Source organism: Vombatus ursinus, unplaced genomic scaffold (assembly GCF_900497805.2).
Source record: "Vombatus ursinus unplaced genomic scaffold, bare-nosed wombat genome assembly UNPS02014793.1, whole genome shotgun sequence".
NCBI lineage: Eukaryota > Metazoa > Chordata > Mammalia > Diprotodontia > Vombatidae > Vombatus > Vombatus ursinus.
The window spans coordinates 14104058-14176146 of NW_020954571.1; the positions used below are offsets into that span (position 1 = coordinate 14104058).

The window sequence follows — 72089 nt, forward strand, 5'->3', positions numbered from 1 at the left end:
TCTAACCCCCAACTAGCTCATTCAACATCCCCCCTGCTCTGGTAGGGTTTCGGAATGGAACCCCTAGGCTTGTGCCCAGGGACCCACCCAGCACTGCTGCTGCTGCTGCTGCAGCCCTGGACAGCACAAACTTCCAACCCTGCTCCCACCCCACCAATCTGAGGCAAAGATAATAGAACTCAACTGCCCCTGGCCCGAGGAGGTGGAGATATAGGAAAACCCGGTGTGCTCTCCCAGAGCAGTGACCCTGCAGCCTTATGTCCTGTGGCATGGTTCAGCCAGAAGGATCTGGGGCTGGCCTCCAGCGTGTGTGGAGCTCTACCAGACATCTATTCATGGCAATGGTAATATACATAGAGGCAGCTAGGTGGTGCAGTTGATGGAGCCCCAGGCCTGGCATCAGGAAGAACTGAGTTCAAAACTGGCCTCAGACACTTACTAGATATATGACTCTGCACAAGTCACTTAACCTCTATTTGCCTCAGTTTCCTCATCTATAAAATGGGGGTAATAATAGCACTTACGTCCCAGGGTTGTTGTGAGGATTAAATGAGATAATAAATTGTAATGTTAGCTACTAGCAAATACATAAGGAATATGCATGGAAAAATACACATTTAGGGAGAACATGAGGCCAGAACACACAGAAGGCCAAGGGATACCTATGGGAGGAAGCAGAGGGATGGAGAACAAGCATTTATTAGGCACATACTACACACTAGGTATACTGCTAAGTGCTTTACAAATATTATCTCATTGGATAGAGGTTCTTAACCTGAAGTCCATGGATAGATTTCTGAGGATTCCTGTACTTGGATGGGGAAAAAAAAAATCATACTTCTATTCCAATGTAATTAGTGTATAATTTTATGTATTTTATTTTAAACATTTAAAGATATTATTCCGAGTAGGGGTCTATAGGCTTTACCAGACTTCCAGAGAGGTTCAGGATACTAAAAAAGTATAAGTCCCTGCTTTACAATATTGTAACTACGATCAAAGACTTAGTTACTCTGATCAATGCAATGATCCACAGCAATTCCAAAGGACTTATGATGAAAACTGCCTCCACTTCCAGAGGGAGAGAACTTATAGACCCTAAGGGCATATTAAAGCATATGTTTTTTTTTCATTGTTTTCACTTTCTTTAATTTTCCTGCCTTTTTTCTTCAACTTGGTCAATATGGAAATACTTTTTGCATGACTTCACATATATAGTGGGTATCATTACTTGTCTTCTCAATGGGTAGAGGAAGGGCTGGAAGGAATTTGAAACTCAAAAAATTTTTAAATGAATTTTGAAAATGAATTAACATTTAAAAAATAAATAATAATCCCCCACCCCTAAAAAGCCCCTGCTTTAGAGTGTAAGGACAAACAACAATGAGGCCTCTTAATATCCAACAGAAATCCTTAGCCCCAAACACCAGAGTCCTCCTACATAAACTAATGCCCCTAGCCTAGGCTTAATCTTTTTTTTTTTTGACTCAACTTCCTGGTGCCTGGATTTGGGGTTTCTTTAGTTGCCTTCTTTTTGCTTCATTTTACTCTATTAAAACAGACTTTAAGCCTTGTGAAGGCTTTTTGCCTAATAATTACCAAATGGCACTTCCCCGTGTTTCCAACTGTAAGCCTCCCAGTAAAAGACACAGAGGCAAAGCCCTCTGGGCTATGTTTCAGAGTTTGCTTATTTTCAATGCAACTTTGTACTTAAGCAAGAGATTCACCTCTGCAACATTTAAGTTATTAACTATATACTCTAGCACAAGACTGCTTGCCTGGAATCTGAAAGTGTCAGTCTGATTCCATATCACAACTCAAGATTTTTTTTTTTTTGTTTAGGGAGTGTTAACAAGCCCTTTCTCTGGGAGGGGATATTCATAGGGGGAAAGTGGTCCTACAATCCAACCAGAAAAAATACAGTTAATCCCGCATTGCAAGGGGAAGGAGGGGTTGGAGCTCAGCACCTTCACAATCTGGAAAATCTGCATAAAATTTTTTGGCCCTCCCTTCACACCAGAGAAAAAGTCTGAATTATTATGCTATTAAAAGGTAAAATATGTTGATATTATACGATACTATACATATATTTTATGCCTTTTTGAGTTTTTAAACTTTTTCTGTGTTGTCTGCTGGCCTTCACTTGTCATCTGTGGGTTCCACAAAACTCCCTTAAAATTCCCATTTAATTTCTTTTGCTTACCTGGGATATATCAAAATTGAAATGGGGAAAGTCATGATGTAGAAGGAATAACTACCACTTTCTACGTAACACAACAATTCCTCTATACTTCCCTAGGCTTGTTTTTCAGTCATTTAGTTGTGTCCAATTCTTTGTGGACCACCCCACCACCACCACCATGTACTTTGTCCATGGGTTTTCTTGGCAAAAATACTGGAGTGGTTTGCCATTTCATTCTTCAGCATGTCCCCATTTTACAGATGAGGAACTGAAGCAAATAGGGATTAAGTGACTTGCCCAGAGTCACATAGCTGTCTGAGGCTGGATTTGAACTCAGATCTATCCTGACTCCAGGCCTTTTGCCCTACCTACCATTTAGCTGCCCCCAGGCTTGGGTCAACTTAAACTGGCCCTGCATCAGATCAGACTTAGCTAGATCTTCCAACTCATTACTTAGAGAAAAGTTCATATGAAGCTCCTCCATGTTGGAACAGGGCTTTTGAGGCTTGTCATGTGGGATGGGTCTCCCAGGAGATACCCTAACAGCCTGTGCTCCCTAACCTAGACTAATATCAGAGCAATGAGAAGCTGCTACTTCTTGGGTCCTAGGGCCCCTGAGTGGAACCCAGACTATTCCTATCTAAAATCCGTAAGTCCTCAAGAAGAGAAAGAAGTAAATCCAGCCCATTTCTGCAAAAAAAGGACACCCTAGGTAAGTAGTAGCTGCCTAAAAATCTAGGGATACAGTAAGTAGAGCATGATATTAATAGCAGCCCAAAACAGGAACTAGAAGAAACAAAGGAGAAAGGAGGGGTGAGCATCTGTGATGGGCATGGAGGAGGCCTGGTTAGGAGAGAGGCCTTAGGGTTACTATGCCCAGGGAAGTAGATGGAGTTGATATTTCCTTAGTGTCCCAACTAGTAGGCCCAGCCCCAGCATCTAGGAGTTGGAAACTTCATACATTCTTACGTAGCTCTATCATCTCAAACAGGGCTCTGAGGTGGACTGATGGTTCATTTGAACTGAATGTCCCTTAAGCATCTCAACTTCAACACATCCAAAATGAAACTTATTTTATTTGTCCTGAATACCCACTTCCTTATCAAACTTCCCTACTTATCTCAAAGACATTGACAGTTTTCCAATCATCCAGGGTTACAACTGAGGCATCATTTCATCCATTCTACTCCCATCTAGACTTAGGCGGCCATTACCCTGGCTCAGGCCTTCATCAACCCTTGCCTAAAAGGAGGAGGTGGAGGTATAAGAAAGTAGAAATAACACTATCCTTAGTGGTTGATGACATGATAGGTTATTTTAAAAAACCTAGGGATTTTGCTAATCCCTAATAAGCAAAAATACTAATTGAGAGGATAGCTTCAGCAAAGTTGCAGGCTACCAAATAAACCCTCAAAACCCAACATTTTTATACAAAATAACAAAATCTAAGAAGCAACAAGAGAAAGAGAAATCCTATTCAAAATAACAACAAAACACATAAAATGTTTAGGGATATATATTCCAAAGCACATAAAATACTTATGTAGATTCAATGACATAATGCTCTTCAAAGAAATAAAGGGCAACTTGAGTAATTGAAGAAATATTCAGTGCTCATGGCTGGGTCATGCCAACATAATAAAAATCAAAATACTACCAAAATTAACTTACAGTTTTAATGTTATACTAATCAAACTATTAGAGGGACCCTTTACAGAACTCATTAACACAATAACAATTCATTTGGAGAAACAAAAAATCTAGAATATCTTGAGAAATCATGGAAAAAGATAGAAAGGAAAGAAGAATAGTGTTTCTAGACCTCAAACAATATTATAAAGTAGTTGACATAAAAATCAAGTACTGATCAAAAAATAGAGAGATCTATCAGACTAGACAAGAGGAAATCAGAAACAATGGAACTCAATAACTTCTTTATAAACCAGAAAACATGTTACTTAGGAAGACTGCCCTATTTTCTAAAAACTGTTAGGAAAATTGAGAAGCAATCTGGCAGAAATTCGGCTTAGACTAACAACACAATAAATCAAGAAAGTCTCCTTCATCTCTATCTCCTAGCCTCCTTGGTTTCCTTCAATTCTTGGCTAAAATCTCACCTTTTACAAGAAGTCTTTCCCAATCCTCCTTAATGCTAGTTAGTGTCTTCCCTATGAGATCATCTCCACTATATCTTGTTTGCACAAAGTTGTTTTCAATGTTATCTTCCCTATGAGACTATGAACTCCCTCAGGGCCTGGATTGTTTTTTGCCTTTCTTTTTATTCCCAGCATATAACACAATGCATGGTACATATTAAGATCTTAATAAATTCTTGTTGACTTGATTTGACATGACATGGCCTTAATTTGAAATATCATACCATAAGAAGATTAGAAGAGAAGCAGATGATGTTCTTTTCACAGCTATCACTAGGAGATACATTCTTAACCAAACAAGGGATAAAGGCAATTACAAAAGATAAAATAGATAATTTGGATTATGTGAATTTGAAAAGCTTCTACACAAACAAAATTAATGCATCTAGAATAAAAAGGGAAGCACTTCAAATCGAAGGAAATTTTGTATCAAATTTCTCAGGCAAAAGTTTCCTATTACATATATATCACATATATACACACATATGTATCTATATGTACATATACATATAGATACACATGTGGGTATGTGTATATTATGACCAAAGTCATTCTCCAATGGTCAAAGGATATGAACAAAGAGTTTGCAAAAGAATTGCAAACATTAACATTCATATGAAAGGATGCTCCAAATCAATAATAAAAAAAGAAATTCAAAGTAACCCTGAGGTTTCACCTCATACCATGCAAATTGGCACACAAAAAAAACCTAGAAAATTGGCAAGAATCAATGTTAGAGAGAGAAGATAGGCACATTAGTTCATTGTTGGTGGAGCTGTGAATTAGTACAATCCTTTCAGAAAGCAATTGGGAATTATGCAAATAAAGTGACTAAAATGTCCATACTCTTTGATCCAGAAATTCCACCACTAGGCTCAAACCCCAAGGCAGTCATTGATAAGAAGAAAGTCTCCATACACACCAAAATATTGATAGCTGAACATTTTGTAGCTGCAAAGAATTAAAAGCAAAGTAAATGCTCATTTGTTAGGAAAAGGCCAAACAAATTGTGGTGTTGAATGTAATGAAATCAATGCTGGGCTGAAAGAAATTATGATTATGATGAATACAGAGAACCATTTAAAGTTTTATATGCAGTGTAAAATAAGCAGAGCTAAGAAAACAGTATACACAATAAATACAACAATGTAAATGGAGAGAACAACCATAAAGCAAACATAAGTGCACATTGCAAAATTACAAAGAACAAACCTGGCTCCAAAGAACTGATGTGAGAAGCAACACCCACTCCACTCCTTTGAAGAAGAGGGAAGTCCACCAGCATCACACACTGAGTACATTTTCAGACTCTTTTTGATATATTGATTGTTTTAACTGATTTTTTTTTTCATCTTGCCCTCTCTTTTTTTTAATTTGATATTTACAATAGCTCTCTGAGAGAGGTAAGGGGAAGATTGCTGGGAGAATTTCTGGTGATGTGAAAAAAAAACTGTATCAATGAAATTTACTTAAAAAAAAAAGAACAGATAATATTAGACTCTGGAAAGAGTCTCTGGATAGAGGCAGCATGATATAGTGGCTACAGAGCTGGTCTCAAAACCAGAAAAGCCTATGTTCAAGTCCTGAGGTTAATATATACTGTCTGCAGTGACCCTGGGCAAGTCATTTCATCTATCATTTCTCAATGCTCTGGACAACTTTCTAAGACTATAAATTGTGGAGAGGGTGCTGACCTGAATAAGTAGAGGGAGTTTCCTCACCTGGAAAATCCTTTATAACAACTGTCATATAGATCTGGTCCCTATCACTATCAGACCACGTCACATCAGTTCTTCTGTGACAATGTTCTCAGCTTTCTGGACCACAGACAATGTTCTGGACCACAGACAATGGGAGGACAGATGATCCTGAGCCCCACCACAAGAACAGCCCATGGTGAGTCCTGTAGGTTCGCCAACCAGGTGAAGACGTTGCCATCTACCCCCAGCTACATTTGAAAAAAAGAAAGACAGTTCCTTCCTCTCAAATAATATATCCTAATAAGAGGAAACAACAAATAGAGTAGAGTGGAGGTCAGGGAGGGGTATTTATAGGACTTGGAAATTTACATGAATGGCAAGTGGAACCACAGGGGAGTAGATGGACACATCCTTTCCAGCAATAATGAACGTACTGATTTAAATATAACTGCTCCAAAACTGGAAAGGGGGCAGGGGGAAAGACCCTGTGGCCTGTTTGTTGACCCAGTTTTCTAGCCACCAAAGGCCCCATACATTGGATGGGTTGAAAATGTGTGAGACTGCATTCTACAGATAAGCTGAAGCATTAATTGCCTCAGGAATTCCATGGCATCCACAGAAAGGCAGTGCAGTTGATTGGAATGAACATGGAACTTGGAGGTACTGGACCATTTTCCAATCCCAGCTCTGCTACTTACTTGCTATGTGACCTTAAGCAAGCTGCTTAACTTCCCTGGACCTCAGTTCCCTCTGCTGTAAAATAAGTGAGTTGGTCTACACAACCTGTAAGGAGATCTCTTCCAGCTCTAAATCTATGATTTTATGAACCAACATCCCTTGGTAATAGGATTAGGATGTGATAGAGGCCCCTGAGAAGCAGCTGGTCTGGGAGAACAGTGAATGTCTCCTGTACCAGATGATACCATTGACCACAACCTCAAAGTTAGCACCTGGGGCTACTGTCATGGCTCCCCTAGGCTCTGTCCCCTCTATCCCTTCAAGCTTCCCAAGGTGTCGGGAGTCACCTCTGTATGAATGCTCCTCTCTAAGTGTTAGGTTGTCTGTTACCTAGCCACACCTCACACCCCACCGCACTACACATACACACACACACACACACACACACACACACACACACACATATACACACACACTCACCACTCCCTTTACACAAACTGATTTTACAGCTCTTGACTTTGGGTGGGGGTAACCAGAGTAAGCAACCCACACACCAACCCAATAAGACAAATCCCCATGAGCTCACCCCCACACAGCAAAAGGGGAAGGAAATAAGTGCCTGGCACCACCATTTCTGCCACATCTGCCAGCTTCTCCTGCTTCCTTCTGACATTCACTAAATCCTTTAATCCTCAGAGAGATGCAGCAGCTTAGGATACTGGAAGGAGTGCTTGCCTGATTTGGAGTCAGAGGACTTGACTCTGCTACTTACTGCTTGTGTGACTTGGGATTGAAGTTACTTTACCTCTCCAGGCCTCAATTTCCTCTTCTGTAAAATGAGGGATAGGCCCAGAGACCCTCCCAGGTCCCTTCTGACTCAAAGCTCTGGGACCTATGACTTAAGTAATACCTAGCTTCCATAGTAAGACTTCCTCACTAATGGTCTACACCACAGCTGCTCTTACATCCATTGCCTTTCACCATATGCCAACAAGCTACTTACTACCCAGTGCCCCTAAACGTCACCCCATTCTCCAAAACTGGAGCATCAGCGGCTGCCCTCCTCACCTTCTGCAGCAGCCTGCAGGAGCTGGGCAGTGAATCTCCCCAGAGGAATGACTACAACACCTGTACCTGACTCTTCCTCTATTTCAGCATCTCAATCTCTGTGCAAACAGAAGCGGAGTGTCCAGAATGAGAAAGTGAGGGGACAGTGTCATCATTCTCTGGACTAGTAGACCACATCTCCAGCATTATATCCACTTCAGGAATCACATTTTAGGAAGAATATTGATAAACTGGAGCACATCCAAAAGAAGGCATCTGGGATGTGAAAGGAGCTAGAAACCACATCATATGAGGATCAGTTGGAGGAACTGGGGGCCTGGAGAAGAGAAGACTGGGAGACAAGATCACTACCTTCAAGAATGACAATTGTCATAAAGAAGAGGGATTCAATTTATTCAGCTTGGCCCCAGAAGGAATAACTGGGCACCATGGGTGGAAGTGGCTTACAGGAAGAATTAGGCTTCTTGAAAGGCAGGGGAAGGAGAGTAGCAGGGACAGAAGTCAATAGAAGCTCTAGCCTCCCACTTCAGTCTTGCTAAATGAAGTGTTCCGATAATCTGCATGATTTAGTGTTAGCTGCAAGGAACTTCCTTAGACCAACCTAAGTATCAGAAGAGATTGCCCCTTAGGCACAAGCAAAATTGTCAAAAACACAAATTTGAATTAAGGGACTTCTGCTGTGCTAGCTGGAGGTGGCTGTGGGCTTGACTAAAAGAAGAGATGTAGTAGTCCTGGAACTCTGGGATATCTTATAAAAGGGCTAGAGACACTCCCCTTTGATGAAAAGGTCCCCTCAAAATTGCATTTCAGCAGAGAAACAGCATATGGTAGTAACAACTCAGCCAAGAAATTCAGATGCAATGGAGAAAGAAGTCCAGCAGGTAAAAGTAGCTCCATGGGGAAGAAACAGGTGGCAGCTTCAGAGGCAGAAGGTTTTCCAGCTGGAATGAAACCCTAAGAGTGTGAGCTTTCTAGTCCGAATTCCCTCTCCAACTGGCAGCATGAGAATAATTAGGAGAGTGTATCCCTGAGTGTCTGGGGAGGGGGGAGGAGGGAAGGTGTCCGTTTTTCCTTGTAATTTGTCTTGACGCTCGCTTTAATTAAATTTCTTTGTTTTGAATTGATGCACCCTCTGATTTTGTATGATCAAAAGAAGCATCTGATAGGAGCTCATGAGCTGTAGTTTTGAATAGATGCTTACCCAAAGAGTTTTTTGAACCTGGGCATAGCTTTGATTGGGAGCAAGGTAGGGGACTGGACTATACTAATAATTAGAACTATTCAACAGTAAAAATTTTGTTGTTGTTGTTTAATCATCTGTTAATCATGTCTGACTCTTCATGACCCTATTTGAGGTTTTCTTGGCGAAGATACCAGAGTAGTTTGCCATCTCCTTCTGCAGCTCATTTTACAGATGAGGAATTGAGGAAAAGAGGGTTAAGTGACTTGCCCAGGGTTACACAGTTAGTAGATGTCTGAGGCAGAATTTGAACTCAGGTTTTCCTGACTCCAGGCCTGGCACTCTATCCACTGTGCCACCTAGGTGCTCCCCACAGTAGAATGGATTGCCTCAAAAGGTCAAGTCAAGAAGCATTTATTAGGCATTTGCTTTATGTCAAGAACCGGCTAAGAGCTGTGGATACAAATACAACAAAAAGAAACACCGTTTAGTTTCAAGGAGCTTACATTCCAATAAGGGAAGACAATGCCTAAAAAAGGAATTTGAAAGGGAAGGCCTAAGGAGGGGATAGGGAAATCACACAGGGGCCTGTCCAGGAGAATCAGAAGAAGAGGCAGGAGTGAAGAGGGGTAGAGGTTTTGGGGGTGCTCCTAGATGCACAGAGGTGCCCCAAGATTGCAGTGCCGGGTCTGCCTGAATGAATTTAACCCAAATCTTCTTCCAGCCAGAGATATAGTTTATTAAAGATAAAGCATATAGGCCAGACTCCCAAGGAACCCAAACATCAGTAACACCTGTAAGGCTGAGCGGGCATGAGACAGTCTCAGCCTTTTGGGAGTGAGATTCTCAGCTTCTAAATGGGGGAGGCCAGGTGGATCTTAAGACAGGTGACACCCGTAAGGATGAGCAGGCATAAGAGTCTCAGCCTTTGGGCATGAGAAATTCCCACCGTCTCAATGGGGGCAAAGGTGGATCTTAAATTCAGAAAGACTGTGGGAGGGATCTAGGAGTGGCCAAGTAGTTTGGGGTGACAGGAGGAAGGGCCTAGGGAGATCTGGATGGGAGCAGCCAGTAAGCTGGGGTGAACAGAACTCCTGGGTCCTGGACCTCATGGGCCTAACTTGGATTAAGGGTGGGAAATGGCCAGGGGTCATAGGAAGGTAAAACAACGGAGGAGAGATTGGGTGTAGCCACAACGAAAGACCAGTTGAAAGGGGGAGGTGGTTGAGAATTCTGTTTGGAAGGTCTGAGAGGTTGAACAGGAAATGAGAATAGATAACGAAGGGAACTGGAAGGGGGAAGTTTGCTTTCAAAGGGAAATAAAGGCAGTTAGACAAACTTCTTTTTAGGGCAAGGGGCAGAGGTGCATTTGAATCTAAAAGTTTTAAGGGTTTTCTATAAATGGGAGCCAAATTCCTTTTGGCGAGAAGGGGCAATGACTTTGGTTTCTGAAACTGAATGAAACCCTCATCAGGAGAGGAGATGAAGGATGGGTAGGCCGGGCCCTTCTGAAGAGGCCGGGATCTGGAGCCCAGAAAGGAAAAACCCTGGACCTTTCCACTTGGCCAAATCCCTGGCCTTTGCCTGAGGCTGTAATCCCATCAACTGGCCTTTCATTGTGACTACACCCAATCTCCCAATTCTGTTACCCTTAATCTAGCCTAGCCTCCCATTGTTTTACCTCCCTATGTCCCCCTGCCACTTCCCACCCTTGATCCTAGCTAGGCTCCATTCTCCCTTGGCCAAGGCATTCTATTACTTCACAGTCCCAGCACACTGCTTGGCCACCTCTAGATCCCTCCCACTGTCTTTCTATATATAAGGTCCATCTCGTCTCCATTAAGGTACTCAGATTCTTAAAATCTAGCCACTGCTCAGATTCCTTAAGAGTCTGCCCAATATGACGAATGTTCTAATACACCTTATCTTTGGCTGAAAGAAGGCTTGGGTCAAATTCTTCTAGGCAGGACCCGCTTGTGATTTTGGGGTCCCAGCACCCCTAAACCTCAACATTTCCACAAAATGGAGGTTCTGGGAAGAGCTCAACAATAGAAGACGGCTGCAGAGTGAAGGGGTGTTCCAAGGTGAAAAGGCACAAGAGACACAAGGACGTTTTGGGGTGAGAAGGCCATGGGTACTGAGGAAACTTCCAGTGTGAGAAGGCAGTTTAGGTGTGGTGGTGAAGTACAGAAAATCAGAAGCAAAGGCAGGAGAGGAAATGAAGAGTGGTTAATGGTAGACCCCATCGCATGAGATCTCAAAGCAGAATAAATAAAAACTATTGGGTGATATTGCTGAAGGGAATTCTGTTGTAGTAGAGGTTGGACTAGGTTCTTAATGAATCTGTGAGGGTTCCTAGGTAGGAACATAAATCTATAAATCATGTTAAGAAACAAAAAGGGATTAAATTAGTGGCTCCTCCCCCTGCAGCCTTCTGGGCAAAAGCCTCTTTTATTTCTCCATTAGCATTAAAAGATTGAGCCCTTAGAGACCAGCTCTCTTAACTCTCACTGAGACTGGGCAAAAGTAGTTTTTTATCTAGGTCCCCATATACTAAACAGGCCATATGCCCTGTGATTGTCATATTTTTGCCCTGAGCCTGTAATGAGCCTAGATTTTTTTATTCCAGTACCTGTTTTCCTCATGGACCCACCCTGGGGACACTCAATCTCTCTGAAAGGACCCAGTGGGAAATTTCCAGCATAAATGAAAACATTAGAAGAGGAAAAAGCCAGTACTAGAACCCGGATCTCATGACGGAGAGGTTAGAAGGCAATTTATGCCTGATCTCAGCTCTAACCAATAAGTCATATTAACTCCACTTCTAACGTTACCTTCGAGAGCTTGGGCAAGTTACTTACCTCCCTAGGCCTCAGTTTTCCTATTTGTAAAATGGGAAATTAGATTAGATGGCCCCTGAAGTCTCAGCTATAGGATCTATGAGCCTATGGTCATAACTTTGACATTCTCTCTCTGAGCCTTGGTTTCTTTATCTGTAAAACAAAGGCTACAGATTATACGATTTTTAAAGTCTCTTTCAGCTCAAACCCTGATTCTGCCAATGAAATCTATCTACTTCCCAATTTTTCCTAAGATGATCCCACTTCTTAAGGAAACCATCCTGAAGGTCTTTATAGGTGGAATGTTGGAGCTGGAAGGAATCTGAGAACACAGATTATAGAATATTTAGAGCTTGGGGGAACTTTGGAAAGCACCTAATCCAAACCCTTCATGTGTGCAGAAAGGTTAAGTGATTAGCCAGTTAGCTTTGTGGGAAGGAGAGAAGATGGAGGAACTTATCCCTTATCACATGGGGGTCATGAAGCCCTGAGCAGGGAAAGAGAGAAGTGACCTGGTGAGTCACTGGAAATTAAGCCTCCTGACACCTTGCCAAGGGCTTTGGAACTATCTTCTCCCATCTGGAGATAACAGCACTTAAAAGGGTTAACTTGTGAAGTTCAGCTCTTTCCACTTCCTTTTCCTGTTTCTACGGGCTTAGGATTTCAAACAAGAAGGGAGAAACACAGCATGTTTTCTCTGAGTTTCTGGGCTTCAGCTCTGCTGACTGTACTCAACTGCTGGGCCCCGGCTGGTGAGTCCTGGGGGGGCTAAGCCGTGGCAGAGGCCAGGATAGGCTCAGAAGGAGAAAAGAAAAGGAAAGGAAGACGTGAGGAGGAGCTGGGGCGGGGCCTGACTTTTCTCTTGGGCTGGGTCTGGCCAATTTACGTTTAGTCCTGGAAAGCACTGAGTAAGGAAATTAATTTAGGTAGAATTGTCATTGTTATTATATTAGCTCAACCTACCCATGAGCAATTGATATTTTTCCAATTGTTTAGATCTGACTTTATTTGTATGTTTTGTAATTATGTTCATATAGTCCCTGGGTTTCTCTTGGCAGATAGAAAATATTTTATATTGTCTACAGTTATTATTTTTGGAGGAATATTTCTATTTAGTATTTTATTTTCCCCCAGTTACATGTAAAAACAATTTTTAACATTCATTTTTAAAACTTTGAGTCCCAAATTCTTCTCCTTCCTTCCCCCACTTCCCCTCATTGAGAAGGCAAGCAATTCGATACGTTATACATGTGTAGTCATGCAAAAACATTTCCATATTAGTCATGTTATGAAAGAAAAGAGACCAAAAACAAACCCTCAAGAAAAATAAAGAAAGTAAAAAAAGTATGCTTCAATCTGTATTCAGACACCATCAGTTCTTTCTCTGGGGATGGATAGCATTTTTCTTCATTAATCCTTCAGAGTTGTCTTGGATCATTCTATTGCTGAGAATAGTTAAATCATTCACAGCTGATCATCTTACAATATTGCTGTTAGTTTGTACACAGTACATTTCACATTGCATCAGCTTTTTGTAAGTTTTTTCAGGTTTTTCTGAGAGCATCCTGCTCATCATTTTTTAAGGCACAATAGTATTCCATCATAATCACACAGCACAATTTGTTCAGCCATTCCCCAGTTGATGGGGAATCCCCTCAATTTCTAATTCTTTGCCACCAGAAAAGAGCTGCTATAAATATTTTTAATTAATTTATTTATTTTTAGTTTTCAACATTCACTTCCAAAAGATTTTGTTTTAAATTTTTTCCCCTTCCCTCTCCTTCCCCCTCCTCAATTTGGTGTGCAGTCTGATATACATTCATATTAAACATATTTTCACATTAGTCATGTTGTAAAGTAGAATTAGAACCAATGGAAGGAACCACAAGAAAGAAGAAACAAAACAACAACAACAAAAAAAGAGAGTAAATAGTATGCTTCCATCTGCATTCAGACTCCAAAGTTCTTTGTCTGGATGTGGACAGTATTTTCCATCATTAGTCTTTTGGAGTTGTCTTAGATCCTTGCATTGCTGAGAAGAGCTAAGTCTATGAAAATTAGTCATTGTACAATGTGGCTGTTACTGTGTACAATGTTCTTCTGGTTCTGCTCACTTCACTCAGCATCAGTTCATATAAGTCTTTCCAGGTTTTTTTGAAGTCTGTCTACTCATCATTTCTTATAGCACAATAGTATTCATTACATTCATATACCACAACTTGTTCATCCACATTCCCCAATTGATGGGCATCCCCTTAATTTTCAATTCTTTGCCACCACAAAAAGAGCTGCTACAAATATTTTTGTACATATAAGTCCTTTCCCTTTTTTTTTTTAATCTCTTTTGGGATACAGACCTTGTAGTGGTATTGCTAGGTAAAAGGGTATGTATGCTTGTTTGTTTGTTTTTTTAATAGTCCTTTGGGAAGGGTTGAATCAACCACCAACAGTGCATTCATGTCTCATTTTTCCCACATCCCCTCCAACATTTGTCTTTTTCTTTTTCTGTCCTATTAGCCAATCTAATATGTATAAGGTAGCACCTCAGAATTATTTTAAATTGCATTTTTCCAATCAATGGTGAGTTAGAGTATTTTTTCATATGGCTATAGATCACTTTAATTACTTCCTCTGAAAACTGTTCACATCTTTTGATCATTTATCAGTTGAGGAATGGCTCTTATTTTTATAAATTTGACTCAGTTCTCTACATGTTTGAGAAATGAGGCCTTTACCAGAGAAACTTTTTTCCTTTTTTTTTCACAGTAACTATTGCTAACTGTATTTCCCTCCATCCTATCCCCTCAGCCAATTTATTCTATTCTATTGTCTCTCCTCAAGTGTTTTGCTTCTGACTACCCCCCCCCCCAATCTGTCCTCCCTTCTATCCCCCCACTTCCTTCTCTTATCCCCTTCCCTTCCTACTTTCCTGTAGGGTAACATAGATTTCTATACCCAATTCAGTATATATGTTATTCTCTCTTTGAGCCAGTTCTGATAACAGTAAGGTTCACTCACTTCCCCTCACTTCTCTCATCTTCCCTTCCACTGTAAAAGCTTTTTCTTGCCTCTTTTATGTAAGGTAATTTATCCTATTCTATCTTTCCCTTTCTCCCAGTACATTCCTCTCTCATGCCTTAATTTTCTTTTTTTAGATATCATCCCTTCATATTTAATTCATACTTATGCCCTCTGTTTATATATTCTCCTTCTAACTGCCCTAATAATGAGAAAGTTATTAGTTACAAGTATCATCGTCCCATGGAGGAATGTAAACAGTTTAACCTTATTAAGTCCTTTATGATTTCCCTTTCCTCTTTACCTTTTTATGCTTCTCTTGAGTCTTGTATTTGAAAGTCAAATTTTCTATTTAGCTCTGGCCCTTTCATCAAGAATGCTTGAAAGTCCTCTATTTCCTTGAATATCTATTTTTCCCCCTGAAGGATTATACTCAGTTTTGCTGGGTAGGTGATTCTTGGTTGCAGTCCTAACTCCTTTGCCCTCTGGAATATCATATACCAAGCCTTCCTCCTTTAATGTAGAAGCTGCTAAATCTTGTGTTATCCTGAGTGTGGCTCCACAATACTTGAATTGTTTCTTTTTGGCTGCTTGCAATATTTTCTCCTTGACCTGGGAGCTCTGGAATTTGGCTATAATATTCCTGGGAATTTTCATTTTGGAATCTCTTTCAGGAGGCAATTGGTGGATTCTTTCATTTCTATTTGACCTCTGTTTCTAGAATTTCAGGGCAGTTTTCCTTGATAATTTCTTGAAAGATGATGTCTTTTTTGGATCATGGCTTTCAGGAAGTCCAAGAATTTTAAAATTATCTTTCTTGGATCTATTTTCTAGGTCAGTTGTTTTTCCAATGATATATTTCACATTGTCTTCTATTTTTTCATTCTTTTGGTTTTGTTTTATTGTTTGTTGATTTCTCATAAAATCATTAGCTTCCATTTGCTCAATTCTAATTTTTTAGCAATTATTTTCTTCAGTGAGTTTTTGTATCCCCTTTGCCATTTGGACAATTCTACTTTTTAAGGAGTTTTTTTTTCTTCAGTGGGTTTTTGTACCTCTAAAATTTTCCATTTGGCCAATTCTGCTTTTCAAGGTGTTATTTTCTTCAGTATTTTTTTAGGTCTCCTTTAGCAAGCTGATGACTTGTTTTTCATGATTTTCTTGTATCATTCTCATTTCTCTTCCCAGTTTTTCCCCTATTTCTCTTACTTCCTTCTCAAAATCCTTTTTGAGCTCTTCCATGGCCTAGGACCAATTCAGATTTTTCTTGGAGGCTTTGGTTGTAGGAGCTTTGACTTTGTTATCTTCTTCTGAGTGTATGTTTTGATCTTCCTTGTCACCATAGTAACTTTCTATGGTTAGAATTTTTTTCTGTTCTTTGCTCATTTTCCCAGCCTATTTCTTGACTTTTAACTCCTTGTTAAAGTAGGGCTCTGCTTCCAGGGTGGAGGGCGCACTGCCCCGAGCTTCAGGGGTTTTATGCAGCTGTTTTCAGAGATATCTCTAGGGACCTGTAAGTTTTCAGTTCTTCCAAGGTGGTATGATCTAAGGAGAGGTGTGTTTACTATGCTCCTGACCTGTGCTCTGGTCTGTGAGTGACCACAGGCACTCTTTTCCATGCTGGAACCGTGAGGAGGGTTCCCACTCCATTGCAGCCACAAGTTCTGATGTGCTAGTGCTCCTCCTTGCCCTGGCACTGCCACCCAGGACTGTGGCCCAGATCTGAGCATGGACAGAGCAACAGAGTCCTGCCTCAGTGCCAGCAGAGACCCCTGTAATCTCCTTTTGAGTTATTTGACCTCCTGTCTGTGGAGTGAGAGCTCAGGAAGCAGCTACTGCCACTGCTGATTCAGCGGCTCCCAAGATCTGCTCCTGGATTGCTGGGGTTGGGCCAGCGCTGGTGTGGCCTGTGCCGAACTGTGTTCCACTCTCACCCAGGTATGACAGACCTTTCCTGCTGACCTTCTAAGTTGTCTTTGGCTGGAAAATTATTTCATCCTGCACTTTTGTGGGTTCTGCTGCTCCAGGAATTGTTTTATAGCCTTATTTAAAGGTGTTCAGAGAGGTTTTGGGGAGAGCTCAGGCAAGTCACTGCCTTTTCTCTGTCATCTTCTGTCTACAGTTATTTTTAATGGAATTAATTTCTCTTTCTATTTCTTTTTTCTGGGTTTTGTTGGTAATATACAGAAATGCTAATGATTTATGTGAGTTTGTTTTATATCCTGCCACCTTGCTGAAGTTGTTAATTATTTCAAGTAGGTTTTTGGTTGACTTTCTAGGATTCTCTAACTATACCATCATATCATCTGCAAAGAGTGATAATTTTGTTTCCTCATTGCCTATTCTAATTCCTTCAATTTCTTTTTTTTTTCTCTTATACTATAGCTAACATTTCTGGTAAAATATTGTATAATAGTGGTGATAATAAGCATCCTTGTTTCACCCCTGATCTTATTAAGAAAACTTCTAGTTTATTCCCATTGCATATATTACTTGCTGATGGTTTTAGATAGATATTACTTATCATTTTAAGGAAAATACCATTTATTCCTATGATCTCTAATACTTTTAATAGGAATGGGTACTGTATTTTGTCAAAAGCTTTTTCTGCATCTATTGAGATAATCATTTGATTTGTGTTAGTTTCATTGTTGATATGGTCAATTATGCTGATAGCTTTCCTGATATTGAATTAGCTCTGCATTCCTGGTATAAATCCCACTGGTTATAGTGTATTATCCTCATTATGAACTTCTATAATCTCTTTGCTAATATTTTATTTAAAATTTTGCATCAATATTTATTAAGGAAATTGGTCTATAAGTTTTCTTTCTCTGTTTTTGCTCTTTCTGGTTTAAGTATCAGCACTATATTTGTGTCATAAAAGGAATTTGGTAGAACTCCTTCATTGTCTAGTCTTCCAAATAGTTTAGATAGTATTAGAATTAATTGTTCTTTAAATGTTTGGTAGAATTCACTTGTGAATCCATCTATCTGGTCATGGTGATTTTTTCTTAGTTCATCGATGGCTTGTTTGATTTCTTTTTCTAAGATGAGGTTTTGTTTAAACATTCTATTTCCTCTTCTGTTAATCTGAAAAATTTATATTTTTGTAAATATTCATCCATTTTATTTAGATTGTTAAATTTATTGGTATGTAATTGAACAAAATAGCTCCTAATAATTTCTTAAATTTCATCTTCATTAATGGTGAGAGTTTTAAGTCTTCAAAGTTGTTTTTCTTCACAATGTTGTAGTATATAAATTGTTCTCCTGGTTCTGATCACTTGCATCAATTCATGCAAGTCTTCTCAGGGTTCTCTGAATCTGTCCCTTTGGCCATTTCTTATATACAATAATAATCCATTACATTCACATACCAAGATTTATTAAGCCATTCTTCATCTGATGGGCACTCACTTTTTTCCTAGTTCTTTACTACAACAAAAACTGCTATCTTTTCACTCTGTCTTTGATCTCTTTGGGGATATGTGCCTAGCAGTCCTGTCTCTGGGTCAAAAGGCATGTTTAGTTTAGTAACTTTTGGGGAATAATTCCAAATTGTTTCCCAGAATGATCAAACTATTTCACAACTCCACCAACAGTGAATTAGTGTGCTTGTCCTCCCATAGCCCATCTACAAATTGTCATTGCTAACCTGATGAGTGTGAGTTAGAATCTCAGTGATGTTTTGATGTGCATTTCTTTTATTATTAGTGATTGGTAATTTTGTATATGGTTGTTGATAGCTTAGATTTCTTCCCTAGAGAACTTCCTATTCCTATCTTCTGATCATTTACCTACTGGGGAATGACTATTGTCCTTATATATTTGTGCCACTTCCCTATACATCTTGAATATCAAACCATTATCAGAAAAATTTTCTGCAAAGTCCTGTTACCACCCTCACAATTATTCCTAAATTAATTTACTTATTCAGTTCTGTTTATGCAGAAAAAAATAACAAAAGTCATTTGGAAGAACATAAGGTCAAGAAATAGCAATTTTTTAAAAAGGTGGCCTAGCAGTACCATATATCAAATTATATTACAAAGTGATAATCATCAAAATAATCCGGTACTAAGAAATAGAGTGGTGGATCACTGGAATAGATTAGATACCCAATATAAAGTAGTAAATGACCATAGTAATCCAGTGTTTGATAAACCTAAAGATCCAAGCTTTAGGGGCAAGAACTCACTATTTGACAAAAACTGCTGGGAAAAATGGAAAAGTTTGGCAGAAACTAGGCATCAACCATCATCTGACACCATATACCAAGTTAAAGTCAAAATGGGTATGTGATTTAGACATAAAGGGTAACACCATAAGCATATTATAGGACCATGAAAAAATCTATGGATAAGAGAAGAGTTTATGACCAAAAAAGAGATAGAGATGATCATAGGACATAAAATGGATAATTCTGATTACCTAAAATTGAAAAGTTGTTGTGCAAAGAAAACCAATACAGCCAAAGTTAGAAGGAAAGCAGGAAATTGGGCAGAAATTTTTCACAGCAGGTTTTTTTTTTCTGATATAGGGCTCATTTCTCAAATATATAGGGAATTGAGCCAAATTTATAAAAATAAGGACCATTCCCCAATTGATAAATGGTCAAAAGATATGAACAGATAGTTTTCAGATGGAGAAATCAAAGCTATCTATCGTTATATGAAAAGAATGCTCTAAATCACTATTGTTTAGAGAAATGGAACTTTCCAGTACCACCTCACATATATCAGATTGTCTAATATTTCAGAAAAGGAAAAAAATGTTGGAGGGGATGTGGGAAAATTGGGACATTAATGTACTGTTGTTGGTGTTCTGAACTGATCCAAGCATTCTGGAGAATAATTTGAAACTATGCCCAAAGGACTATAAAACAGTGTATATATTAAATATACCCTTTGATCCAGCAATAGCAGTACTAGGTCTGCATCCCAAAGAAATAAAAAAAAAAGGAAAAGAACTTACATGTACAAAAAAAATTTATAGCAGCTCTTTTTATGGTGATGAAGAATTAGAAATTGAGGGGATGACTATCACCTGGGGAATGGCATATAATTGTGATGGAATTCTATTGTGATATAAGAAATGACAAGAAGGGTGGTTTCAGAAAAACCTGAGATTTACATGCAACTGATGCAGAAACTGATAGAGTGGCAGAACCAGAAAAACATTGTACACAGTAACAGCAATATTTTAACAATGATTAACTGTAAAAGATCCAAGACAATTCCAAAAGACTCATGATGAAAAATGCTATCCACCTCCAGAGAGAGAACTGATGAACTCTGAGTACAGATTGAAACATGTTTTCTTTCACTTTCTTTTTCTTGTTTTTTTTTTTGTTTTGTTTTTTGTTTTGCAGCATGGCTAATATGGAAATATGTTTTGCATGACTCCACATATATAATGAGTATCATATAGCTTGCCTTCTCAATGAGTGGGGGAGAGGAAGGAGGAAGAGAATTTGAAACTCAAAATTTTTTAAAATGTTAAAAATAAATACTTACTTACTTCCTTTTTTAATTTTATTATGATTTCAGTAATTGATTATAAGATGGTCTGGAGAATTACCTGGGAGCCATTCTAGGCCAACTTCTGATCCACCACTCAGTACAATGTCTGGCACATAAGCACTTAATAAATACTGATTGATTGGTTATTCCTCCTAGCTATGTGCTCATAGATGAACCACTTCCCTTCTTTGGGCCTTAGTTTTCTTATCTGTAAAGTGAAGATAATAATAAACTCCCTACCTCATACGATTGATGAGAGGAAAGCCCTTTGATTTTTTGTTTGTTTGTTTGTTTTTGCTTTTTTTTTTCTTTTTTGGTGAGGCCATTGGGATTAAGAGACTTGTCCAGGGTCACAAAGCTGGTAAGTGTCAAGTATCTGAGGGAGGATTTGAACTCAGGTCCTCCTGACTCCAAAGCCAGAGCTCTATCCACTATGCCACCTAGCTGCCCCTAGAGGAAAGCTCTTTGTAAACTTGAAAGCAACACAGGAATGTGAGTTATAAATGTGAGCTAATTCCTACTCCTTATAAGTAATTTTGTGTAGTGAATAGAGCCTGCCTCTGATACTTATTAACACTGCAAACCAATACTAGTTACTCTATCTTTGTGTGTTTCAGGCAATTCCTTAGAATTTATTAGACTACTGAGTAATTGTCAGCTGATTGCTAGAGGGAGTTTACATACAAGGAGTTCCTTATCCAGACACAGATTCTTCCTGTATTTTTGTTAGGACCCTTACAGTTACAAAATTCCATGCCTCGACGATGTTCTGTGCTGTTAATGGAAGAAGTACTGGTTTGTAGGTCGAGAGGTCTAGCAGAGTCCAGTCCAGCAGTTAACTCTCTGTGTAACTTTCAGTAAGTCACTTTCTCAGTGGGCTTCAGTGGATTCGCTCCTCTGTAAAGTAAGGGAGTCAGATCTATATAGTGTCTTCCAATTCTAATGTTCTATTCTTGAGGAACTTCCAGGCCTGTTACTCCATTTCCTAAGGCCTCTTTCAGGCCAATGTTCCATATTCTAAGGCCTTATCCAGCTCTGATATTCTGTTATAAGGCTCCTCCCAACTCTGACATTCTGTGTTCTATGGCCTCTTCCAGGCCTGATGTTCTGTCTTCTAAGGACCCTCCAAATCTTTGACATTCTATGGCTTAAGTATTTTACCATTGTGAAGGATTAGTAAGTATCCTTTGTTTACTTATCAGTGACTTGAGTCTCTAGACCATCAGAAGGCATCTTAGAAACGATCTAGTCCAACTATAGAAAGAGACAGAAAAAAGGAGAAGCCAAGGGCTAGGCTGTCAGAGGTCATCCTAGTTTAGAGTCTAAAAAAAATCATCTCTGTGGAAATTATTTCTCTCCTGCAGCTGCTCTATCTACAGACACAAATCAGGGCAAGTTTTTCAACTTTTCCTTGTTCGTCATAGCAGGGGAGCTTATGCCCACCTCAGAGGCAGGTCCAAACCCAGGCCTCAAAGAATCACCAAATCTGTCTCTCCTTAAGGGATTTTAATATTAATAAAATCTCTGAGACAGAATTGACAAGTCGGATGGGACTGCCACAGAAGCACAGAATCTTAGGTTTATCTTAGGCTCTCAGAATTAGAGTGTTATAACTAGAAAGCACATTGGAGCATAGAATGCCAGAGCTGGAAGGGACATTTGAACATAGGACACAGAAGGTCAGAGGTAGACAGGAACTTAAAGTGGCCTAATCCAAATGAATCCATTTTATAGATGAAAAAACAAAAGTCCAGAGGGGGTACTTCCCCCAAAACATGAGATCATAGATTTAGAGCTAGGAGGGACCTAAGAGGCCATCTGGTCCAATCACCTCATTTTTGCAAATGAGGAACATGGCTTAGAGGCCTAAATAGTTATTATGACTTGCCCCAGGTGACCCTGATAGTAAATAGCTGAGCTGAGACTTGAACCAGGGAGCTCTCACTTTAAAATCCAAACCCCTTTCCACCATGACATACTGCTGCCCTGGTCAGTGGTAGTAGACCCAGACTCTATCCTAAGTCTTATGATTCTTCAGCCAAAGCTCCTGTCAATACACCAGAGCCACCTCTAAAATGGAATTAAAGATCTCCCACCTCTTCTTCCCCAACCTCTGCTCCCCAAGCTAATCTCCCTTGGATTATTTTCTTTCTCAGATACTCAAGACATGTCCATAGAGCAGCCCTCAAGCTTTGTGACAGCCACTATTGGAGGTTCAGCAGTACTGCGATGCAGATCAAAGATTGACCTTCCTGCTGGGCCAGTGAGGTGGTATAAGGGGACCGGACCTAACAGGGTTCTCATCTACAGTGACAAAGAGCGGTGCCCCCGGGTCCAAAAGGTGGAGAACACAAATCGTGTCTTTGACATCCGCATAAGCAACATCACCAGCCAGGATGAAGGAGTCTACTACTGTATCAAGTTCAAGAAGAACCCTGAAAATGAAACCAGCTCTGGGGGTGGCACCCACCTTATTTGTAAGTACAAACCAAAGGAAGGCAAAGGAGTACAGGAGAAAGAGCACCAGATTTGGACTGGGAGAGTCAACATCCCAATCCTAGCTCTGCTATTTCCTACCTGTATGACCTTAGGAGAGGTAGGGACAAATATCTAAGAAGGGCCTACTATGTGCTGAGTGCTTTATAAATACTATCTCATTTGATTCTCACAACAACCCTGGGAGATAGGTACTATTATTACCTTCATTTTAGCGATGAGGAAACTGAGGCAGACAGAGATTAAGTAACTTGCTCAGAGTCACACAGCTAGTAAGTAAATCTCAGATTGGATTTGAATTTAGGTCCTCTTGACTCCAGGCCCGACACTTCATCCAATGTGCCACCTAGCTGGTGTAGTGGATACAGAGTGTAGCAAAAGCTTAAAAAGAGCTGGATTCATGATTGAACATATATAACCTATAATCATATTGCTTAATGTCTTAGGAGGTGAGAGAGGAAGGGAGAAAATTTGGAACTCAAAATTTTTTAAAATGGAATGTTAAAAATTGTCTTTATATGTTATTGGGAAAAAAATAAAATACTATTTTTTAAGAAGTAGATGCAAACTTAGGTTCCTGGCTCCACTGAGCCATGGACTTGAAAAGGAAAGACCAAAGTTCAAATTCTTCCTCCAACCTTTATTAGCTGTGTAACTTTGGGGAAGTTACCTTTTTGAGCCTCAGTTTCCTCATCTGTAAAGTGAGTGGGACTTCAGGTGCCAAGATGGCAGAGTAAGGAAGGAACCCTCTAAAGCCCTCCCAAATTCCCCTCCAAACTTGAAAACTGCCTCAGAACTGATTTAGAAGTGGGGAAGCAACTTACCAACCTAGCAGGAAAGCTCTGTCTTACTAGGATGGGAAGGGAGTAAGGTCCTATACACATTGGCAGCAGCAGCCAGCCTCACAGCAGGGGGCCTGCAGCAAGGCTCCAAGCCTGGGGCAATCCACCAGCAAGGCCCTGCCCTCTGGCAAGCCAGCAATCTGTGCAGCACAGCAAGGCCCCACCCTCAGCACAGGCCACCAGCAGGGCCTCGTCCCCATTGTTGACCAATAGTGAGGCCCCACCCCTGGGGCCAGGCAGCAGCAAAATCCCTCCCTCAGGGCCAGCCAGCAGAGAGGCCCTATTTTCATAGCAACCCAGCAGCAAGGCCCTGCCCTTGGAGTGGACAGCAGCAAAACCTTGCAACCAGGGGAGGCCAACAAAGAGGCTCCCCCTACAGTGCAAGCCAGCAACTGGGCTCCAAGGCCCAGTGAAAGCCAGTAGCAAGGTCCTGAGCACCAAAACAAGAAGCCTGGGACAGTGCAGGAACAGAGCCCAATTCTCACATAAAAATTCCAAGTCACAAGATAGGTAGGAAAATGAGCAAAAATGGTGACAGGGAGGATTGAGGCACAAACTTAGAATAGGACAAGTGTCAAAATGGCTACATGTGAAGCCTCAAAGCAAAATGTAATTTGGTCTCAGGCCCAAAAAGATTCCTGGAAGAGCTTAAAAAGGATTTTAAAAAGCAAATTAGAGAAAAATAAGAAAAATTGGGAAAAGAAATGAATAGTGCAAGAGAATCATGAAAAAAAAGTCAACAACATGGGAAAAGACATACAAAAATTCACTGAAGAAAATAACTTCTTAAAAATAGAATTGGCCAAATGGAAAAAGAGGTACAAAAGTTCACTGAAAAAAAAATTCCTTAAAAATTAGAATTGGCCAAGTGGAAGCTAATGACTCCATGAGACATCGAGATATGATAAAACAAAATCAAAAGAAGAAAAAAAAGAAGAAAAGTGAAATTTCTCATTAGAAAAACAACTGACCTGGAAAATATATCCAGGAGAGATAATTTAAGAATTATTTGACTACCTGAAAGCCATGATAAGAGAAAAAAAAAAGCCTGGACAACATCTTCCAAGAAATTATCAAGGAAAATTGTCCTGAAGCAGAGGCAAAATAGAAATTAAAAGAATTCATTGATCACCTGAATTCAGATTCATCTGAAAGAGATCCCAGAATGAAAACTCCCAGGAACATCATAGCCAAATTCTAGAGCTCCCAGGAAAGTATTGCAAGCAGCTAAAAAGAAACAATTCAAATATCATGGAGCTATAGTCAGGATTACACAGGATTTGGCAACTTTCACATTAAAGAAATGGAGGGCTTTGACTGTGATATTCCAGAAGGCAAAGGAGTTAGGATTACAACCAAGAATCACATACCCAACAAAACCGAGTATAATCCTTCAAGGGAAAAATGGATAGTTAATGAAATAGAGGATTTTCTTTTTTTTTTCCCTATGATAGTCATTTATTTAAATTAAATAAATTTGTAACACAGTTACAAATAGTTAGATAACTTTTGCACAACCATACTTATTAAAAAATATTTTGAAGACAACATATTGATAGATTCTTTTGACATGATTACTTCTTATCCCATTTTTCTCTCTCTTTTCTTTCATGTATAACCTCCTTCAGATATGGTTGAAAGTATAATTTGTCCTCTTCATATTTTGTCCACTGGTTTTAGGCAAAATCTGCTGCCTCATGGTCAGGTCCAGAGCTCTCTTCATACAAAACGTTCAATCATTATACAGATCCTCTGGAAGCCTCCTCATGACCTCTTTAACATTTTCATCTTCACAAAGTACGTCATCATGCAATAACCTAAGTTTTTTGACTCCTGCAGCCCATTTTCAAAGACTCTGAAGACATCAGCTTGATGCTACAGTAGGTACCCACATAGCCATCTTGATCTCAAAACAGAGGACTTTCAAGCATTCCAGACCTGACCATTCCAGACCAGAGCTGAATAAAAAAAAATTTTTGATCTTCAAATACAAGGCTCAAGGGAAACATAAAAAAGAGACAAGAAAGAGAAAGCAAAGAGATTCAATAAGAATTAACTGTTTGTATTCCTATAGGGCAAGATAATATCTGTAACTCTCAAGAACTTTATTACTATAAAGGCAATCAGAAGGAGTAAATGTAGTGAGAGGGTATGGATATGAGGTGACTTTGATGTCATCCACACCCAAAAAAGCAAAATAAGTGAGAAGGAAGATTGCACTGGGAGAAAAAGGAGGGGGAAGATAGAATGGGGTAAATTATCTCACAAAAAAGAGGAATGAAAGAGCTATTATAATGGAGGGGAAGATGGGAGGGGGGCAAAGCTTGAACCTTACTCTCATCAGAATTGACTCAAAGATATATACATATATACTCAGTTGGACACAGAAATCTATCTTACCCTATAAGGAAGTAAAAAGGGATGGGAATAATAGAGGGGGAAAACTGATAGAAAGGAAGGAGGATTGGGGGAGACAGTGATCAGAGTAAAACACTTGTGAAGATAGGTTGAAGATGGACAGCGAGGGAAGGATAAACAAGGGAAAAATAGAATGGAGGGAAATAAAATGGAAATGGATAGCGGAATGGATTAAAACCCAGAATCATACAATGTATTATTTACAAGAAACACATTTGAAGCACAGAAACACACACAGAATAAAGATAAGGTCCTGGAGCAGAATCTATTATGCTTCAGCTGAAGCAAAAAAATAAAAGGGGGTAGCAATCATTATCTCAAACAAAACAAAAGAAAAAAAATAGATCTAATTAAAAGAAATAAGGAAAAAAACTGTATCTTTCTGATAGGTACCACAGACAATGAAGTAATAACAATACTAAACATATATCCACCGAATGATATAACATCTAAATTATTGAAGGAGAAGTTGAATGAGTTATAGGAGGAAATAGACAATAAAACTATACTAGTGGGGGACCTCAATTTTTCCCTCTCAGAACTAAATAAATCTAACTAAAAAAAAAAAATAGAAGTTAAATGGGTGAATAGAATTCTGGAAAAGATAGCTCTCTGAAGGAAATTGAATGAGAATAGAAAGGAATATACCTTTTTCTCAGCAGTACATGGCACCTACACAAAATTTGAGCATGTATTAGACCATAAAAACCTCACAAACAAATGCAGAAAACCAGAAATAGTAAATGTATCCTTTTCAGATCTTAATGCAATAAAAATTACATTCAATAATGGCAATGGAAAGATAGGTTAAAAAATTAATTGGAAACTAAATAATCTGATCCTAAAAAATAAGTGGGTCAAAGAAACAATCTATGATTTCATTGAAGAAAATGACAACAATGGGACAACACACCAAATTTCATGGAGTGAAGCCAAAGTGATACTTAGAGGGAAATTTATATCTTTAATTGCTTACATCAATAAAATAGGGAAATAGCAGATCAATAAATTGGGCATACACCTTAAAAAAAACAACTAGAAAAGGAACAAATTAAAAATCCCCAATTAAACACCAAATTGGAACCTGAAAAATCAAAGGAGAGATTCATAAAATTGAAAATAACAAAACCATTGAACTGAAAAATAAAACTAGAAGCTGGTTTTATTTTTTAAAAAAACCCCAATAACAATAAAACAGAGAAACCATTGGTTAATTTGATTTTAAAAAGGGAAAGAAGAAAACCAAATTACCAGTATCAAAAATGAAAGGAGTGAATTCACCACAAATGAAACAATTAAAACAATTATTAGGAGCTATTTTGCCAAATTAAATGCCAATAAATTCGACAATTTAAATGAAATGGATGAATCTCTACAAAAATATAAATTACCCAGATTAACAAAAGAAAAAATAGAATACTTAAATAAACCAATCTTAGAAAAAGAAGTCTAGCAAGTCATCAATATATTTCCTAAGGAAAAATCCCCAGGGCCAGATGGATTCACAAGCAAATTAGACCAAACATTTAAAAAACAATTAATCCCAATATTATGTAATTATTTGAAAAAATAGGTGAAGAGGGAGTTCTACCAATCCTTTTATGAGACAATTATGGTGTTGATACCTAAACGAGGAAGAGCAAAAACAGAGAAAGAAAATTATAGACCAATTTCCCGAATGAATATTAATGCAATATTTTAAATAAAATACTAGCAAGAAGATTACAGCAATATATAATAAGGATCATACACTATGACCAGGTGGCATTTATACCAGGAATGCAGGGCTGGTTTGATATTAGGAAAGCTATCAGCACAAATGACCATATCAATAACAAAACCAACAGAAATCATATGATTATTTCAACAGATGCAGAAAAAGGCTTTGACAAAATACCACACCCATTCTTATTAAAAACACTAGAAAGCATAGGAATAAATGGAGGTTACCTGAAAATGATAAGTAATATTTATCTAAAACCATGAACATGCATTATCTGTAATGGGGATTAGCTAGAAACCTCAATACAATTAGGGGTGAAGCAAGGATGCCCATTATCACTTCTATTATTCAATATTGTACTGGAAATGTTAGCTACAGCAATAAAAGAAGAAAAAGAAATTGAAATTAGAATAGACAATGAGGAAACAAAACTATCACTCTTTGCAGATGATGTGATGATATATTTAGAAAATCCTAAAGGATCAACTAAAAAACTAGTGGAAGTAATTAACAACCTTAGCAAAGTTGCAGGATACAAAATAAACCCATAAATCATCAGCATTTCTATATATTACCAACAAAGCTGAGCACCAAGAGATAGAAAAATTCCATTTAAAATAACTATAGACCATATAAAATACTTGACAGTCTACCTGCCAAGACAAACCCAAGAACCATTTGAAGACAATTACAAACACTTCTCACACAAATAAAATCAGATCTAAACAATTGAAAAGATATTAATTGTTCATGGGTAGGCCATGCCAATATAATTAAAATGACAATTCTAGTTAATTAAACTACTTATTCAGTGCCATACCAATCAAACTACCAAAAAATTATTTTATACAGCTAGAAAAAAAATAATAACATTATTCATCTGAAAGAACAAAAGGTCAAGGATATCCCCAGAATCAATAAAAAAAAAATGTGAAGGAAGGTGGTCTAGCCGTACCAGATCTCAAACTGTATTATGAAGTAGTAATTATCAAAACAATCTGGTACTGACTAAGAAGTAGATTAGTTCTGGTCGATCAGTGGAATAGATTGAGTACCTAACACATTATAGTAAATAACCATAGTAATCTAGTGTATGATAAAACCAAAGATCCAAGCTTTTGGAACAAAAGTTCATTATTTGACAAAAACTTCTGGGAAAACTAGAAAATAGTATGGTAGAAACTAAGTGTAGACCAGCATCTCACACCATATGCCAAGATAAGGTCAAAATGGGTACATGATTTACACATAAGAGATGCTATTGTAAGCAAATTAGGAGAGCATGGAACAGTTTATCAGTCAGTTTTCTGGATAAGGGGAGAATTTAGGACCAAACAAGATATAGAAGGCATTATAAAATGTAAAATAGATAATTTTGATTATAGAAAACTAAAAAGCATTTGCACAAACAAAACCAACAAAAAAGAAAGCAGAAAACTTGGGAGTTGGGGATATGCAACAAGTATCTCTGATAAAGGTCTCATTTCTCAATATATAGGGAATTGAGTCAATTTTAGAAGAATACAAATCATTCCCCAATTGATAAATGGTCAAAAGATATGAACAGGCAGTTTTCAGACAAAAGAACTAAAGCTATCTATAGTCATATGAAAAAATGCTCTAAATCACTATTGATTATAGAAATGCAAATTAAAACAACTCTGAGGTACTGCCTCATATCTATCAGATTGGCTAATATGACAAAAAATGAAAATAATAAATGTTGGAGGGGATGTGGGAAAACTGGAACACTAATGCATTGTTGATGGAGTTGTGAACTGATCCAACCATTCTGGAGAGTAATTTGGAACTATGTCTAAAGGGCTATAAAATTGATCTAGCAATGTCACTGATAGTTCTATATCCCAAAAAGATTTTTTGAAAGGGCAGGGGGAAGGACCTATTTGTACAAAAACATTTATGGCAATTCTTCTTTGTGGTGGCTAAGAATTGGAAATTGAGGGGATGTCCATCAATTGAGGAATGGCTGAACAAACTGTGGTATATGATTGTGACGGAATATTATTGTGCTATAAGAAATGACAAACAGGATGATTTTAGAAAAAAACTGGAAAGACTTACATGAACTGATGCAAAGTTAAGTGGGAAGAACCAGGAGAACATTGTACACAGTAACAGCAATGTACAATGATCAACTGTGAATGACTTAGCTATTCTCAGCAACACAATGATCTAAGACAATCCAAAAGACTCCTAATGAAACATGCTATTCACCTCCAGAAAAAGAACTGATGTCGTCTGACTGCATACAACTTTTTCACTCTTTTTTTTTTGAATCTTCTTATACAAAATGAATAATATGGTAATGTTTTACATGATTGCACATGTATAACCTATGTCAGATTGCTTCCTGTCTGGGGAGGGGAAGGAAAGGAAGGATAGAGTTTGGAACTCAAAACCTTTTAAAAATTGTTTTAACATGTAATTGGGGAAAAAATAAAATGTCATTTTTTTTAACGAAGGGGATAAGATTTAATGGCCTTTTTAGCTCTAGATCTATGATCCTATGAGTAGCTCCAATTGTTCAGAAGTCATTCCTTATGTTTAGCATTAGCCCAAATCTATCCCAAACTTTTTTCTATTGGTCTTAAGGCTTCCTTTTTTTAAAGACAATTGGGGTTAAGTGACTTGCCCAGGGTCACACAGCTAGTAAGTGTCAAGTGTTTGGTCTGAGGTGGGATTTGAACTCAGGTCCTCCTGACTTCAGTGCTGGTGCTCTATCCACTGAGCCACCTAGCTGCCCCCCTTCTTTTATCAAATAGAACAAATCTGTTCCCTCTGTGCCACGACAGCCCTTCAGGTATCTAAAAATAATGATATTGTCTCCTCCCTCACCTCAGTCTCCTTTTCTTAAAGCTAAAGACTTTTTCTCTCTCTCTCTCTTTTTTAACCTAATCTTCATATAGTAGGGTCTTGAGGCTTTTCAGCAGCCGGTAGTTCCCCTTCTCTGGATACGTCCCAGCTTATGAACCTTCTTCCTAAAATGTGGTGCCCACGATTAAAGACAGGACCTCAGATCCGTTCTGAGCAGGACTGTTAGCTCCCTAGTCCTAGGTACCAGACTATTCAAACACTTGACCTGATGATTGTCCCGTTCATCACTTTCCACCTCTCACCTCAGGATCTTCTTATAGGCTATTCCCTCCTTTCCTCCACTTCATGGAAACCATAGGTTCTTTCAAAGCTCAATTTCAAAGCTCCAGGAAGCCTGTTCTGAACTTTCTAGTTGCTACTTCCCTCCCTCTGAAATGACTTTAAATATATTCTGCCCTTTATAGTCTATGTAAATGTTGTTGCCTCCTCTAATAGAATTTAGGCTTCTTGAAGGTAGGGACTGTTTTGGTTTTAATCTTTGAATTCTGAGGTAAGTGCCTGACAAAGGGTAAGCTTTTATTAAATGAATGAATGAATGGATTCATGCAGCCTAAAATGGAGTTCGGTCTGGGTTTCCAAAAGTACCCATAGTACATACAGTTTATCTCATTTCATTTCTCACCAGGCTACATCAGGACTTAGTGTCCCAAAACACACACACACACACACACACACACACACACACACACACACACACACGGGTTTCTCAGCTTCCTTTTAAGTGTGATCTTCACTCATTAGAATGTAATCTCCTTCAGGGCGGGGACTATTTTTGCTAATACTTGCATCCACAGTGCTTACCACAGTGCCAGGCACATAATCGGCGCTTAACGAATGCTTGGTGACTGACTGTTTCCTGCCTCCCATTGCAGTGCAAAGCCAAATTTCGTCGGGCGTCCTCATAGCTGCCACGGCGGGATCCGTGTCCCTCATCCTCGTCCTCTTAGCCCTCTGCTACTACTTCAAGAGGCAGAAAGGTGACAACTGATTTTTCTGGGGTCCCAGAAGGTTCGATGCTGGGGATGAAACGTTGTGAGTCGCGGTAGAGATGAGGGGGAGAGCACAGCGCTATTGGCAATAGCGACTCCTCTCACCTGGGCAGATCCCCTGGTTTTTGGGGGGTGGAGGGACCAAACCTGTGGTTCTGTCCATGTAGGGAGCTCTTGGGGGGGGGGGGGCTTTCCACTACCAAAGCCCGGCGGCATCTTCTCTGCAATTTATATCCCTGGGGCCCAATTTACCTGCCCAGGCTCACACGGCCAGGATGTGGTAGAGGCAGGACGCCAACCCAGGCCGCCTAACACCCAGGGCAACTCCCTATCCACGACGCCACCTGGACACATATCGTCTCATTGTCGTGCAGAGAAGATGCCAGATACGGAGTCAAAAGTCATGGGTTTAGAGGGAGGGAGAAACTTTTGGAATTCAAAAATCTTGTAAAAATTAATGCTAAAAATTGCCTTTACATATAATTGGGGAGGGGAGAATACTATTTAGAAAAAAAAAAAAGACATGGGTTCAAAGCCCAGCTCTGCCACTTATGTGTGTGACCTTGAACAAATCTCTTAACCTATGTCTCCATACCCTCATCTGTAAAATGAGAGGGTTGAGCTAAACAACCTTAAAGCTTCCTTCCAGCTCTAAAGCTATGATCTCACTTGACCGCACAGTGGCAGAAGCTCACTCCCAGCAGCCCTGGGAGAGGAGAATTGGGCAAGGATTATTGTGCCCGTTTTACAGATGAGAAAAGTGAGGCCCCTTGACAGGTTACCTTGACCACGATCTCCTAGACAGTAAATGTCCAAGATAGGATTCGAATCCAGGTCTTTTTGACTCCCAAGTTGCCAGCATTCTGTCTACTCTGACACACTGTGTCTAAATAAAGAACAAAATGTTACCTAGAACATAGAATGTCAACTTGGAGGGACACATAGAACACAAAATGGAAGAACTGAAAGCAGTTGTATAGATTGCCCAGTCAAACTTTCTCATTTTACAAAAAAAAAGGGGGGGGGAAGCAAAGGCCCCACCAGCAGCCCTAAAACTTAACCCCAGTTTCTTTGATTCCCATTTATAGGGCTCTTTCTTTCCTCCTACGTGTTGTGTCTCTACAGGAAGTCAGGTGTCTATGAGGCAGCTGGGCGGTGTGGTGGATAGACCTCTGAATTTGGAGTCAGGAAGACCTGAGTTCAAATTCAGCATCAGACACTTACTAGCTGTGTGACCCTGAGCAAGTCACTTAATACCTCTGGGCCTCAGTTTCCTCATCTGTAAAATGAGGATTATAAAAGCACCTACTTCCCAGTCCATGTTGTGAGAATCAAAAGACATCATACTTGTAAAGTGCTTTGCAAGTTTTAAAGTGCTATTATTACGTGAAGGTTGGGGGAAAATCCTATTGTGTGTTCTTCCTTAGTTGCCCACCCCAGGATGTATTTATACCTGTGGGATCAGCATCCCAGAGTAGTTCTGAAGTGGAAAAGCAATTATGGAGAGTAGTATGGCCTGGGATGGGTGGGAAGGATGTCTGAACACAGCCTTGCGTGGTGTAAAGAAACCAGTAAGTATTTGTTATAGTCAGAGAACTGGCCCTAGTCCTGGATGGGGGGGATTACTAGATGAATATAGGTATTGGAGCCTTGGGATGTATTTGACTTTTTTGTAGTACCAGCTGGGGGTGCCCATCTGCAGCCTCCCAGGGACCCTGCCCAAGATTCTCTTTATTTTTTTTTCCCCAAGATTGTCTTTAGCAGTGCCTAGAGCTGGGGGTGCTCCAGAGCTTGGGTGCAGCAGCTACCATCACACTTTGCCATTCCCTAGAAGGGTTCTATAGCCACTGGGGCACTGGCCTGGGCCTAAAGCTAACATTGTCTGTTTTCTTTTTTCTCCATCTAGGTCCAAGCCGATGTTTGGCCAGGTTTGTATGTCCTGGGTGTTGGATGATGCCCCACCCCAAAAGGGAGTTTGCTTTTTCCTTAACATGTCTGCCTTCTTCCCAGGAAAAAGTTTCTACCACAGGGCCCAGATAATTTCCCAATACATTTCCCAAAATCCTTGACCCGAGGCCTCAACACCCCTAGCCTGGACACATGCTCCTCCAGACTCCGTCCTCAGAAGGCCCAACCCTGTCTGACAAAGGCGGAGTGGGAGAATTCATACCTTGTCACTGCACCTCCCCATTCTCAAGAAAAGAGAACAAGTTTTTACCTTTTAATTCAGGCCGTGGAGGGAGGTCATCTGCCCCTGGGAACAAAAGAACAAAGACAAAAAATTTTAAAATATGCGACATTCTGAGATGAAAGAAAATGACAAATAGTACTCAAAGAATTATACTGGGTGTTATAAAGTATGTATTCTAATTACTCACTCACTGGCTGGTTTTGTGACCCCCTGATTTCTTCCTCTGTAAAATCAGAGTACTGTCCCAGATGGGACATTCTATGCCCCATGTCTAAAGTTCCTTACAACTTTGACAGCCTATATCTACTTTCTAACTTTTTGTGTAGTGATGATTATGCTTCTATTATAGAGGAAGAAACTGTGATCTAGTGAAATTAAGTGACATGTCCAAGCTACCAGAACAATTCAGTGGCAGAGTTGGGACTAGACCCAGGTATCCTGACTCTGAGGCTCTGTCACTATACTTTACTGCTTCATATACCATAAGTTGGTGCAATGCCCTTCCCTGGCACCCCCTCAAGTGTGGCAAGTCAGAAAAACTAATTTTATTTTGAACTTGACTACATCTTCTTTCTTCTCTCCTTTAGGCCAGAAGCTTCAAAGAAGAACCAGTCACAGAGAGAGGTAAGGGTTTGATTGATATGCCCCATGAAAGCCAGGTGGAATCAGTCACTAAGCAACTACTGAGCACCTGCTTTGAACATGGCCTTGTGCTAAGTATTCTTAGGAGAGAGGATAGAGAGGAACTAGGAGACATAATCTCTCCCCTCAGAGAGTTTCAAGTCTAATCATGAAGAAAAAGAGGAACTTATATGCATACCTATCCAGTAAGGTTAAGAATATTTATTAAGCAACAGGCTCCAGAAGTTATGGAGTTTAACTCAAAAGGAAAGTAGAGGTAGATAAGGTATAATCAGGGAAATCTTCCTGGAGGAGGCAGGATATCAGAGAAGAAAAATACAGTTAGCCTGAAGGAGCATGTTCTTGAGTCTACTATGAAGAAGAATGTATCATAGACCAATACGTCATAGACTAGTCTAAAATGTCATAGACTAGAATGTCACAGCTGGGAGGGACCTTAGTGATCACTTATTCCAACAATCTCATTTTTCAGATTAGAAAACTAAGTCCCAGAAAGAAATGACTTGCCCAAGACCCCACCTCCAACTAGATGACCTCTATATATAGTCCCTTCTAGCCCTGTTTCTATGAGTCTAGGATATTACCTGGATACCCAATGAGTTCATACATACATACATACACACATGTATATGTATGTGTGTGTGTATCTTCTTCCCCACTTTTCTACCCACAAGTCTGTCTCCTGATCCATCCATATCTTTCTCCTCAAAAGCTCAATACCTCCAGAAAATCTTTTCTGAAAAATAATAATAGCTCACATTTAAGAATTAATTGATTCTGATCAGGTCTTGAGGCTGCAGGACCACTCAGTTGTTCAAATGCACTTGACTATTTAGTAACTTCTCATTGTATACAGTAGCTGCCGATCCTACTGGAAATTCTGAGCACTGGATCGGGAGTCGGGGTTTAAACCCAGGAGACCTAGGTTTAAACCTGGGTTCTGCCACTGACTTACTGTGCAACTTTAGTTAAGTCCCTTTCCCTCTCTGGACATCCATTCACCTTTCTTCCTCCTTCCTCCCTGTGTCCTTGGGTAATTTGTTTGAGTCCTCCTTGTATCCTCACTAGGCTCCCTTCAGGGCAGAGTCCACATGGAATAGAGCCAACCTCAGTGACCCCAGTTGCTTCCATGACTCCAGTTAACACCCAGTAGGAATCCACAGGAATCTAATGTTTACCTTGCCATAAGAGCCCTACACAGCAGGACTGATGAGTAAATGCAGCCCAAAGCCAAATGCATTGGAATAGATGGTTCCTAAGGTCCCTTCCAGATACGGTATTCTACACGTTTCAGCCCTACGTACTCTAATCTTTACTGTAAGACTGTAGCAGCTACTGAAGGATTCATGACAGGGCCATCACTCCCTTTCCCATGCTCAGTCCATTGACTAGGGTGGAACTGTTCCTCCCAACTGCTTTACTGTCTTCAGAGATGGTAGGGGGAGGGTGACGCAATGCTCCCAGGAGGATAGAAGGGAATGGGGGAGGGGGAGTGGCGGCTTTGCTGGTAAGTGCCTTCCCCATCTCTTCTTCTGGACTGAAGGTACCATGGTGACGGGTGCCATGGAAACTGGCAAGCTGGAAGGAGGCCAGGGCATCCCACAGTGACAATCAGCAGCCCACATGCAATGGTGCTGACCTCCCAGGGGTCCTGCCCAGAGCCCTTGGGCCTGCTCAGGGGCCAGGCCGGTCACTATTGCTATAGACCTTGCCTAACAGGGGTCCTTTGACAACTGATCACATTTATTTCTCACTGGTCAGACTCAGCCATGAGTGTAGCAAAGGGAAGAATCTTCCCCAGGGGGCTTACTGAGTTGGGAGCTAGAAGATTAAAGGAATCACAGAATGCCAAAGGCGGGAGGGCCCTTACAGCATAAACTATCAGAGCCAGAGGTAACCTTGTTGTTTTGTCCATTAGTCCTGCCAGACTCTCCGTGACCCCATTTGGGGTTTTCTTAGCAAAGATACTAGAGTGGTTTGCTATTTCCTTCTCTAGCTCATTTAACAGATGAGGAAACTGAGGCAAACAGAATCAAGTGACTTGACCAGGGTCACATAGCTAGGTCATCCATGAAAGCCATGGGTGGAATCAGTCACTAAGCAACTACTGAGCACCTGAGGTCACATTTGAACTCAGGTCTGGCACTCTATCCACTGTACCACCTAGCTGACCTTAGAGGTAACTTTAAAGACCTTCTAGTCTAACTCTCCCTTTTATTTATTTGTTTGTTCATTCATCTATTTATTTATTCATTCATTTGTTTATTTATCTATCTATCCATAGATTAATTTATTTATTTTGACAGGTGAGGAAATTAGGTCCTAGAGAGGGAAAATGACTGCCTAAGTTCACCCTGCAGAGTCAGGACTTAAACCCAGATCTCCAGACTACCAATCCACATTTTATTCTACTCTGCCAAGGGGCCCAACTTCTCTTCTCCTACCCAATCTACCCCTTCCCCTCTTTCTTCCTCCTTCCTTCCTGTTTCCTTGGGTAACTAGTTTGAGTACTCCTCATATCCTCACTCGGCTCCCTTCAGGGCAGAGTCCACATGGAAATAGAGCCAACCTCAGTGACCCCAGTTGCTTCCATGACCCCAGTTAACACCCAGTAGGAATCCACAGGAATCTAATGTTTACCTTGCCATGAGAGCCCTACACAGCAGGACTGATGAGTAAATGCAGCCCAAAGGCCTGAAAAGTCACCCACCCTGGCCTCTGTATCGATATAACTCATGGGTTACTCCCTGATCTCTGATTCAGTGTCAGGATACCACCCATGGCTGCAGAGAAATCCGGCTCCTTCCACTGAAGTGGAGGCTTTCATATTATTTTCAGTGACATCCTCCACTAACCTCAACAGGAGCTTCTAATAGTCTTCTGGGGAGCCTGGTGATTGGAAATGACTTTTACTGTGATCTTAGGTGATGACTAAGTCACACAAAAAGGCAGAGTCAGGGTCCTGGCCCTAGCTTTCCTAAGGACCAGACAGGAACCTGACCTAATGTTTAGTGCTTTGACATTGCCTAAAGGGGTCCACAGTAGTCTGTGTCTTCTAGTTAGAAATAGAAAAGCCTGGGTCCTCAACAGTGATAGGATAAGGGAGGGGGATGAAGGAGATCAGCAAAGATCAAGAAGAGGTCAAGAAGGAGAAGTTACAAGGGGAAGATGTGATTTGGCAAAAGGAATGGAGGAGATCCAAAGGATTTCCTGGTTATCTTTGATACCCCTCTGGCTGGCAGGGATATGGGCTGAGAAACTGTACAGAGCTTCATAAACCATCCTTGTGTGAATGCAGATGGTAGAACAAAAAGAGTCAGGGAATGAGGCAGTTTTCTTTTGTGATTCTTCTGAAACTGTGAATTCTTTGGCTCTTCCTCCTACCCTGGCCCACAGACTTATAGGACATAAAACCTAGAATGCCTAGAGCTAGAAGAAATCTAACAGAGTGGCAAAGTGGAAAGAACACTGACTTTGGAGTCAATGGACCTGAGTTCAAATCCTACCTTTGACATTCAATACCTATGTGATCTTGGACAAGTCTCCCTAGGTTGAGACCATCTCTTCCAATACCGAAGGTCATCTAATGAGGCAGGCCTGAGAAGAAGGAATCAAGTTTTGTTTCGTTTTTTTTAATATACACTTACATACTTTATCCATATAGATTTTGGCTTCACCAATAAGATGTTCCTAATTCCTCCTCCCCTCCCCCAAACCTCCTGATCAAAGCCTTTTTTCTTTATCTCTCCAGCTAACCAGGAACAATGAGATTGTATATGCTGATCTCCAACCCATTGGGAAAAATCCTCAGTCCATGAGACCAGCAGAGGAGAAGGGTCTCCATTCTGAATATGCCACTATTCATGTCCAGTAATTGGGACCCCGCAGAAGTAGCTCCACTGAGAAGGGAAGGACCACTTTCCAGGGAATTCTGAGGATTCTGCAGCTCCAGTCAGGAAGAGGAAAGTTGAAGATTCTTTCAGGGACCTGAAAATAGAGCCATGGGGATCAACGAGCAGTAGAACCTGTGTAGGAGGCCCAGGGCTGCCAGTTACTAGGATATGTAGTATTAGGCAAATCCCTTCCCTTCTCTGGTCCTGATTTCTTCATCTGTAAAATGGGGATAGCATCCTCTCAACTTCTTGCCTCACAAAGCTCAAATGAGATAACAGAAGTAAAGCCCTTTGTAACTATAAAACCCTATATCAATATTGTCTCTCCCTTCTGGAAAAAAAAATGTATTAATACTGACCTGGGAGCAGTTCCTCATCTTCCAGCAGGCTTTGAATCTATGCACCCCTAATTCTTTTGGGGTGCCAGGTCTCCTTAGATCTTTTGGCCTGGTCTAGAATACTAATCCATACATAAGGATCCCTGCTGGCTGCATATTGATTTAGTTTTAAAATGTAATGTTATCTTTGTTTTATTGTATTTTTTATTTACTTTGTCAAATATTTCACAATCACATTTTTCATCTGGTTCAGGCCACACTCAGGAGGTGACATCTCTGGCCTGAGACCCTAAAACGACACAAAAAAACTCTCTAGAGCTTACTCTAGGAAGAGAAATACTTGATGGAGATCATCAGAATAGAGACAATAGGGGAATTCTTAGCTCAATAATAAATTGGCCAGTCTAGCACCAGGGTGAACTATTGAGCACAAGTGATACATGCATGGGCCAACAGGGGAATCCCTGGACAACATACAGAACTATCAATAACAAATTCTACATGGTAACAATTGAGTACTTAACAACAATCCTAAATATATAAAATACACCAGAGACAGCCTTGTATAGTGGATAGAGAGCTGGCTTCGGAGTTGGAAACACCTGGGTTTAGGTCCCATCTCTACCACATACTGGATGTGTGTCCCTGGGCAATTCACCAAACCTCAGAGTGCCTATGGGCATTTCTCTAAAACGATTATCAGCTTCATTGATCATTATTATTTTCATCTGCTTTGTTCAAGGGAGTTCCTCACAGGAACAAAATCATATGGCTTGGTTAAAAAAAGTAAATAAAGCACACAAGGAATCCTATAGACTGGCACTGGGTAACCTTTCTTAGGTCCAGGTTGGCATTTCTAGATGGCATCCACAGGGGATGTAAGAAGTGCAGGGAAGGACTGCCAAGCCAGGTCTTCGCTACTCAGGACACTACCTGGTCAGAGCAGCTGCAGGTCAGCAAGCACGGCCAGGAGGGTATCCCACAGCACCCTTGGGAGGGAAGAGAAGTAGGAGTAGAGTCATCTGGCCCCTTCTCCCTTCCCAGCTGCAAGGTCAAAGAAAAGCAATAGGAGGGAAGGCCAAACTCCAGCACAGCAGCCTGCTGCTTCCTGTTACACTAGGTTCCATCACTCTGGTCCACTGTCTTAGAAGATGTATAGTGCTGTTGAAAGTTCTTCCAGCAGTCGTCAGATCAGAAGGGAGAGGAACCCCCATTAAACTAACAGAGCCATTTCCTTCCTTGTGGACCCCCGAGGTATCCATGGGTAGATTCCAGGAGGTCTGTGAACTTAGATAAAAAAAACAAAACAAAACAAGACAACCCTACATCTTTATTTCAGTATAACAGGTTTCCTTTGTAATCCTACCTATTTCATTTTATGTATTTTAAAACCATTATTCTAAGGAATCCTACTTGCCTAAAATAAAATACATCAGGATTACAAAGTGAACCATTATTCTGAGGAGTCCATAGGCTTTGCCAGACTGTGGACAGTGCCCATAACACAAAAAAGATTGAGAATCTTGGGGCTACAGTCTTGAATCAAGATAATCCTGCCCTGTGTCTCTGCTAGAAGGCATCCCTTGAATCTGTGACCCATGGAGAAATATTCCTGTGCTAACTAGGTAGGAGAGAGACAGGCTCTTTACTGCCACCCTCCCCATTTACACAGCCAGATGGGATTTGCTGTTAACTATGACACTGTAAGGGACAGTGGAGCCGAGGACACCTGAAAACACTTTCCCCATTCATGAGTTGTTGCTATTCATCATCATGCCCACCATGTTACCAAAGATGAAAGGAACTGGGGCCACTCAGTAACACATGTGGCCTTAGCTCAAGGACAGGAACCTTCCCTGGGAGGGGAAGAAAGTAGCTGTGTCTCCCTCCCAAGAAAAGTGCTATTTGAGAGAACTCAAGAAGAAGGCAATGAGGACTTCAAAGGAATCACTTAATAATAGTGCAATGAAGCATAGTAAAAATATCACTGATTTGGAGTCAGAAAACCTGGGTTCAAATCCCACCTCTGACACTGTTTGAGTGACCTTGGGAAAATCATTTGCTGGACCTCAGTTCTTCAACAGTAAAATGTGGCTGTGGTGGACTAGTTCTATGACCCTATAAATTTTAGGCCCTGGAGCTTCAGTTTACCTTCCATGAAGGGCAAGAGACTTCGGGTGTTAAACATTTTTCTTTCCCCACTCTTAGGCTATCTCAAAAAAGGGTTTAATTATTAGGTAACAATCTAATAGAAAGAAAAGCCTTATTTTGATCTTCCTGGGATCTAGGCACACTTTTCACCAAAGGGTAATTTGCCAATACATGTGATTAAAAAAATTTTTTTTTTGCTCCAGATCTTTGATTTCATTAACATGGGAAACTACTGGTATGAAAACTACATCCACTCATGTGAATCAGTTAATCAACAAACACTAGTTTTTGTGCCAGGCACTACTATGTGCAAGGTATTGTGCTAAGTGCTGGGGATACAAAAAGAGGCAAAAGACAGTCCCTGCCCTCAAGGAGCTTACAATCTAATGGTGTAGACAACAGGCATACAAATATGTACAAACAAATAGAAAATAATTAAAAGAGAAAAGGCACTGGAATTAAGAGGGGTTAGGAAAGGTTTCCTAGAAAAGATGCGACTTTAGTTGGGACTTAAAGGAAGCCAGGGAGGTCAGTAGGACTTTGTTTTGGTCACAAGAAAGGCTGTGGATGACCCAATGCTCCCTGTTCCTATTAACTAAAAAACTGTAACTCCAAATGCACATCTTACGAAGGTGGTGGGTCAGAAGCCCCATTCTAATTCTTCATGGAAAATGAAATCACTAACCAATCAATAAATAAGCATTTATTGAGTGCTTATTGTGTGTCTAGTCCTGTAGGGGATACAGAAAAGGAAAAGACATGGGTTTTGCCCTCAAGAAGTTCAAAGTCTAGCTGGGGAAGTAATATCTCCACACTTGAACCAAAGATCAGAGAGAAAGACTGAATTGAAAGGCAAGCCCTTAGTTTGAGGCCAAGCCTGTCATGGACTTGACCTTGGAATCCTTTCTCTTCTCTTGACCTTAAAAATCATCATCTATAAAAATAGAAGGGTTAGAATAAATGACTCCATCCAGCTCTAACAGGGAGACAATATTGTATAATGAAAAGAGCATGACCTAGTCCTAGAATTATAAGGACCTAGGGTAGAGTATCAGCTCTGACATTTACTAAATACAACTCTGGGAAAATCAACCTCCCTGAGTCTTGGTTTTTTCACCTGTAGAACAGGGAGTGAGAATTCCTGTATTCCCTGTCTTGAGGGGTTGTTACAAGGAAAACATTTTATAAAAACCTTAATCAATCATTCAGTCCACAAGTACTTATTAAGACCTACTATGTGCCAGGCAGTGTGCTAGACCCTAGGAATACAACTACAAAGAATGAAGTAATCCCCACTCAAAGTGAGCTCACATTCATAAGATGCTAAAGAAATGTGAGCTATGATGACAAAGATGATGATGGTGTGCTCAAGATTCCACAGTGAAAAATGGCTCAGTCAAAACTTAACCTACAAGCTCCTTCCATTACATCTTATCCCCTCCCTTCTGAGGTTATCTATGTATGACCTTATCCATCCTTTTCACAATGGCCTTGTGGAGACAATAACCCCCAGAGGAATAACACTTTAAAAAAAAAATTCACCAATATGTATTAAACACCTACTGTGTGCAGAGCCCTGTATTGGGAATTAGAGAACATGCAGAGTTTAGGTAAGACACCAGTCTGACCCACATGGAGCTCATAATCCAGTAGGAGGGTACCATCAAAGATAACTATCATATATAGCATTTTATGCTAACGACACTGAAGTGGTGAAAACGAAATGCTCTGTGAGGTCTGATGAGGAAAGTCATCACTGAGATTGGGGTGGGGGGAGTAGTAACTCCAGTGGTGAGAATTACAAACTAGGCCACAGGGGTCAATGTTCCTCAAATCACACCATTTATCGAGCTAAGCATTTCTTCCATGCACAGCACCAGCCTTGCTAGGGAATAGTAATCTTTGGGGGGGGAGGAAAAGGAGGAAATCATTCCCGTTTCTCTAAAACTTTAAGCTGTCCAAAGCATTTTACCCACAACAGACCTATGAGGCTGGTAGAAAAAGCATGATCCCCATTTTACAGATGAAATTACTGAGGCCAAGTGAATCTGAACGACTTGGTCAAAGGTATCAGATCAAAGGTTTGCTCCCAAGTTTGGCTCCTGTTCTCAAGTTCATTGCTCTTTCCCTACCATATTTTATCAAACTCACTTTACAGGGACACCAATGCCTAGGGAGAGCTAAGTGGCTAACTACTTAGCCAGTTGCAGCAGAGCTGGGATTATACTTTATGGCCTCAGATTTACCCCAGGTTACACAGAGAATGAGCAGAGAATGGAATCCAGGTGGCACGGTGGATAGAAGACTCATCCTCATGAATTCAAATCCAGCCTCAGACACTTACTAGCTCTGTGACCCTGAGCAAGTTACTTCACCATGTTTGCCTCAGTTTCCTCATCTGGAAAATGAGCTGGAGAAGGAAATGGCAAACCACTGCAGAAAACCCCAAACGAGTTCAGGAAGAGTCAGACACGACTGAATGACATACTTACAATGACAATGACCTGGGGTGAAAGCCCCCAGGTCCGTCTTCCCAACTTCTTCTAAGTCTCCTCCATATCAGAGCTCTCTGTCTGACTACATCTGTGACACTGAGGCCAGGTCAGCACATCCTGGAGGAAGCAGAGCTTCCCTGAGTCTGCCTCCCTAAGCCCAGTCTGGGACTGCCCAAAAGCAGAAGTCTGGGCTGTCTCCTTTCTCCCTCCCACCCCCACCCCAGAGACAAGGCCTCCTTCCTGAGAGACATCCTTCCTGAAGGTCAGAGGAAAGGGACAGGTTGTCTCTCTGATGCATGAAGGATGGGAGGACCAGCTTCCTCCCTTAAAAAATCCCTTCCAGTTTCCATCAGGGCCCTTCCCAAGTCACTAAGCGGCGGTTGCCAGGTAAAGACTTCCCTAGAACAGATTGATTTCCGAGGGCAGCTGAGAAAAGTCGTATTAAATGTGCAAATTGCTGTAGCAGCCCCCTTGATGAGCCCACGTGAGGCAGCCTCCTGCTCAGTGAAGATGAAACACATCTATGTGCTCCCTGACAAAGAGAAAGCCACTGGTTCTGAAGATGTCTGGGATGACCAGCCCAGAACTGCGCTCCACGGTCTGAGCATTCTCAGTGCCTCGGCAGTCCTGTCCACTGGTGGCACTCTCTGTTGGCTGCAGCAGAGCTAACTCCCCTTCCTCTTCTAGGGTGTGGAAGCTCACTCCACCCCCAACACCCACCAAAACACCTCCACACCCTCCCACTCCCCCCCCCCAAATACTCTTTTCCTCTTGCTGAAGCATTGCCTTCTCTGGTTCCTCTTCTAAATGACCAACCTTTCCAGGAAGCCCAAGAAGTTCCTGATGCCTCAAGGTGGATCCCCCGCCCCTAGGCAGTTCCTCAGCAAAGCTTCCCTATTTCTATTTGTCACCCTACTTTTCTCCTTACTCCTCTTCCCCCATGCTACTACCCAGCAAAAAAATTGGAAATGGTAGAACAAAAGCAGATACCCTCTCCTGGTCTCCCAACTTATCCCTTAGCCATGTGACACTGAACAAGTCACTTCCCTGGTTTTATAAAATTCTCTAAATCTGTAATTACTAAGTTTCCTTAACTGGCAAATGAAAGGGTTCCACAGCATGTCTTCTGAGGTCCCTTCTAACTCTATGCTATGATCCTATTTGAACCTCTGTTTCCTCATCTGTGAAATGGGTGCGATCATTCTTGTACTACTTACCTTACAGGGCTTTCAGGAGGTAATGAATCACTTTGTAAATGGAAGTGCGCTACGTAAGAACCAACTATTATGATTATTGATATTGCTGTGTCGCTACCTACCCTCAGCCTCCATTTTGGGAAGGTATCCATCCCTTGAGGACTGACAGATCTTGTAAAAGAGACAATAATACTAAGTGTCTGGACCCTCAACCCTATATCTGTTCCCCCAAAATGTCCCACTCCAGATCTATCTGCCCCTTTCACTGTGCTCTTTGGAATGCTAGCTCCATAATTAACAAACTCATTTTAATCTTACACCTTTTCTTTTCTCACACCTTCCATCTTCAGAACTCATTGAGATCTGGTTATCTCAGAATGGTACCATATTTCTGGCCACCACTTCTCCTAGGACTGGTTACATGTTTACTCCTATCACTGGTCCTAGTGGAAGAGTTGGAATACTCCTTGCCCCCTATTGTCAACTCCAGACTTTTCCTCTATGACAATTACCCAGCAATTTTTTCTCCTTTCGCATTCACACTATTCAAATTTACCAACCAATACAGGTCCTGCTGAGCATTATCTATTTCTTTTGTCTTTTTTTTCTTTTTGGCGAGGCAATTGGGGTTAAGTGACTTGCCCAGGGTCACACAGCTAGTAAGTGTCAAGTGTCTGGTCTGAGACCAGATTTGAACTCAGGTCCTCCTGACTCCAAGACTGGTGCTCTATCCACTGCACCACATAGCTGCCTCCTGAGCATTATCTATTGACCCCCCCAGGACATTTTTTTTCTTTTCTTAATGAGTTCAGTACCTTGCTCACAATCTTTCTCTCCACCAAAATTCCTACATTTATATTAAGAGATTTGAACATGTATACCTATATGTATGTGTGTACGTGTATACTCCCTCAGATACCCTAACTTCTCAGTTCCCTAATCTGTTCAATTCCCTTGAACTCCTCCTATGTGCTACTAGATCATTGTAGCCTTGGTTTTATCATCCACCATAAGTATTCCACTTCCACTTTCATGAATTCTGAAATGCTTTTACTGATCATAAGCTTTTTTTTTTAATTCCACCTCTCCCTCTGCCTTACAACCTTTAACCTTATTCTTTCTCCTCACCATGACCACCAATCCTTCTATCCCTAAGCTCTTTCCAAGGATGCCATCACCCCTGCATTGTCTATATTCCCCTCTCTTCCCTATCTCTACTCTTTTTTTCTATCTCTACACTTTTTGCCACACTTGAAACCTTTGCCTGATCAAGCCTTGCTAACCACCTCCTTGGATTACTCCCACCATCTTCACTCCTATTCTAATTAGATTGTAAACTCTTTGAAGGCAGGGACTCTTTTCCTTTCCTTTTCTTTTTTTTTTTTTTGTAACTCCCTAGCGCACAGTGACAGGCACATAGTAGGTGCTTAATAAATGCTTGGCTTATTAAAATGACTATTCACATGCTGAATGGTCACAAAATTGTTCTGACTTTGTCTATTGAAAATTTATATTATATAATCTTAACTGGTCTTTCACTACAGCAAGGCAATCCTTTTATTTCTCCCTAATTAATTACCTATCCCACTCACCACAGTGGTTATTACAAACTTTTTCTTCCTTCTTCAATCATCCCTTGGAATCTTTTTTCCTATACTTTTGGCTGAGGACCTCACCTAACGCCTCAATAAAAAAAACTGAAGCCATTCACCAAGATTTCCTTCTTCTTTCCTCCTCATCTCATATCACTCAGATTTCTTCCCTTGATACTTCGTTCGATCCTGTTTCTTATGAAGAGGTAGCTCTTCTCCTTGCCAAAGCTAACCCTCTACATGAATTCTTGATCTCAAGCAATTCTGTCTTCTCCAGCATATTGCTTTTCCTATCACCCCCACTCTCTCTGTAATCATCAATCTCTCCTTAATTACTGGCGCTTTCTCTACTGATATAAACATGCTCATGTCTCCTCCATCCTCAAAAACATTAAAAACCTCACTTGATCTTATCATCCCTTCTAGCTTTCATCTTGTTTCCTCCCCATCTTGACTAAGATACTTGAGAAAGTCATCTCCACTTGTTTCATTCACTTCTTCTCCTTTCTAAACACTCTACAATCTGTCAGGTAGTCAACCAGAATTTATAAAGAGCCTACTATGTTCCAGTCACCATGCTAAATACTGTCAATGAAAGCAAAAAATAATCTTGGCTGTCAAAGAGCTCACAGTCTAATGAGGAAGACAAGATACAAACAATTACATACAAATAAGCTCTATATAGGAGAAATGAGAGATACTCAACACAGGGAAAGCACTAAGATTAGGATTGGGAAAGGCTTCTTGTAGAAGGTGGTATTTTAGCTGAGACTTGAAAAAAGCCAGGGAAGCCAGGAGTTAGAGATGAAGAGGGAAAGAATTTCAGGTATGAGGGACCATTGGTGTAAATGCTTCGAATTGGGAAATTGAGTGTTGTGTTCAAAGAATAATAAGGAGACTAGTGTCCCTGGATTGGGGAATACATGACCAAGAATAAAGTCTAAATGACTGGCAGGGACAGAAGGAGACAGGGTATGCAGGGTTTTAAAAGCCAAAAAAAGAACTTATATTTGATCCTGAAGGCAACAAGGAGCTATTGGAGTTTATTGAATAGGGGAGTGAAATGGTCAGACTTTAGGTCAGACTCCATCATGTCCAACAGACATTCCATATTAGGAATATCAGTTTAACAACTAATGCATTAGAGTGGAGAAAGATTTGAGGCAGGGAGACCGACCAAAAGGTTATTTCAATAGTCTAAGTCAGGCCTGCACAACATAAGGCCCATAGGCTGCTTGTGGCCGGCCAAAGGATTTCAGGCAGCCTGCAAAAAATTTAGAGGATGTAAAAGAAAATAAAGATGTAATGAGCGCTTTGTCTGTGTTACATGCCAAGTGACATGATGGGCACACTAGTCACTAGTGTAAGGCAGGTGGGTTGCCACTGTGCAGTCTTTCCTGTTTGTCATGTGGCCTGTGGCGACCAACCACAGTCAGTCTGTCTCTAGTCTGAGAGGAGTGAGAGTCGTATCTTTTCACTGTGTTTTCTGTCGTTATTGGCGTAGAACAGGGACCAAGTGAGTACCTCCATGCGCCAACGCAGCTGACGTCCACTATGTAATGAGCAGCAACAACGCAAGGGCTTCTTCCCCTCCCTCACTGAGTGGCCGCCCTCCAGTTTAATGAGTGTCTGGCGCTGTCTCCAAGGTCAGACACTCAGTTCAATATTTCTTTGTATGTGAGCAGTTGTTGTCGAGATTTTTTGGTTCTAACATTAAAGTTTTTGGGATAACTGTAAAATGAGTAATAAAAAGAAATGGAAGATCAAATCAGAACCTAGAGTGTTTAATCCAGACTGGACAAATAGATACTCGTTTACTTACACAAGAGACAAAATATTGTGCCTTGTTTGCAGAGAAGTAATAGCTGTTCTAAAGGAATACAATCTTCGTCGCCGTTTCGAATCAAAACATCTTGACTTAAGCAAATTGGACACCAATGAAAAACAAATTAAAGCATCAAAATTGGTAAAAAATCTCAGTGGGGAATAACGGTTTTTCAAGAAAGTTAAACTCAGAAAATGAGGCTAACTAACTAAGGTTAGTTTTCAAATTTCTAAATAAATCAATTTTAAACATGATTCTGGAGTATGATAAGCTGCTGACAAGAAGTGTAATATGCCCCATTAACTAAATGTAAACAGTAAGAAAACCTGAAAAACATATTAAAACTTGTACTGCTTAGCAAAGTAATTTTTTTAACATTAATGTGATTTCATGATAAATAAAAATCTTAAGTAATAAGTGTAATTAATTAATATTAATTGAAATTTCTCTTTTTTAAAATATTTATTTACAAAATAGTTTAATAATTAATTATACCTTTACTTGGAAAGTAAGCTGCTAAAAACCTATCTGCAGCCTGAAGAAGTTTAGCTTATTTTAATTTATTTAGCCTACTGCCAAGTTGTTCAGGTCTGGTCTAAGTGTAAGATAATGAGGACCTGCATCAGTATAGCAGCAATTATGGAGAAGAGAAGAAGGTATATACCAGAGATATTGGATAGGCAGAAAAGATCAGAGTTGACAGCTGATTGGCTACAAGGATTGAGAACTGAGGGAGGATTCAAGTATAACACCTAGGTTGGGAGCCATGGGGTGGTACCCTTGACAGTAATAGAGAAGTTAGGAAGAGGGGAGGGCTTGAAGGGAAAGATAATGAGTTCATCTTTGGACATGGTGAGTTTAAGATGTCTATAGGATGTCTAGTCAGAGATATCTAATTGAAAGTTGGAGATGAAAGACTGGGAGAGAGGTTGTTTGTTCTTTGTTCTCAAAGAGGACTATGACCTCACCAGGAAGGTAATGCCTGAGAGAGGTTAGGATTGGACAAGTAGATCTGACTCATCTGCATAGTGATGACAACTGAAATCAGGGAACTGATGAAATCAAGTGAAATAGAGGAAGAAAAGATGGTGGCCCAGAACAGAGCCTTGAGGTTACACCCATGGTTAGTGGGTGTGACCTGGATGAAATTCTAGCAGAGGAAAGTGAGAAAAAAGTAGGAAGAAAACCAAGAGAGAACAGGGTCATGAAAACTTAGAGAAAGGAGAATATCAAAGAGGGTGTTTTACAGTTCTAAGAGGTCAAGACAGATGAGGATTAAAGAAGGGCCATTAGATTTGAGAATTAAGAGAACATCAGCAACTTTGGAGAGAGAAGTTTTGATGGAATGATAAAATTGGAATCCAGACTGCAAAGAGTCAAGTAGAAAGTGAGAGGAAAAGAAGTGGAGGCATCAGTTGTAGACAGCCTTCTCAAGGAGTTTAGCCATAAAAGGGAGGAGACATATAGGGATGAGCACTAGAAGGGAATGGACAGATCAAGAAACCATCTTTTGAGAATGGGGGAGATGTCACCATGTTTATAGGCAGTAGAGTAGCAGCCAGTAAACAGAGACAATCTTCTGAAAGACAAGATGAAATGAGATCATTCATTCCACATCTTTCTGTCTCCTTTGCTGGATCCCACCTTTCTGCAGTCTTGTATCACCCGCTGCCTTTTGGATATCTCAAACTGGTTGTCCCTTAAGCATCTCAAACTCATCACGTCCAAAAAAGAACTCTTAACTTTCTCCCAAGCCCTCCTTTCTTCCAAATTTTCTTATTATTGTCAAAGACACCACCATCCTCCCAGTCACTTATGCTTACAACCTAGGTGTGATCCTGGAGTTGGTCACACTCACACCATATAGTCAATCTATTGTCAGATCTTGTCATTTATACCTTCACAACATTGCTTATATTCATTCCCTTCTCTATTCTCACATAGCCATGATCCTGGTGCAGGCTCTTATCAACTCATGCCAAAGTTTGCAATAACTTTTAGTTGGTCTCCCTGTGTCCGATCCATTCTCCAATTCACTACTGATGTGATTTTCCTAAAGTCCAGGTCTGATCATGTCATTCCCCCTACTCAATAAACTCCAGTGGCTCCCTCTTTCCTCCAAGATAGAATATGCTCAGTATGATACTGAAAGCCTCTAACAACCTGGCCCCTTCCTCCCTTCCAGTCTTCTTACACTTCCTTCTACATGCTCTACCAGAGTCTATCCAGAGTCACTGGACTTCTTGCTATTTGTCATACACAATACTTCAACTTACAGCTTTGTGTCATTTCCCTGACTGTCTCCTATACTTGAAATGCTCTCCCTTTTCACTTCTATCTCCTGGCTTCCCAACTTTCTTCATGTCCCAGCTAATATCCTGCTTTCTACTAGTGTCTTCCATTTTATATTACCTTTCTTCTTACTTTATAGCTACCTTTATATTACCAGTCATCCTGATGTGTATCTAGCCACTGGACCCAGATGGCCAGAGAAGAAAGCGAGGCTGGTAACTTTACACAGCCCTCCCTCACTTAAATCCAATTCACTTGCATGCCATGGCATTACCTTCCTGGTGTCATAGTCCTCTTTGAGAACAAAGAACAAACAATCTTTCTTCTATGCTGTTTATATCTTTTATGTGTGAGTTCATTTTTATGGAGAACTCACACAGGGCAAGCGCTCACATGGTGGTCAGAAGAAGCGATACAAGGACACTCTCAAGGTTTCTCTTAAGAACTTTGGAATTGATTGTGTGACATGGGAGGCACTGGCACAGGACTGCTCAGCATGGCAAGCCCACATCAGAGAAAGTGCTGCGCTCTAGGAGCAAAGCAGAATTGAAGTAGTTCGAAAGAAACTCAAGAAGTGCAAATTTAGAGAATCCATCCCAAATACTCACATGGACTATTTGTTCCTGACCTGTGGTAGAACATTCCGAGCTCGTATTGGTCAGATCAGCCATGGTGCAACACACTGTACCCTGACTCTAGCATAGGGATGTCATTTTGGTCCTCTTTGAGAATGAAGGACAGCACCCATATCTTTTATGTACATAATTGTTCGCATGTTTTCTTCCCCGTTAGAATGTAAGCTCTTTGCAGGTAGATATTATGTATTTACCTTTCTTTGTATTCCCTGCACTTAGCACAGAGCCAGGAACATAGGAAGTGCTTAATAAATGCTTGCTGACCAAATAACTGACCAGATGAAATCACCCAAGGAAAGAAGACAATGCTTAAAGGCAGACACTGGATCACAGCATAGCAAAGAAGGTGCATCACGGGACCTTAGGACTCTCAAGTGATAGAATCACCCACCCAGAATGTTAGCATCTTAGATTCACAAAATCGCAGGATATTAGAATCAAAGAATGTTAGAATGTTGGTGCCATCCCTTTGAGACTGTTTCCATTTGATCCTATATATATATCTTATTTGTACATAGTTGTTTTCACGTTGGGTCCTCCACTAAATTGTGGCTCCATTCATTAGAAAGTGAGTTCCCTGAAGGCAAGAACTGTTTTTGCCTTTCTTTGTGACCCTAGCATTTAGCATAGTACCCAGCATATAGTAGGCACTTAATAAATGCTTGCTGACTTCATGACTCATAGAATCATAGGATATTTGAATCCTAAAATCAAAGAATCACAGAATGTCAGAATCACGGAATCACAAAATCTGAGAAGCACAAGAATCACAAAATCACGGAATTTAGAAACACAAAATCACAGAATGTTATATGAAAGATGTGCCCAGGAGGCACCCAGTTAATGTTAAAGGATAAGGCCTTTGTTTTAGCATTGAAGATTTCTTCCCAAGGTGTAAACACTCCCTTTAATGTGACATTTGAGGATGACTGTTTGAGTCATGGAGAATCATACCCCTGAGCTATGGGGTATATATGAGCTATACCCTTGAACCTGGCCTTTAAAAGGAGGAACAGAGGCAGACAGGCATGGAATAAACCTCGGTCAAGAGGGCCAGAGAAAAGCCAGTTGGACAATCAGCCTCTGGTTCCCTGGAGAGAAACTCATATGGCCTAAAAGCTCCTCAACAGAATCACAGAGCCTCAGGAGAGAAGAGACTCATATGGCCCAATACGTGGAGGAATTAGTGAAAGATTAAGGAGTTCCTGGGCCAAACTGGAAGCTACAGAGTCAACAGCTAGAAGCTGCGGAGAATGAGGGATGGAGGAGTTTCCCAGGCAAACAGAGGGATTCCATGACCAAGTCTCCAGGATGCTGCCAAGTCCCTGGACCAAGCATCTTAGGAAGATGAGAAGTTGCTAGACAACACGGAATTCCTGGACCAAGGGAAGGAGCTACAGGATCAGGCAGGAGCTCTGGCCATGGAGCAGCAAGAGAGGGAACCACAACGTAGAGGAACAAACCCAGACCGTGCCTTCATTAGCACTGAGAGCTCTGTGGACTGGGCTGAGGGAAAGGAAGGCGCCTTTCCAGACTCTCTGAATGGCTTTACTAGCACTCACTGCCGTGGGAGGGGGAGGAGAAGGGGAAGCAAGAAAAGGGATAAGGAGGCAGGAGCCTCAAACAAGGTAATACTATGTGTCTGCAGGTGACAGTGTAGGTCTCTGAGTGGAGAGGGACTCACCAGAGGAAAAGGGGTTGATTCTCAAGCAACCAGGAGGGTTTTCCACTTGTCGGGGCACTTTCCCCTATGATAATATACTATAAGTCTAGAGAACTGTTTTTAGGTTCAGGGCTAGCAGTGCCCACAGGAATAAGGGGGTTGCTTTGCTCTGCAGCAACACTGAGGGTTTTCCATTTGCCAGGGAATCTCAACCCTAGGGGAGAGCTGTAAGTCCGGAGGAGTGTATGGGTCTCTAGGCGAGGTGAAGAAGGAAGAATAGTTTTGACTGCTCATGGGCATGGGTGTGAGTCCTTTCTATTTAGCATGGAGGTGAGGGGAGGGGAGAGGTAGGGTGTAAATGAAGCCCATTCTTGAGGTTAAGGTATCCTTAGCCTGAAACCTAGCATGGGAGTACTTTTGCCATATAGACCTACACACAGACTCATGTTATCGGGGGAAACCCTGGACTGGAACATTTAGTCCCACCTGATACTCCCAAGGGAGACCAACGGTTGGGGTATGAGCCAGAGAGAGGGCAATTTGTGACAAATCTCCAAGACTGACCTTGGTCCAATGTAAGCCCAGGTCTACGTTTCTGGGCTACAGGTTAGTGCTAACCACAGACTATCTGAATCATAAAATCATAAAATAATTTCAGCATTAGAAGAGGTCTTAAAGGCCATCGAGTCCAGCCTAAGCCTGAACAAGAAACCCCTCTACAGAATATTGGACAAATGGTCAGCCAGCCTTTGCACAAAGGCCTCCAGTGAGGAGGAGCCTTCTACTTCCCAAGGTAATCCTATCCCCTTTTGAATAGCTCAGATTATGAGAATGTATTTCCTCACCTAAAGCCTGGATTTGCCTTTGCAAATTTCACCCATCACCCCTAGCCCTGAGCTCTGGGGTCAGAGGTCAGGAAGAACAAATTATGACCAAGGCCTTCCAATACTTGAATGCAATTATCTCTCCTGGCTCCCACCCCAACCCCACATATGCTTTTTGTTTCATCAGTTTCTTCAGATGACTCTCATAAGGCATGAACTTGAGGCTCGTGACCATCTTGATTGTCCACCACTGGACACTTTCCATTGTATCAATGTCCTTCCTAAAATGTGATTCCCAGAATTAAACGCAATTTGTGTGCTCTGACCAGGGCAGAGGATAGCACCACTGTCACCTGCCTGGTCCTATACATTATGCCACTCAATGCAGTCTAAGATCACTTGAAATTGTGAGCTCCTTGGGAGGAAGGACTACCTTTTGTACGCAGCACAATACTTGACACATAGTGAGTGCTTTATAAATGCTTACTGACTTGATATTAGCTTTGAATGCTATGGCCCATTATCAACTCATTATGCTTGTTCACAGCCCATTTAAACCCCTAGATCTTTTTTTCAGACAAAATTCCATCTAACTAGGCCTTAATCATCTTATACTTGTAAAGCTGATGTTTTGAACCCAAGCAAAAAGCTTTACATTTATTCTCACCTATTCTCAATTTCATGCATTTTCATTGGCTGTCTCCCATGCCTGGAATTCTTTATCTCTTCGTACCTGTCTCCTGGCTTCCTTGACTTTCTTTAAGTCACAGTTAAAATACCAATACCTCCCAGTCCTGGTGCCTTCTCTCTGAGATGATCTCCGACTGATCCTGTATGTATCTTGTTTGTACATAGTTGCTCTCATGTTTCCTACCCCGTCCAGTAGGGGCTCTTTGAGGGCAGGGACTATCTTCAGCCTCTCTTTGCACTCCCTAGCACTTAGCATAGTGGCTAACATGTAGTAAATGCTTAATAAATGCTTGTTGACTTGACTTAAAGTATATTTTATTAGATTCAGTCCAATGGTCAAATCTGTCAAGATGTTTTGGAATCATGACTCTATCATCCTGTAATTAAGCTATCCCTCCTGGTTTTGTGTCATCTAAAAATTTGAAGTCATTCATAAAAATGTTAAACATTAGAGGGCCAAGCACAGATCCCTGAGACACTCCACTGGAGACTTCCTTTCAAGCTTTCCTCAAGCCTTTAATGACTATTCTTTGATTCTGGCCATTCAGTAATTCTGAATCCATTTAATGCACTACTATTTGTCTAGTCCATATCCTTCCATCTTTTCCATAAGCACAGCCTGAGATTCCATCAAATGCTTTCTTAGCATCTAGATAAATGGGGCAGCTAGGTGGCTCAGTGGGCAGAGCACCAGTCCTGGAGTCAGGAGGACCTGAGTTCAAATCTAGCCTCAGATGCTTCCTAGATGTATAATTCTGGGCAAGTCACTTAACCCTGATTACCTTAAAAAAAATGTAGATAAATTATGTCTCTAGAATTCCCTTTGCAGAATTAGTCTGGCAAGACTTGCTCTTGATAACATCACGCTAGCTTTTTGTGAGTGCTGCTTCCTTTTCTAAAAATCTACTAATTGTCTTTTCGTGAAATGTTCTGGAATTTAGGCAGGGACCCAAATCAAGCTCAAGAGTCTATAGTTTCTAGATTCCATTCTTTTCCAACTTTGGACAACTGGAGCAACATTGGCCCTCCTCCAGTCTTGCTGTATTGTTTCCATCTTCCACATCCTCCACATTGCAAATATCTTTGACAGTGGCCCATTAACCACATTAGCCAATTCTTTCAGGCCCCCAGATATATAGTTCACCTAGGCCAGCCACATTAGTTAAGTAAACTCAACAAAGGCAGCTAGCTAGAAGCTCTCTTACTATCCCCTTACTTATTTCCAATTCAATTTAAAAAGCACCTATTAAGCAGCTACCATATACAAAAAGCATATATTAAGCAGCTATTATATATAAAGCAAGATGCAATTTGGAGTTCTAGACTTGGTATCAGGAAGAATTAGTTTCCAGTCCCATCTCTGATACTTCATTAGAAGTGCCACCATGAGATTCCATTACGAGGCAAAAACAGAAAGAAAGGTCTCATATATATATATACACAAAAATATTCAGAGCTGCATATTTCATGGTTCCAAAGAACTGAAAACAAGAGATGCCCCCATCAATTGGCAATTGACTAAATAAAATTTGGTACTTGAAAGTAATGAAATATTACCATACTGTAAGAAACAATGAATATGAAGAATTCAAAGAAGCATGAGAAGGCACAAACTGATGAAGAATGAAATAAGCAGAACTAGGAAAAAAGAATATACAATGACTATAACAATAAACAACAGCCCCACCCCACCTCCTAAAACTGGATGCTGGGTAATAATAATGACTAAGCTTCTCCCCAAAGAAGAAAAAATATCAGGAAATTCACCTGCCTCTCTTCTTCAAAGAGGAGGAGGACTATGGGTGTGTAACACTTCATATACTGTCAAAGTCCTATGCTGTATTAATTAGTTTTGCTGAACTGCTTTTTAAATATTCTCCTCATTTTTTCTTTTATTTTTGTTATAAAGATAACTCATTGGGAAAGAGGAGGAATGTATTCAGAAATGAAGGAGATATAAAAACAAAAGATATCAATAGAAACTAAATTTATTTTTAATTTAAAAGAAAATGTGGCCAGGCATGGTAGTACATACCTTTAATAATCCCTGCTGCTGTAGGAGCTGAGGTTGATGGATTGCTTGAACTTAGGAGTTCTGAGCTATAATATGGTTAAAACCAATTTGGGGCCTGTTCTAAGTGAAGCACCAATATGGTGAACCTCTGGGAGTGAGGGACCGCCAGGATGCCTAAGGAACAGGGAACAGAGCAAGTCAAAGCTCCCATGCTGTCAGTGATGAGGTTGGATCTTTGATAACCATTGCATTTCTAGCTTGGGCAAAATAGGGAGACCCAGTCTCAAAGAGAAAAAAAAAAGAGTTACCATCACTTCCCTACACCTCAGGCAAGTCTATAAGACTTTATAAATGGGTTGCAATATACATTAGTGCACTGGTGAAATCCAAGATCCTTAATGTATTTCACATTAAAGAATTGTACTAAACACCAAGGATAAAAAGACAAAACAAAAGCAATGCTTGCTTTCAAAGACTGCATTCTCCTGGGGGAAGATACAACATTTATACAGATGAGCAAATATAAGACATTTTAATGAGGGAGAGAACATTAATAACTAAAGGGCTCAGGAAAGCATTTCTGTATAAAGTGACAGGTGACTTGAGTCTTGAGTGAAACTAAAGGTTCTAAGTAGAGATGAGTAGGGAATATGGTCTAGGCACAGAAGAGAACATATGTGCAGCACCTGGTGTAGTCCTTACCATTAAGCCCCTAGAAAAGCTATTCTAAGTTCGAGGCATTCCATGGGTCAGCACTCAATCAAAACTTTAGCTCACAAGCCCCCACCAATGTATTTATGTTTACTAGTCCACCAGAGGACACAATTCAAAGCACAAGACATTTAATCAAACTATATAACAAATTAAGTGACAATAGAAGATCACTCACTTGTGGTACATTCTCTCACAGGTTATCACACCACTGGTGGGGAAAGGTTTACATACATAAAGGAAGGAAGAAAGAAAGAAAAGAAGAAAGGAAGGAAGGAAGGAAGGAAGGAAGGAAGGGAGGGAGGGAGGGAGGGAGGAAGGAAGGAAGGAAGGAAGGAAGGAAGGAAGGAAGGAAGGAAGGAAGGAAGGAAGGAAGGAAGGAAGGAAAGAAGGAAGGAAAGAAGGAAGAAATTCACTTCTTCAAGAAACCCATTAAACTTAAAATTCAGGGATTTTTCATCTTTTTTCTGTCACGGATCACTTGGACAGTTTGGTGAAGCCTATGGACCCTTTCTTGGAACGATGGTTTTAAAGCACAAAATGAATGGGATTAAAAGGGGAACCAATTATGTTGAAAGTTACTAAAATATTAATAAACCAAGTTCATACATAATCCCCCAAAGAGTAGGGGGGCACAGCTAGGTGGCACAGTGGGTAGAGCACCAGCCCTGGAGTCAGGAGGACCTGAGTTCAAATTCAGCCTCAGACACTTACTAGCTGGTGTGACTTTGTGCAAGTCACTTTACCCCAATTGCCTCCAAAAATGAAAAATAAAATAAAAGGAAGGAAGGAATAAGCATTTATTTAGGGAATGCACTGTTATAAGCACTTTACAAGTATTATCTCACGCACTCTTCACAACAACCCTGGGAGGTAGGTGCTATTATTATCTTCCAAAGGAAACTGAGACAGACAGAGGTTAAGTGCCTTGCCCAGGGTCACACAGCTAGTAAGTGTCCAAGTCTGGATTTGAACTCAGGACTTCCTGACTCCAGGCTCAATGCTCTATCCACTGTGTCACTTAGCTGCCTCAATATACATACAACTTGCACGTGTGATGTAATGAGGGCAGACAGGTAAGAAACAGATGTGGCCAGGAAACATTATGGAGGATACACATGTAGGGACATATGTGATTAGTACTCACATCTGGCAAAGACAACTCACTTCTCATTATATGAAACTACTGATATCCTCTGGATATGTCATTGGGCTTTTCTCTGCTAAGGGTCTTCCCATGCCTGCTCCCCATTAGATATATATCCACATCCTCCTTTCTAGGGGTTATATCTCTGCTCTCCATTACATAGTTTCTGTTAGCTGTATCCATCGATCACAAAAATGCTTTTTCATACTATCTGCAGGTCTTCAACTTTTCAGGACAGTCACTATTCTCTACTCCCTTCTACTAAGACACAACGCTAGAAAATCTCACCTTAACAAAAGAAGGTAGATTCTTTTTCTTGATGTTTAGTCATTTTTCAGTTGTATCCAACTCTTCATGACCCCATTTGGGGTTTTCTTAGCAAAGATACTGGAGTGGTTTGCCATTCCTTTTCTTACAGGTAAGGAAACTGAGGCAAACAGGGTAAAGTGACTTGCCCAGGGTCACACAGCTATTAAGTGCCTGAGGCCACATCTAAACTCAGGAAGATGAGTCTTCCTGACTCCAGCCCTAGCACTCTTATCTACTGCACCACCAAGCTGCCCAGATCTTTTTTTACTGGATAAGAAAGGCTATGAGATACCACAACTAATCAGGAATCTGACAAGAGCCAGTAAAATGCCCCCAGCCTAAGATTACATCTCCTTTTTTGTCCCCTCCTGTCTGACACTGAATTGAGGGACATGGTCTCAGAAAACTATCTCTCTTGGGTTAGAAAATTCTTTATAATTCTCATGTTTCTGATTGTGAGTCTGTGTCCCCTACCCATTTCAAGGTCTCTGGTTTCCTTTCCCTCAAAAAAAAACAAACAACAACAACAAAAAACAAAAAACAACCACAGGAGACATATGAAGGCCTCTCACCCTCCCAAATCCTCTTGACGAACATACAAATGAAGCTGAGAACAGAACACAAACTACTTGAGAAAGGCAAGGCCAGCCATCATTTTACACGTCCCCGTCCCCCAACTAGTCCACATCATGTGGACTTATCCTTATCATGTACTATATTTTTACTAGCAGCAAAACCTTGCTGTTCTCCCTCTGTGTGCACACAGTCAGTGGATTTCTGATTTTAAGCAACATCAAGTGAACCAGTTTGGCTGAAGCAAAGAGTGTATGCAGGGGATTAATGTGAAATAATCCTGCAGAAGTAGACTGGATGTAAACTATGAAGGTCTTTCAATGCCAAGATGAGGAATTTATTCTATCCTGGCTACTAAGGGTTGTTGAACTGAGGAGCAAAATGGTCAAGACCGTTTTAACAGCTGCATGGAAGTTGAATTGAAGGGGTAAGAAATCAGAATCTGTGAGTCAAACTAGGAGGCTGCTCCAGTATTCCAAGTAAGTGACAAGGACCTGAACTGGTTTGGTGGCCACGTAAGTGGACAGAAAGGGACAGATATGTGAGATGTAGTGGAGGGATAAGACCTGGCAAACAATTGGATACTGTTGGGGTAGGGGGATGGGGAAGTAAAGGAGAGGAACAAGTCAAGGATGACTTTGAAGGTGAAAACCTACGATGCCTTCAATAGAAATGGGTATTGAAAGGAAAATTCCTCTTTTGGGCTTTCACCTTGATTAATAAGGCAAAACTCAAGGCAAAGAGAATTAAAAGCAGTTTATTATAAGTACGTCAAGGTAGCAAAACATGGGTTGATTGCTAAAAATCAGCAATGACTTCAAGGTGGGGCCAACTTTTCATAATGAGATAAACAATTCAGATAGGACCGTTGCATCTCAGTTCCTTCCCAAGGCAGGAAGAATGTGACAATTTACAGGTAGGGGTACAAAGGTCACAGGTAGGAGGTGATTTAGCCATAGAACAAATATCAGGGGACTGAGTGACACCTCACCCAACACTGATTTTTGGAACCATAAAATATCAGTTACTGATATTTTAGTAACTTTCAACAATCAGAACATTGATTTTTCTGATGAACACTGATTGACAAGGAGGGCTGCAATCAATGGGCCATTGAGTCAACATAATTTTCAATGAAGGGAAATTTGTATTAAAAATCCAAATTTATTGTGGGATATTAATTCTGGTTTGGACATGTTGGGTTTAAGATGTCTAAGGTAGAGATGTCTAACAAGCATTTGATGAGGTTGGATTAGGATTCAAGAGAGATTAAGGCTAGAAGTATATTTTTGAGTCACTTGCATAGAGATGATAATGGAAGCCGAGGGAGCTGATGACAGCACCAAAGAAGGGGAGAGAGAGAGAGAGAGAAAAGGAAAGGACTCAGAAGAGATCTTGGGACAACAGACTCATGCTAAGGGGGATAAAGATAGATAATAATCCAATAAAGAAAACAGAGAAGGAGCAGTCAGTTATAGATAGAAAAAGAATCAGGAAAAACAAGAGTCATAAAAACTGAGAGAAGATAAAATATTCAGGAGGAGGGGCTGTTGGAGAGTGTTAAATGCTGCCTAGAAGTCAAGAAGCTGAACGCTAAAAAAAGGACTGAGAGATCATTGATAACTTTGGAAAAAGCAGTTTCAGTCACATAATGGAGTCATAAACTGTATTGCATAGGAATGAGCAGTGTACTGAGGAGAAAAAGTGAAAGTAGAATACAGATAGCTTTTTCAGGGAATTTGGGAAGAGAGATACAGGATGAGAGGATGGCCAGGTCAAATAAAGATTTTTTAAGGAAAAGGGGAAGACTGGTATTTAGCATTGAAGAAGCCAAGAGAAAAGGAGATTGGAGAGACAGGTAAACAGACACATAGAAAGAGAAAGATAGAGAGACAGAGAGGGAAACACAGGGATAGAGACAGAAACATATAGACTGAGACAGAGAGACAAAGAGATCATGACAGAGAAACGTTCTTGGAGGATTCAGAAAGGGGTGAGTTCAAGGGCACAAGTTAAGTATTTGGGTAAAGAAGCGGGGTGGTGTCAAGTGGTTTTGAGGTATAGAAATGGGGAGAAAATGGAGCTTGTGACAAATGGTATCTATTTTCTCAATAAAGTAGGAATTGAGAGCTTCTGCTGAGAGGGAAGAGGGAGAGGGTAGTGTAGGAGGCTTAAGGATAGAAGAAAAGATTTGGAGCAGTCACTGTGGGAACTGCAGTAGTCACTCATGGAGGAATAAAAGAATTGCCGTAAGCCACGAAAGCAGGGTTGAGTTTGGATAACATCAATGTGTAATGGACCCAGTTGGCACAGTTGTGTGACTTCCTCCAGAGACATCAAATAGTACTCAGATAGATGTGGAAAAAGCAAATGGTAGGGGTAACCCAGGGTTGGAGCTTGCAAGGCACGAGCAGTGATAGGATAGGGCTGGGGGTGAGGGAAAAAGGAGAAGGATTCCAGGGTAGAAGACAGCATATAATGAACTGATTAACTATAGGCTCCTGATTGTAAAGGCGAGAAAGTGAGGAGAAGTAGTTGTGATGAACCAGGAAAGTTGAGGCAGCTCAGAGGGACTGAAGGTTAGGGTGAGAACAACAGACAGATTTAGGAAGAAAGAAAAAAAGGGAGAGAGAGGAAGACAGGAGATTGTGATCAGAGAGGGAATTTCAGGGTTCAAAATCATGGAGACAACTCTATTATGAATAACAATGAGATCAGGGATAGGACCATTCCTAGCATGGACAAAGGGAACCGAAAAATTGCAGATCATTGGGAACTAAGGAGGTTGATGAATTGGAATGCCAGGGTACGTGAGGAGTCATCAAGATACACTGAAGTCTGGGGCAGGTAGGTGGTGCAGTGGATAGAGCATTGGCCCTGGAGTCAGGAGGACCTGAGTTCAAATCCAGCCTCAGACATTTGACACTAGCTGTGTGACCCTGGGCAAGTCACTTAATCCCATTGCCTAGCCAAAAAAAAGAAAAAAAAGATACACTGAAGTCTTCATGCTTGAGGGCAGGTGTTGGGGTGAAGAAGAAGGCAATAACCTGGGGACCAGCAGATAGCAGAAACTAGAATCTGTATATCTCTTGATTTGCTCCAACGCTCTTTTTTGTTCTGGTCTTTCCAGTCCAAAAGACCGTATCTTTGGCAACAAAGAGAAGAGGCAAAGTGACACTTGAGCAGCCTTGCTGTGCTTCTAAGGAGGCAAAGTGATATTGAGCAGCCTTGTTGTGCTTCTGTGATCTTTCCAGCCACCCTAGGCAGGGATTCTATTTTTCCTTTGATCCTCTTTTTCTCTCACTATAACTAAACAAACAAATAAAAATGGATTATCCTTAGCTACCCTTGCCAGCCGCAGCTCATTCTGAACCTTTGAACACCCAAGACTATTTTTTACAGGATGATACCATGATTTTTTAAATTCATCTTCCACTACTTGCTTTTCTTTTTCTTTTTGGTATAAAACTTTTAATTATCTAAGTTGCCTGGGGAGCTCCCTATGCCTCCACATCAGTTTCTTCAGACAACTATCATTTTTCTCCCCCTCATCAGAATTGTTTCCCTTTGTATCTTAAAAATTTCATTCTTGAAAATTTCCTTTCCCAGGTTGATTTCTCCTGTAGAATTTTAGGCCACAGAATCCTACCTACCTGTCCTCTAAAGCCTTTGAAATCTGCTTTCATAAAATCTAGGGGGCATGTCATACTATTGCCAGCTCTTTTCTACTTCTCTATCATGAATATAATGTGATTATTGTCCCCCAAGGTTCCCACCATGTCTACCTCAGCAAACAGTGGTATCCTTTTTGGTGAAAATGAGATTCAGAATGGAATTTCCCTTTGTTGACTTCTCAAAAGGTTGAGAGATGAAAGTATCATTAAGGAAAGTTGAAAAATTACTAGCTATTCTTCTTTTGGCATAACTCTTAACAGTGAGGTAAAGTCCCCCATCACTACTATAGATGACCTTTAAGCCAAGTTTGGGATCTGTTTCCTGAACTCTTCATCTATTTCCTGTTTCTGTCCAGGGGATCTGTAACATATTATTAAAGCAGGATGCTAGAGGTGAATGCCCAATGGTGAGTGGAAATTCCCAGAGTTCCTCCATCCCCCAGGGAGCTTCTCTGACCCAGTGACTGACTGGGGCCTGACTTTGACTAATAAGCTTTTTTCAGTCAAATTTTTCAGATATGTCTGACTCTTTATAACCCCATTTGGGGTTTTCTTGGCAAAGATACTAGAGTGGTTCACCATTTCCTTCTCTATCTTATTTTACAGAGGAGGAAACTGAGGCCAACAGAGTTAAGTGATTTGCCCAGGGTCACAGAGCTAGTAAGTGTTTGAGGCCAGATTTGAACTCAGAAAGATGAATCTTCATTACTCCAGGCCCAGTACTCTATCCACTGTGCCACCTAGCTGCCTCTCTGCCTCTAGTTAAGTGAAGATAGGACAGAAGGTCTGGGGAAAGCTAGCTCTTCTTAGACAACTACCACGTCCTTAGCACTTTGTGTAAGGAAACACTAAAAGGATGCTCAGATCTCCAAAATACTCTCCTAATAAAACCCAATAGGTTTAGATTCTCTAAGTTAGGATCTCATGAGCGAGTCTAGCTGATCTCCAGTTTCCAGCTTCCCCAACCTTCCACCATATATCCAGGATCAAAACCTTAACCATAGGGTTGTGGCATTTAGAGCTAGAAGGGACCTCAGAGATCACTTAATCCAACTATCTCTCCTCCTTCATCAACTACAAACTTATCAGTCACTAAGCCATGTCAAGCCTCCCTTCCCTGGATCCCTTTTTCTACATTATCACTGTCATTCCCTATCAAAAGTCATTATGTCCTGCCCAGATCCTTGCAAATGACTGCTCAGCCTCCTTCTCTGCCTCCAATCATTCCTGCACATAATACTCCAGTCTTCTCTCTAAAGTCTCACTCTTTGCAAGAACCACATTACCCACCCTCTCCACAAGCTTACAGAATGTTAGAGCTGGAAGGGGTCCATTAGAAACTATCTAGTCCAACTCCCTCATTTTACAGAGGAGAAAACTCAGACTCAGAGTGGGAAATGACTTACCCAAGGTCACACAGTTAATAAGGGTCGGAGTCAAGACTAGAACAAAGGCATTCTAATTCCAAGGCCCTTTCCACTATATTACCCTGCCTCTCCAATCTGCAGCACCTAATTAATCAATCAGCATCCATTTATTAATCACTTACTATATGCTAGGCACGGTGCTGGGTGATGTTAATAGCTATCATTCATACAGTTCTTTATGGTTTGCAAAGCACTTTACATACATTAATGTCATTTGATCCTCACAAAACTCTATAAGATAAGTGCTATTCTCATACCCATTTTCATAAGATTAAACAGTCTGAGAAAAGTACAGTGATTTGCCTATGGTCCCATAGCTTATAAGTGCAGAGTTGGAGCTCAAGTCTTTCTGACTACAGGTCCGATGCTCTATCCATTATGATGCCTAGCTTTGATGATGCAAAGACAAAATATTAAACAGTCCCCAGCCATCAAAGGGTTCACATTCTATTAGAGGAAATGACAGGTACATGTGTAAAATAAATACTGGAGACTAGCCAAGATCATAGAACAGAAAGAAGTAGTATAACCAAGCTCTTCCCTATATTTAATACACACAGATTTAGAAAATAAACCAGATCAAATTTTGATTGGAAAATCTAAGAAAAAAAAGCATAGTCACCATTTTTCCAGCTTAATTCAGCCTAGGAAGGCAGAAAGGTTAACAGACACTCTGGACAGTGTCTATTTAGGAACAGCTATCCAGAGCATTCCAACATAGGGACTGAATGAGAGTCTGCCTTTGGCTGTGCATCAAGGCACAAAGAGGTCCCAGATTCAGCACACATGAGTCTGACCTTAGGCAGGGAGCAGGAACAAAGGCCAACTGGCAGCTCTGTCACTCACCAATGAAGATTGAGGAAAGGACCTGCACCTGGGGCAGTGATCCAGGGCAAGGAACAGTCATGGGCCCTTGGCTGAGTACTGAGTGAAGAACAGCTGTGTCTCTGACTCCGGGAATGGAGCATGGTCTCAGACCCAGCTCCCAGATTACATGAAGCCTACAGCAGAATAACCAGGACAGGAAGTTGAGACTGAAAAGGGAATCTGAAGTTCTGTTACTCTGAACCAGCAGAGCTTTCCAGGCTACTGAAAATAATCGAGTCCAGCAACAGTCTACTGGAGTTCCAGTCAGGGGCAAGCCCACAGTTGTATTTCTCAAACCCAAACCCAAGTCAGGAACTTGTTGAACTTAGACCAAGAGGTCAGTGATCAGACTTTGCCCTGGATCAGACTGTTTTTGATGTACCAAAAGCTTGGAAGGTCCTCAGTCTGATCAGTCCCTGAGATCCTGGAGTAACACAACACTTAACATCCCAAGAAAATGGCAGCAGGACCCAAGAGAACACAAAACAGGACTGAGCACAACCCAGTTATTCCCTCTAGAAGTGTGCAAGCCTGGATCTAAGACAAAGTCTGAAGTCAGGAAGCAAGGCTTGGAAGAATAAGCTAATAATGATAATAATAATAATCCCACCACATGGGAACAGGGATGTTTAAGACACAACTCCAGAAGAAAAGAATGACTCCAAAACATCTACAAGGAAAGCCTCAAAGGAAAAAAAAGCCTTGGGCATAAATTGTTTTAGCATTCCAGGAAGAGATGAAGTAAGAGTTAAGAAAAAAAATAAGGGGAGGAGAGTAAAGAATGCACTAGTAGATGGAAGATGAGAGAAAACGTGTGGAAAATTCTCTCGCAGTTTGAGTGCGTAAGTAGAAGACTACAAATAAAGAGGAAGGAATGAGGAGAGAAGGTAATTCTGACCTCATTTTCACTTAAACTCATCAAAGGAAGGAAGAATATACACAAACACACACCAGGTTGGGGAAGAAGACTAAGAGGGAGATTAGATTAAAAGAGATATTAGTCCTAAACAAACAACTCTAAGTATAGTGTGTGTGCATTGAGAAGAAAGGAAGGAAAGAAAAAATAAGAACCTGTGATGAAGCTCTGGGCTAGGGAAAGAAAAGAGGGACAAGGGAGCAGAAGCAGGTCATATCAAACTTGTAACACTGGTACTGGTCATATTTCCTCTCTCTCACTACCCTCTTCTTCTTCATAAAGAAGAGGTGGGAAACTCTGATCACCAGAATCAGTTACAATTCCAGAGGATTCATGAGTAAACATGCTACTCATCTCCTGACAGAGAGGTGATGGACTCAGGAGGCAGATGGAGACATATATGTGTGTGTACACACACGTGTGTTATATACATATTTATGCACACAGCATACACACACACACACACACATACATATTTGGACATAGCCAATGCAGAATTTATTTGACTTGACTACATATTTGTTAGAAGGACTCTGTTTTTCTTTCTTGTTAAAGAGGGGGAGGGAGAAGAGAGAGGGAGATAGAAAAGAAAGAAGGTGGATTTTCATCAATTCAGAAAATAATTTTTTTTTTTACAAAAAAGAAGGTACAGATTGAATTAATCTAAGATCAGAAGGAAATAGTTAACTGGGGAAAAATCTTTAGCAAGTTTCTTTCATAAAGGTCTCATTTCCAATATGGAAGGAACTGTTTCTAATTTATAAGAATAACAGTCATTCCCCAAATGACAGATGGTCAGTGGAGATGTATAGGCAGTTTTCAAAGGAAGAAATCCAAGCTATCAATGATGAAAAAATGATCCAAATCACTGATAATTAGTGAAACGCAAACTGAAACAACTCTGAGGTTCTACCTCAAACCCTTTAGATGGACAAAATTGATGAACATGGAAAATAATAGAAGTTGGGGGGGTGTGGGAAAACAGGCACACTAATACATCATCGATGGATCTGTGATTGGTCCAATCATTCTGGAAAATAATTTGAAACTGTGCCTCAAAAGTTACTAAACTATGCTTGCACTTTGACACAGTGATATCACAACTAGATCTAAACCTCAAAGAAATCAAGAAAAAAGGAAAATGATTCATTTGTACAAAAATATTTATAGTAGCTCTGTTTGTAGCTGCAAAGAACTGGAAATTAAAGGGGTGCCCATCAGCTGGGGAGTGGCTGAACAAATTGTTCTGTGAACAACGGAACATCATTGCACCATAAGAAATGATGAAAGAGAAAGCGTCAGAGAAACTTAGGAAGATTTGTATGATACAGAGATAAGTAAGTAACACTAGGAGGACAATTTATACAATAGCAACAACATTGTAAAGACCAACAACTTTGAAAGACTTAAGAATTCTGACCAATGCAATGGACAACAGTGATTCCAGAAGACTCATGATGAAGCATGCTGCCCATCTCCTGACAGAAAGACCGGACTCAAGACTCAGACTGTGACATACATTATCACACCACCAGTGTGGGAATTTGTTTTGCTTGACTATGAAAATTTCTTACAAAGATTTTGTTTTTCTCTTTTTCAATGAGGGTGAAAGGTGAGGGGAAAAAACCAAAATACTTAAATGAAAAAAAATTAATTTCCAAATAAGGGAGGGGAGCACTGGAAGCTAGGGGAATATAGAATGACCTTATATGAGGAGATGGCACTTGAGCTAGGCTTTGAAGGAAGCTAGAGATTGGAAGAGGTGAAGGTGAGAAGGGAATGCATTGCAGACATTGAGTGGGGTCGGGTAGCAGGGTAAGTTGGGGGGATCCTATACAAAGTCAGAGATGATTGCTATGTATGACATACAACAAGAAAGTCAATTTGGCTGGACTGTGGAATGTGTGAAGAGGTGCAATGGATAATAAGCCTGGAAAGTCAGATTGTGAAATGCCATCCAGAGTTTTATTTTACCCTAGAAGAAATAGGGAGCCATTAGAACTTCTTGAGCAGGGGAATAACAGTCTCTGACATGTGCTTTAAAAATATCACTTTGGCAGTTATGTGGAGGATAGATTGGGAAAGAGAGGCAGAGATCAATTAGAGGTTATGGGAACAGGCCAAAGAAGAGATGCTGAGAGTCTGAGCTAAGATGGTAGGGATGGAGGTAGAAAAAAGGGAATAGATGTGAGAGATGCTGTGGAGGTAAAGTCAATAAGATTTGGCAGTGGATTGCCAGAGAGAAGGGAATGAGGACAGCAGCAGAGGGGAGAGGCTGAGCTGGTCAGGTACCAATTCAATGAAGATTCACTGAATAATTAAAAAATGCTTTTGTTTACATATCATTAAAGATTGAGTGAAATAGAGGGAAGAAAGAAAAAAAGATGGAACTTGTTGGGGATGGCATATAACAGGTACTTAAAAATGTTTCACGAAATTCGACTCACAGAATATAAATATGGAACCATTAAAAACTGTCTTCTCTAAGCTCCTCATCCTACAGATGGGGAAACTGAAATCCAGAGAGGACACACTCAAAGTCTCACAGCAAAATAACAGAGAAAGAATCCACATTTCTCAATTGTTGGATGATATCTACCATTGCAGATCCATCAGGAATGATGAAGGATCTCTCTGAAATGATTGTACAAATCAAGAGGAAAATATAGAATTTACTTGACAAAACCCACCAGACTCACAGCTTCCTGGAACTTCACTGAACACACAAATCAAGGCTCAAATGTACTTTGTTTCCAATAGACTTCAGGTGGCCATACTGATAGATGAGGCAGGAGTTGTGGCATCCAAGAATACTATTGCTTCAATGCTCAGTGCTTGCCCTGCAAGCTGTATAACCTCAGGCTTTAGAACTTATAGGTGCTCTCTTTTCAAGCTCTAGCAATCTAGGATTAGAAAAAACTGAGATTTTAACTTTGAGATTCTAAAATTCTGTAGCTCTGTAATGCTAAAATTTTAACATTCTATAGCTCAATAATCCTAAGTTCCCAGCATTCCAAGATTCTGAGACTCTAACATCCTGTGAGTCTAGAATTCTAGGAATCTGAGATTCTACAAACCATGTTTTTCTGTGAAACAGACCAGAATTCATTGTGTTCCCCACCCCCACCCCCCACCCCCTACTGCCTCTAGGAAATGGAGCCTAAAATAGAAACAGCCAAAACAACAAGCCAAACAGGCTCCAAGTGCCATAGTAAACAAATGGTTCAACAGTTGTCTGAGTGTTTAATTGTCGCCATTACAGCCAGTCCTACTTCCTAAGGAGTTTCACACAGCAGAGTGATGGTGGGCAGCTGGAATTAACACAGGCATGTGACTGGCCCCTAGGTGGTGCTGGGTGAGGAGTCCTGGGAAAGGGCTTCAGCCCAGGTCTAGACAGTGAACCTCACACTTGGCCCAGCCACTGAACAGGTTGTATTTGGGCAACCAGGCATCCTGGGGCCTAGTGTCTCCCTATGGGAGTTACTACTCCCAATCAAAGTAATTGAATTAGGTAATGCCACTGTCACTCAGCCCACTGCCTCTTTCCCAATGCAGCTGTTGAGCAGATGTTGTCTTCCACCCCAGATGGAGCTGCATTTCAGTGGCAGACAAAGCACTTATAGGATGCCTAATTTGTGAGAGGCTTTGGTGAGGAAAGGATCCATAGAAATACTAGGCTTTGTCGTTATTATTTAATAACCATCATTAATTTCACATCACCCACAGCAAACACTGCGATTGGCTTTGGATCTGAGTTAGTGGCTGGCAGTTTGGGAAACTTCATTGGTTAAGCTTCATGCAAAACAGCAAGAACCAGAAATAGAAATCCTACAACCACCAGACTGCCACAGGGCTACATACAATGAGAATAATGGCCTCATCACATTCTAGATAGGGCAATGATAAGCAGGATGCCCACCTCTCACTCTCAGTGTTGTATTTTCTTGGGATAGCCTCTTTCTCTCCATATTACCCATAGAACCACAGGAAATTAGAGCAGGAAGGGCCTTTAGAAGACAGAATATCAGAGATGGAAGGAACCTTAAAATGTCAGATATCAGAGCTGGAAGGAAAACATACAACATTGAGTGTCAAAGCCAGGAAGAACTTTAAAATTTGGGATGTCAGAGCTGAAAGAGACCTTAGAACGCGGAACAAAGAATGTAAGAGTAGAAAGGTAACTTAGAACATTGAACATGGACAATTGAAGTGAAAAGGAACTAAGGACAGAGAAATTTAGAGCCAGAGGGAACTTTAGAACATAGAATGTCAAAGCTGGGAGGAGTCTTAAAATACAGTATATAGATAGAATTTTAGAACACAGAATGTCAGAACTGCAATGGACCATAGCAATCACCAAGGTCAACCTCCTCCCTTTACCAAGGGGGAAACTGAGGTTCAGAAAAGGAACATGATTTGCCCAGGGTCAGAGATATCTGAAAACCCTTATTAGACAGGCCCTTTGACCCTATCTTCAGAGCCTGCCACCCAAGCACATTCCTTCTGCCTGGACTGAGGGAGGCCTTTGCTGATGTTAACCACCAAGCTCCCCCTTCTTCGTAGGGAAGGCTTGTTAAAAGTTGGAACAGCCCCAAGCTGGCTCCTTTTACAGAGAAAAGCTGTTGCCTTTCTTCTCTGTGCCAGGCTGCCACAGAGAAGCAAGACTTGAAAGGAACAAAGGTTTGTTCGACCTCTGTCAGATCAAGGGCTTGGCTTGTAAGGGAACCAGCCTGGGCTTTGTGGCAGAGGCTTTTAGAATTGAGAAGCCCTATCCCTGCCATAGACTTGGGGAGAGCGCAGCTCTCCCCTCCCTTCTGATGCAGCTTAGCCTTGGAACATGAGATTCGATTACCTCACTTAATGAGGCTCTCTCCCACCCCCTTTCCCTTACAAGGGTACACCCTCTCTGTCAGGTGTCTCTGAAATACAAAGTCCCTACTGCGATGGCTGGGGAAGACATTGAAAGGTTATCTTGTGGCAGACCCCCAACCAAAGATACTGTATGGGTTCCCTGTCTCCCTGGATTCCCATTTCGAACTGGATCATTGGATCCAGAGCCAGGAGGGACCTTAGATGGCATTGAGTCCAACCAACCTCCTTATTTTAACAGAGGAAGGAATACAGCCCAGAGAGAAGTCAATCACTTAAGGTTACCCAGGCAATAAGTAACAGTCATAAAATGAACCCAGGTCCCATGACTCCAATTCTACCGTGAGATACATTTTTATGTATACTCAAGTCTCCAATGCTCAAGCAGCCATTGAGTTTCTCAAAGCCAGAAGAAGGGATTACTAAGCATAGGGAAGGTTAAAAAGTGTGAGCCTAGTGGGGTTTGCAAAGTCGCAGAATATTCCCACAGGGAAGGCCTGGGGAAGGCAGAAGAACCTAAGGGTGAAAAGTTTCCCTATTGGTTACAGTGAGAAAGTGGTCATTAAGAGATCATAATAATAATAAACAGCATTTGTATATCCCTTTAAGTTTTGCCAAACTGATTTTATCCTCACAATAACCCTGGGAGTAGGTACTATTCATATTCTTATTTTTTGCCAAGTTGTTTTTCAGTCCTGTGATTGTGACCCCATTTGGAGTTTCTTGGCAAAGATACTGGACCGTTTTGCCATTTCCTTCTCCAGATCACTTTATGGGTTAGGAAACTGAGACAAACAGGGTTAGGTGACTTTTCTGAATGCCTGAAGCCAGAGTTGAACTCAGGAAGAAGAGTCTTCCTGACTCCAGGCCCAGCATTCCATCCACTGTGACACCTAACTACTCTATCCTTATTTTGCAACCGAGGAAACTGAGGTTGAGAGAGGTTAGGTGAATTGCCCAGACTCGCACAGCTAGGAAGTTAAATGTCTAAGACAAGATTTGAACTCTAGTCTTCTTGACTGTAAGTTCAGCACTCTATCCACTCTGGCCACTAACACAGAGAGGGATAGCTTGGTGTTTTATTTTCCTAACAAAGTGTAGTTCCCTAGCCCCTCCTGTCAGTTGGCCCTCAGGAAAATCCCCTGTGGAGTGGAGGGGGACGTTGTATGGCGGGCGAGCATCTAGCTCTGGCATGTTTCCCATCATGGGGAATTGGGGAGTTGGGTCTTTGGGGGGAGGAGCCTGGGAGGCTGCTGTGAGCTGGTCATTTTCCATCATCCTCCTGGCTTAGTTTAGACTCAGAGTTCTGGGCTTGGAGTCAGGAAGACCTGAGTTCAAAGTCAGCCTCATAAATGTACTAGCTGCGTGACCCTGGGCAAGCCACTTAATCTCTTTTTGCCATTGGAGAAGGCAATAGCAAACCACTCCAGTATCTTTGCCAAGAA

At 40.9% G+C, this 72089-nt stretch overlaps 1 protein-coding gene, 1 long non-coding RNA gene and 1 pseudogene across 4 annotated transcripts; 1 reads left to right on the forward strand and 2 right to left on the reverse strand.

The window, feature by feature from the left end:
* The first annotated feature begins 12419 nt into the window (after positions 1–12419).
* LOC114048528 (tyrosine-protein phosphatase non-receptor type substrate 1-like) lies at positions 12420–39586 on the forward strand. 3 transcript variants are annotated; one of them, XM_027869507.1, is made up of 6 exons: positions 12421–12556; positions 22504–22824; positions 31594–31698; positions 33617–33638; positions 34489–34525; positions 38295–39586. In XM_027869507.1, exons 1-6 carry the CDS (start codon positions 12493–12495, stop codon positions 38415–38417), a joined length of 672 nt encoding a protein of 223 aa, XP_027725308.1. In that variant the 5' UTR covers positions 12421–12492; the 3' UTR covers positions 38418–39586. The 3 variants fall into 3 exon arrangements, with proteins under 3 accessions (XP_027725310.1, XP_027725308.1, XP_027725309.1); XM_027869508.1 differs by lacking the exon at positions 12421–12556 and adding an exon at positions 16388–16760; XM_027869509.1 differs by lacking the exon at positions 31594–31698 and having other exon boundaries at positions 12420–12556.
* Positions 25106–25631, reverse strand: LOC114048598 (annotated as a pseudogene).
* LOC114048529 lies at positions 32307–38287 on the reverse strand. Its single transcript, XR_003569774.1, has 3 exons — positions 38050–38287; positions 33929–33964; positions 32307–32596 (listed from the first exon to the last, which is right to left on the reverse strand). It is a non-coding gene; the product is annotated as an uncharacterized LOC114048529 (long non-coding RNA).
* Positions 39587–72089: the final 32503 nt, after the last annotated feature.

Bases quoted from the DNA above. Each gene is read 5' to 3' on its own strand.
- LOC114048528 (XM_027869507.1), top strand. From the start codon at position 12,493: ATGTTTTCTCTGAGTTTCTGGGCTTCAGCTCTGCTGACTGTACTCAAC. The intron at 31,699-33,616 runs GTGACAACTGAT...TTCTCCATCTAG, and splicing joins CTACTTCAAGAGGCAGAAAG to GTCCAAGCCGATGTTTGGCC. The intron at 33,639-34,488 runs GTTTGTATGTCC...TCTCTCCTTTAG, and splicing joins CCAAGCCGATGTTTGGCCAG to GCCAGAAGCTTCAAAGAAGA.